A 72,089-nucleotide genomic window follows, 5' to 3' on the forward strand; every position below is an offset into this window, starting at 1 on the left:
GGAAACTGCTGGATGACACTCTTTCCCCCCCCCGCTATTTGAGGACTTGGGACTAATAAAGTGTGTATACACCAATTTCACAGCTAGGCCTTTTTGTCCAAAGGAGAAATTGTCACTCTTTGTATCACCTTGGCATTATGCTATATGCCAAATTAAACTGTATTGATTGGGAAAGTTAATTGTCACAAGGATAGTAAAACCGTGACAAGACGATTACTTCCAAAAGATAACTGAACCAATCTAAACATAGAAACATTCATACCCTAAACACTGGACTACTTTCCTTACCGCAGGGACAATAAATTCATAAAGATAAGAAACTAGGGTTCGTCCCTAAAGTTCTTAAATGAAGAAACCCTAGGCCTGAGATACGTCAGCTTAAGGAATCTAAACAGATTATTCCATCGCCGGACTTGCGCAACATGTATGAAATCATTTTGTGATCAATTCACAAGGAGAAAAGGGAAAAACCCTCTTCAAGGACGGCAGATCCTTACGCAAGTTATATTGCAAAAAGATGTAGTTTTTTGATATCCTTCTAAATAAGGAAAGTTGTAAAATAGAAACTAGTATATCTAAGGTACCTTAGGGTTAACCAAGTTGGGTGTACCCTACACCCAAATATAAAGGATCTTGCCAAGTTACAAGACATCTTGAAAACGACTGCTGATACACTCAAAAAGGAAAGAACACTTCTTTACCAGTTTGCCATACAACTGGGTTGATTAATGAAAATGTTTGTGCTTGCTAGAGATTTTAGGGCTCTGTTTGAATTATGAATTACAAATTAAACAAGTACCTATACTTCAGGTTAAAGGACTGAAGGGAGAGGCAGCTTCAGTTACCCCCGACTGCCTGCCTGACCCTAACCAAGGGGGTTGTTGACCGCGCCGGGAACGTGGACCGAACCCGCCGCGAGAGGTCTCTCCGTTGAGTTCTACTTGGAGCAGGAGGATGCTTGGGTGCCAGGGGGCTCTGGCCGTAAATCCCTCGCCTTCTGGGTCCTGCACAAGAGGCTAACGTGACTCGGGATTGGATCTCGAGGCCCGCATACTAGTTGATGGGTAGAAGCTTGGAATAGTGATCCCTGGATATTATTGGTTAGCCTTCGAGCAGATTATGGACAAGCCTACGGGCGGAACTTCTTGTAATTCAAAGATAAAATGATGAGATGTTAAAAGAACTTGCTTGATATTGTTTTTATATGTCACGTGATAAGATTACATAAAGGAACCCGTGCTTAACAAGATCAATTAAAGAAGGTCATTGTTATATGTCAAATTAATGTGTTAGATAATTACATAACTTAAACAAACCGAGGAAAGTGCAGAGGATGGGCCATGGGTGTCTACGGTTGGGTGGTCCCGGTTAGCCGGGAACTTTTCTCATAAATCTCGAAAGACAACGGAATGATCATCATCATAAAAAAGAATAACAAGAACAATGACCTAGAGTTACGTCTTACCCAATTTACGTTGTTTTAGGGGAACGGAATGGGACTATGCCTTATGGCAGAGAGGTTGAGCTTTGCATCCCTCTCGTTTCCCATTCTCCTTGAACCAAGTACAGCGTGAATCCGCTTCGGACCTGGCGTTTCTGCGTAAAGTAGTTCGCTCGGGTCTGACGCTAGTTGCTGTTAGCTAGTGACCCATTAGGAAAACCCTAATTCCGGTCGATCCTAAGTGGGAACGGCCAGGATACTTCCGCTACGTGGCAGACGCGGGAAGAACTAGATCGCAAAACCCGTAACATTCCATGGGAGTGCCGGGTGGAGCTTTCTAGACATCCTTTCTGATGGACTGCTAAGACGTGTCCTGGATGATACTAGGGGACACGTTACAGTTGGTATCAGAGCCGACCAACAATGGAATTGTTTTTATGAGATCTCAATAAAATGAAGTAAAGAAATTGTTGCTGTCCAAACATTTCCTCATCTTCAATGCTGTCTTGCAGAACTATGAAGTGTGGAACAAGTTTTTGGTGTTTCGGGTCATGTTTATGACTGCAATGCATTCTTCGCTTTATAGACAAAGAGTTGGAATGATGAGCATCCTGGAGCAGATTTATAATCCATCACCTTTATACATAGAACGAAGATGGACGGGGACTTCAGGAATCTACTACATAGCTGCCCACCGGTTCGCTTATCTATAGACCAACCTAAAGAGGATCAAGTGGTTGGAAGACTTGAAAGTCGTGAAGCTGTTCATTTTTGTGGAAGCTCACGTAAATTCGACTTTACATTTTCAAGGTCGGAGGGTTGAAATGAACTCATATGTATATGAGGAAGTAACCCGTGTAATCCTAGCCGACAGGATTAAAGTGTTGGGCCGCCATGAGAAGTATGGATTCCAACGAAAAGGGTATCCCGAACTTCCAATGAATTATCGATTCCTAAAGATCCATGACCCAAAACCTTACTATTACACAGTTCCTGTAGACAAATGCAATACAACGTTGTTCTCCCCAAATTGAATGTAATGATTGAATTATCATCACACGAGACGTTGTATAAGGCTACGCCCATGTAAATATAAATAAGGACTTCTTTTACCAATATCTGGCTATGCATCAGAGTTGTTAAAAAAGTTAAGTAGCTTCATGCTTTACGAGATAGCTAAACTAAAGATAAGCTAACGTCAATTATCATATAATAACGTTAAGAAAACTTTTATCCAGGCACAACCCCAGGTACAGGTTCCAAATTCGCCCCTACATCAAGTACTGCTGTGACCCAGGAGAAGAAGTTCCTCCTTAAGCAGATAAAGCCACCCGAGTTTGACGGGAGAGGCAGATTCGTCCAGTCTGATGCTGAAATTTGGATTGAATCTATGGAGGATTACTTTGAAGCAGCTGGTACTGCACCTACCAATCAGGCCATGCTCGCCAAGTTAAAACTCACCGGCGAAGCTAGACTATGGTGGAAACAATGGTGCAGGGATCAAGGGACTTCAGAGGGGTCCGTTACCTGGGATAAGTTAAAGAAAGCCGTGCAGGGGAGATATTTGCCACCTGCATATCGTACACAAAAAATGAATGAGTTCTACGAGCTAAAACAGCTAGGACTCACCCTTGACGCATACTACTCTAAATTTGTCTTACTCTTAAAGTATGTGCCACAGATGGACATGACGCAGTAGGTGTCCAAATTTTGCACAGGCTTAAATCCACCCATAAATACCCGTCTCAAATCTATGCGTCCATCAGATCTTCAGTGTAATATTCCCACCCGTGAATATTGACTTCCCGCACACTACGTAAACCTCGTGCAAAGGTTATCTCTCATATTGAAATTGCCGGCAGTGTAACCTGTGACCTGCACGCGAGAAATCGGGACCTCCGCATTGGCAAAGCAAACCCGAGAGTTCAAACCCGCAAATCACACGTAAACACCCTCTTGGGAGGGGCAAATTGAATATTATCAAGGCAAATTTTTTTATTTTATCCCTTTTTCCCAGCCGATGCACGGCTGGAGGAGAGGGAGTGTGGGGGGATGGGACTTGGTGGAGTCGTGGGCTGCATGGGGAGGGGGGAACCCATGCAAGGGGCCACGTGGTGGAGCTCTTCTCTCCCCCCCCCAATGCCTATATATACACCCTCTAAGGTGTGAAGGGAGGAAAAGAGGGAGAATGATGCTGCTGCCCACGCCGTTGCTGAGGAAGGGAGAAAGGACGAATGGCTACTACCATCGCCGAGCTGGGGAGAGTATAGGCTGCTAATTGTCGACGCTGTCATGCTGGGAAGCCGCCGTGAGGACGCCAGATCTGTCGCCACTACTGACAAGAATCGCCGCCACCACGACCAGCCGTCAATCTACCGCCATCACGTCACAAATCCTCCCTGTCTCGACGCTAATCTTCCCCCCCTCCTCAACCTTTACCTTTAATCCACGTGGTTTCGTGGGGAGCAAGAGCTTCCTAGAAGCTTTTGGAAGCTTCTAAAGTACAAGGCTTAAGGCCTTGTGCACACGGGTTCCATCTCGGGGGTTAAAAGCCCTCCCTTAAAGCCCATTTCCACAGCTTCTAAGGGATAAGGCTTTGGTCTTGTTCCTGCGGTCTTCTCGGGTTTAAGTCCGAGCTCATTAAGCTCTATTTCCGTAGCCCCTCGAAAAACTCTAATTCTCATCAGATTTCCGGTGAAGGAATCTCCTGCGTATAAGGGAGAAGGCACATCTCAAGGCTGTTCGGAGAAAGCGTAGAAGCGAGGGTAATCCGCAAAGTTTGTGATCACGCCTACAATGGCTCCCAAGAAGTCGCAAGGCGCGCCTGTGGGAGGTTCTTCTCCTAGCATTCACGTGGACATCTCCCCGAGCCCACAGACCCAGGTTTTTTTTTACTATTGTAATTTCATACTAAAGTAATGCATTAAGCATGACGACACCACGGATTAGGAAGCACCCGTGCATGTTCAAATTCACCTAGCCTAGTTAAATGCAATTGGGAAAAATTGGTATTTTCAATATAAATGCTATTTGTCCATCCATCTTACGACCTTAATAGTAAATTGTCTTGTCGTGCATTTTCAAAGGAAAGCCACATATTGCCTAGGGTTAAAGAGGAAATTGTTAAGTGCATTGGTCATGAAGGAAAGGAGTATTTTTGCAATAACTCCCTTCGTTAGGATTCGCATGAGGAAATTGTTAATTTCTGTTGCACGGCATGAAAAAGAACCCCGATCTTATATAAGTTGCATGGGAAAAGATGCTTGCAATTAGATTAAGTCGACACTTGCCTTAGTATTGCATGAACTTCATTCACGATGTTGTTGTATCTAAGGGTCGCACTTATACTTTCGCAAATTTCATTCCATCAAGTTGCATTTAGGAATGATTGCATGGCTTATAAAAGCATGAAATGCAAATACTTAGACAAAAGGTTGTAGGTGTTATTCCTTGATGTAAATCCTAGTAGGCCCTATGTAAGTTATTCTTCAAATTATCATGCCTTTTGACTTTAGCAAAAAGGGATAGGGCTATTGCGGATCTTATGGTGCGTGGAAGTAATGAATTACATGTTTACATGTATTGTAACATTTTGCAACTATTTTTCTACTTTAGATCAAGTTTATCATCTCTAGGAAAGAATTGTCCTTGTCATAAGACAAGTAGGTCAATTTACCCAAGTCATTTGTGGTATCATGACTGTTAGGTTTCGTATAGGCATAATTAGCCGATTCAATAAAAACCTCAAGTACTAGCTAGGGCTTGGCACGTTAGAAATGCAGCCAAGTATCGTACTTGGACGCCAAGTCGAAGTCCTCAAACCCAAAGGTCCTACCCACCTTCCCGGAATGTTGAGTCAATGGGACGCGCACGCAAATAATGATCTAGGGTTTCTACCCTAAGGATCATTCGACCTAATGCTAGAACTTGGATTGAGTTGGAATCCCTAGGATCGAACGTTGTCGGCCTAGTGCAATTAGGATTGGGTTGAGTAAGAAGACATCCTAAATTCTACTTCTAGTCTAATCATAATTCCTTGACCAGAAAACACCGTTCAATGGGTGAAATGATCCCTTGGAATAGAGGTGACACTTGTGCAACAAGTTGCAACGTCGCATAGCCTTGTGGTTTGATCACAAGAAAGTTTTGCCATTCCTTGGAATGAGGTTGGCAGGTTCTTGCGCAAGTTTAACTTGCAAGAGGATGAGTAGTCATCCTGTTACATCACCCTTATTGGGAAAATTTGCCAAGTTAAGGGAAGTTAGGTATTTGCTTGGAAGCAAATGATCAATCAATAAATTAAAGCGACATGGTCGCCAGGATTTACTATTAATAAAAACCTAAGGTATTGGTTAAGTTGGGTTAACAAGGTATGGCCCTAACTCAAGGACAAAAAGGGTGAACGAACAAACCCTTGAGGTTCTTGCCAAATCGCAATTGATCCCAGATCGAATGCTGGATGCATTCGGAGAGAAGGATTCACTCCTTAACAGTTGGCCAAATAAACGACCACTGGAAATTGATTGTGCTTGTAATAGTTTAGAAAGCACTGTTTGCATTGTTTGCTCAAGGAACTAAAGGATGAAAAGATATCTAAATGCTTCAGGTTGAAGGCCTGAAGGGAGAGGCAGCTTCAATTACCCTCGACTGCCTGCCTGACCCTAACCAAGGGGGTTGTTGACCGCGTCGGGAACGTGGACCAAACCCGCCGCGAGAGGTCTTTCCGTTGAGCTCTACTTGGAGCAGGAGGACGCTTGGCTGCCAGGGGGGGCTCTAGTCGTAAATCCCTCGCCTTCCGGGTCCTGCACAAGAGGCTAACGTGACTCGGGATTGGATCTCGAGGCCCGCATACTAGTCTACGGGCAGAAGCTTGGAATAGTGATCCCTAGCAGATTACTGGATAAGCCTTCGGGCGGATTATGGACAAGCCTATGGGTGGAAATCCTTGTATTTCAAAGATAAAATGATGAAATGATAATAAAGAAGTTGTTTGATATTGTTTTTCTATGTCACGTGATAAGATTACGTGAAGGAACCAGTGCTTAACAGGGTTAATTAAAGAAGCTGTTTGTTATATGTCAAATTAATGTGTTAGATAATTACATAACTAAAACAAACCGAGGAAAGTGCGGAGGATGGACCATGGGTCCGTCCTACGGCTGGGTGGTCCCGGTTAGCCGGGAACTTTTCTCAAAAATCTCGAGGAACAGCGGGATGATCATCATCATCAAAACGAATAACAAGAACGATGACCTAGAGTTACATCTTACCCAAATTTACGTTGTTTTAGGGGAACGGAATGGGACTATGCCTTATGGCAGAGAGGTTGAGCCTTGCATCCCTCTCGTTTTCCATTCTCTTTGAACCAAGTGCAGCGTGACTCCGCTTCGGACCTGGCGTTTCTGCGTAAAGTAGTTCGCTCGGGTCTGACGCTAGTTGCTGCTAGCTAATGACCAAACAGGAAAACCCAAATTCAGGTAATTCCTAAGTGGGAATGGCCAGGATACTTCCGCTACGTGGCAGACACGGGAAGACCTAGATTGCAAAACCCGTAACATTCCATGGGAGTGCCGGGCGGAGTTTTCTAGACATCCTTTCCGATGGACTGCTAAGACGTGTCCTGGATGATTTTAGTGGACACGTTACATTTAGGATGCACTCATTCGAGCGGCGCCTATAATTCAGGAGGTGCAAGCTAGACCAAGGGGTAACAAAACTTGGTCCTATAGTGACCCGAACAGAGGAGCATTCAGACCTCAAGTGAAGAGAGTTCAAGGTCACAATCAGGGACAAAGGAAGAAAGCAAGGACAAATAACGTCAACAACTTTGTTCCTACTCAAAGTAATGGCTGAAACCTCCGACGTTTCCACTGCAATGAACTCGGTCACTTCAAGAGGCAATGTCCCAAGCTCAGCGGGGGACATCATCAAACGCCTTTCCAAGGTGCAGGCCGCGGTCAAGGAGCCGCCACCCGTGGAAGAGGAAGAACTGCTTGCATTACCAATGGGCAAAGATGCGAAGCAGAAGAAGAGGAAGATCCGACTATGGAAGCATAATTCGAAAGAGCGACAGTCCATGCCGCTTTACACAAGAAAGGGCCGAATCACCAGTTCTCGGTGATTCAAACACCGTCGGACTATCAAGGTAAAGGTTTCAAAACCTTGATTGATTGTGGCAGTACACATTCCTTTATCTCACCAGCATGTGCAAAAAGATTAGGAATAGTCACAGTAGAAGCACCTACCCTGCTTGTGGAATTGGCAAACGGTCGTGAGGTAACTTGTACTAGGCAAACTGCTAAGGAAGAATTCTTTCTGGGAGGAAAGAAAACCTCAGTCAAATTCAGAGTCATGAATTTAGGTATCCATGAGTGTCTACTCGGGATGGATTGGCTTAAGCCTAATGATGCCCACATCCACTGTGGAAAGGGTCAAGTTTCCTTTCGAAACTCTGAAAGGGAGTTTGTCACAACTCAAGGTGAGGCAGGAGTGCCAAGAATCCAATTAGCTAAAGTATCTCGGATCATAAAAGGAGTCAGAAAAGGATTACCCGTTTACCTGATCAAACTCAACAAGTTAGATCAAAAGCAAGAGTCTCATGAAGGACCTTCTTGGCTAAAGGAATACGTTGACGTATTCCCTGAGGAATTGATTGAACTTCCACTTCCAAGAGAAGTAGATCATGAGATTACGCTAGTACCTGGAGCTGCACCAATTGCAAAGAGACCTTATAGAATGTCCATACCAGAAGCAATTGAGTTGAAGGAACAACTCAAGCAACTGTTGGATCAGGGTTACATCCGGCCTAGCAACTCACCGTGGGGAGCTCCAGTACTATTCCAGAAAAAGAAAGATGGGACACTTCGACTATGTATTGATTACCGAGGGTTGAATCAATCAACATTCCTAGAATAGATGAGCTTCTGGATCATCTTCAAGGTGCAAAGATCTTCTCCAAGATTGATCTCAGGTCAGGTTACTATCAAATAAGGATCAAGGAAGAAGATATTCCAAAAACGGCCTTCAATACAAGATATGGGCACTTTGAGTTCTTGGTTATGTCATTCGGGCTTACAAATGCACTTGCCACCTTCAATAGATTAATGCAGGATATTTTTAGACCATATCTTGATGATTTCGTGCTTGTCTTCTTCGATGACACTTTAGTCTATTCTAAATAGGAAGAAGATCATGAACCTCAACTTCGGATTGTCCTTGAGACAATGAGGTCCCATAAGCTATATGCAAAAATGAAGAAGTGTGCATTCTTCAAGCGTTAGATTGAATATCTGGGATTCATACTATCATTAGAGGGAATATTAGTAGACCCAGCCAAAGTTAGAGATGTGCTTGAATGGCCAATACCAGTATCCGTCAAAGAAATACATAGCTTTCTTGGCTTGACAGGATGGTATAGGGTCTTTATCAAAAACTATGCTTTGATTGTAGCACCTCTTACAGACTTACTAAAGAAGCAGACTTCTATTACATGGTCAACTCCCGAACAAAATAGCTTCGACAAATTGAAGCAAAGTTTGGTATTAGCACCTATTCTAAAACTTCCTGACCTCAATAAGGAGTTCGAGGTAGTAACTGATGCCAACATTCTTGCCTTGGGGTGTGTACTTATGCAGGAAGGTCATCCAGTAGCATACTCTTCAAGGAAATTGAAGAGTCATGAAAAGAATTATGCCACGCATGATCTGGAATTATTAGCTGTCATCCATGCTCTAAAGCTTTGGAGACACTACCTGTTGGGTAACAATTTTACTCTAGTAACCGATCATAAGAGTCTCAAATGGATTTTTACCCAGAACGAGCTCAACATGAGGCAACGTCGGTGGATTGAAGTATTGGAGGAATATGATTTTGAAATCAAGTACCGACCAGGGAAAGAGAATGTAGTTGCCGATGCACTCAGTCGCAAGGCATTCCTAAATTCCCTAATCTTGCAAAATCCATCAATGGCCATATCTCTGGCTACAAAGATATCTATGCCAAACAACCCTATACTTGAACTAGCTAGAGAGGAAGCATGCCATGATTTGACCTACCAAACAATGATAAAAGAAATATCTACCAAGGAGCAGAATCAGAAGTTACAAGCTAAGTATCAGGAATTTTCCATTGATAATGGACTTGTCTACTACAGAACAAGGCTGTGTATACCAACAAGCCAGTCACTTAAGCAGAAGATATTATGGGAAGATCATGATTCTCCTTTTGCAGGACATCTTGGCTATGCAAAAACTCTTAATGTAGTTAGGAAGAGCTACCATTGGGAGAGGCTTAAAGGTGACGTTCTCAAATATGTCACTGAATGTTTGTCTTGCCAACGTATCAAGGCCGAACATGTCATGATGCCAGGAAAACTGCAACCACTTGACATCCCCCAAATGAAACGGGAGTTCATCAGTATGGATTTTGTTGTGGGCTTACCCCAAGTCCAAGGAGGATACAATTCCATTATGGTTGTGGTTGACATGCTTACCAAGGTTGCACACCTGATTCCAGTAAAGACAAACTATAAAGCCTCCGACATTGCAAGATTGTTTATCAAGGAGATATTCAAGCTACATGGGTTACCTAAAAGAATCATTAGTGATCGAGATTCTCTCTTCACATCCCACTTCTGGAGAGCTATCTTTGAAGCTATTGGGACTCAACTCTGTTTTAGCACTGCCTACCATCCCCAAACGAATGGACAAACAGAGCGAGTGAATCAAATCATTGAGGATATGCTTAGGGCATACTGCTGTCAAGAGCCGAAGAGGTGGATTCAATATTTGCCATTAGTTGAATTTGCCTACAATGCTTCTTACCAGCAGAGCATTCAAATGACCCCTTTCGAGGCATTGTATGGTCATGATTGTCGAAGTCCCCTAAACTTTTCTGATCCAACCCTAAGAGTTGAAGCTTCAAGACAAATGTTGGAGGACATGGATGATAAAATAAGGTCAATAAGACAAGACATACAAGCAGCCAAGGATAGACAAAAGGCATATGCAGATTTGAAACGTCAAGAAAGAGTCTTCGAAGAATCAGACATGGTCTTCACTCGTGTACGTCCTAAAAAGAGTTCTCTATCCCTAGGACAATGCAAGAAGCTAAGTCCAAAGTATTGTGGGCCGTATAAAATCCTCAAATGCCTAGGACCCAATGCTTATAGATTGCAACTCCCCGAGAACCTAAAGATTCACAATGTATTCCATATCAGCCTATTAAAAAAATATGTACCCAATCCTAATCATGTACTTGATGACCAACAAATTGTAATGCCTAGTCAAGGAGTCCTTGAACTAAGGCCAGAAAGGATCTTAGATGTTAGGGAAAGACAGTTAAGATCTAGAACCTTGAAAGAATGCCTTGTCCAGTGGAAAGATTATCCCGAAGAAGATGCCACTTGGGTAGATGAAGGCACTCTCAACCATCAATATCCCCAGTTTATCTCGAGATGAGGACATCTCGATTCCTCCAAGGGGGAGAGAATGTAAAATTCCGCGTGGGGAAAAATATAAATCGAATTTTTGAAATTTTTTTATTCCCCCCCCTTATCCCTCCAGCCGACGGACGAGCTGGAGTGGGGGGAGGAAAATAGAAGGAGTTGTAAGCTCCTTGGTGGAGCCTATGGAGGGAGGGAGGACATGCGTGTCGACACACAGGAGGAGAAAATCCCCCTCCCTCCACTATATAAAGCATGAGGAGGTGGAGCCGTGAGGAGGGTGAAGGCTGCCATGCTACATGCTGACGGAGGGAGAGACTGGGCCGTGCCGCCATAGATTCGAGTTGAGGAGGAAGACGAGTCGCCATCTGTCTCCACCACATCGCCATCTACATCCGTCAGTCCCTCTTGGGGAGCCGTGGCGCAGCAGCCGCCTCCCAGCACGCCGTCAGAAGCCCTTTCCCCCCAACCCCCCCTCCACGTGGGCCTTCCAAAAAGCCTTGGAAGGTTCCAAGGTGGGCTTCCTAAGCCCTTATTCTTCCCCCCCCCCTCCCGGGGTTTTAAAATTCCCCCCCCTAAGCCCTTATTCTTCCCCCCCCTCCTGGGGTATTAAATTCCCCCCCTCCAAGCCCTTATTCTCCCCCCCCCCCCCCCCCTAAGCCCCTTGTTTCCCCCCCTCCCGGGATTTTAAACCTCCCCTTAAGGCCTTGTCCCCCCCCCCTACCGGGTTTTTTTTAAAAACCCCCGTAAGGCCTTGTTTCCCCCCCCCCCCCCCCCCCTCCCGGTATAATCCCCTCCTAAGCCTTGTTCTTTTCCCCTCCGGATTTTAATCCCCCAAAAGTCCTTATTACCCCCCCGGCTTTAAATTTTCCCCCCTAAGCCCCCTTGTTTCCCCTTCCGGTTTTAATTCCCCCCTAAGCCCTTGCTATTTTCCCTCCTCATAGCTCTTTAGGTTTTTTCAGGTCACAACCATAGGCCTACCTTGTCCTTAGGCTACCTTGCAGACTTCCATTCTCTTGCATTAACCCCTTCACTCACTTTCAAATCTTTTTGTGCAAATGCTCTTGTAGTTGAGCTTTGTGTTCTTAATCTTATCAAACAAGCCGGTGTCCACACACTTCCATGTCCTAAAAAAATCAAATTCATCATCATGGCTTCGTATGGTATCCCGTAAGGAAGAAATAGCCGTGAGATAAAAGATAGGGAGGGAAGTAGAGGGAGTGAAAAGAGGGAGTGAAAGAGGAAGAGTGGAAAAAAGGTAAAAGATAAGGAAGGAGAAGACGATGGAATTCCAAGAAGAAAAGGGAAAAGGCTATCTCGCATTCGAACTACGATGCCGCCAAAGAAAATCCAAGGTGTAGCTGCGGGAGGGTCATCTCCCGGTATCCATGTGGATATCTCACCTCAAAGCCAGGTTTTTCTTCTTGGTGTTAATTTGGTTTTAAGTCAATCATGCAAATGAAAATTGTTAAGAAAAGTTACATTTGTTCGAGTTATTTTTAACGAAGGATTTAGCTTATGAACGACAATGTATACAGATTAGCTTTCTTCAAATTGCATCAAGCATTATAAAATTATAGGCAAGATTAACCATTTACTATAGTAATATATTCCTAAAGTGTAGAAATTATATCTTGCACCATTAGTCTTATTCCTTTCGCAACGAATCATGGTAAAATGGCTAAATTCATGGAAGGTTTCTTCGATGCTCAAATTACTAGGGAGTTATCTTTGCTAGTTGCACATCTTAGCAAGGCAACTGTTGTTATTTGGCATGAGTTCATCTTTAAAGAAAACAGAAGTTAAATGCTAGGAATTAACAAGTATAAAAATTAGATATACGAACTCATTTGGAAAGAAAATGCAATGGGAAACTGCTGGATGACACTCTTTTCCCCCCTACTATTTGAGGACTTGGGACTAATAAAGTGTGTATACACCAATTTCATAGCTAGGCCTTTTTGTCCAAAGGAGAAATTGTCACTCTTTGTATCACCTTGGCATTATGCTATATGCCAAATTAAACTGTATTGATTGGGAAAGTTAATTTTCACAAGGATAGTAAAACCGTGACAAGACGATTAAGATTACCTTCCAAAAGATAACTAAACCAATCTAAACATAGAAACATTCATACCCTAAACACTGGACTACTTTCCTTACCGCAGGGACAATAAATTCATAAAGATAAGAAACTAGGGTTCATCCCTAAAGTTCTTAAATGAAGAAACCCTAGGCCTGAGATACGTCAGCTTAAGGAATCTAAACAAATTATTCCATCACCGGACTTGCGCAACATGTATGAAATCATTTTGTGATCAATTCACAAGGAGAAAAGGGAAAAACCCTCGTCAAGGACGGCAGATCCTTACGCAAGTTATCTTGCAAAAAGACGTAGTTTTTGGATATCCTTCTAAATAAGGAAAGTTGTAAAATAGAAACTAGTATATCTAAGGTACCTTAGGGTTAACCAAGTTGGGTATACCCTACACCCGAATGTAAAGGATCTTGCCAAGTTACAAGACATCTTGAAAACGATTGCTGATACACTCAAAAAGGAAAGAACACTTCTTTAGCAGTTTGCCATACAACTGGGTTGATTAATGGAAATGTTTGTGCTTGCTAGAGATTTTAGGGCTCTGTTTGAATTATGAATTACAAATTAAACAAGTACCTATACTTCAGGTTAAAGGAGTGAAGGGAGAGGTAGCTTCAGTTACCCTCGACTGCCTGCCTGACCCTAACCAAGGGGGTTGTTGACTGCGCCGGGAACGTGGACCGAACCCGCCGCGAGAGGTCTCTCCGTTGAGTTCTACTTGGAGCAGGAGGACGCTTGGGTGCCAGGGGGGGCTCTGGCCGTAAATCCCTCGCCTTTCGGGTCCTGCACAAGAGGCTAACGTGACTCGGGATTGGATCTCGAGGCCCGCATACTAGTTGACGGGCAGAAGCTTGGAATAGTGATCCCTGGAGATTACTGGTTAGCCTTCGGGCAGATTATGGACAAGCCTATGGGCGGAACTTCTTGTAATTCAAAGATAAAATGATGAGATGTTAAAAGAACTTGCTTGATATTGTTTTTATATGTCACGTGATAAGATTACGTGAAGGAACCCGTGCTTAACAAGATCAATTAAAGAAGCTGATTGTTATATGTCAAATTTATGTGTTAGATAATTACATAACTAAAACAAACCGAGGAAAGTGCGGAGGATGGGCCATGGATCCATCCTACGGTTGGGTGGTCCCGGTTAGCCGGGAACTTTTCTCATAAATCTCGAAAGACAGCGGAATGATCATCATCATCAAAAAGAATAATAAGAACGATGACCTAGAGTTACATCTTACCCGATTTACGTTGTTTTAGGGGAACAGAATGGGACTATGCCTTATGGCAGAGAGGTTGAGCTTTGCATCCCTCTTGTTTCCCATTCTCCTTGAACCAAGTATAGCGTGAATCCGCTTCGGACCTGGCGTTTCTGCGTAAAGTAGTTCACTCGGGTCTGACGCTAGTTGCTGTTAGCTAGTGACCCATTAGGAAAACCCTAATTCCGGTCGATCCTAAGTGGGAACGGCCAGGATACTTCCGCTACGTGGTAGACGCAGGAAGAACTAGATCGCAAAACCCGTAACATTCCATGGGAGTGCCGGGTGGAGCTTTCTAGACATCCTTTCTGATGGACTGCTAAGACGTGTCCTGGATGACATTAGGGGACACGTTACAGCCGAGGGCAGAATTTGGGACTTGGACAGGGTGGACTCGGATGGGCCGAGGAGTCGACTTGGACGAGGTCACTTGGACGGATTGGCTCAGACGGGTCGAGTGGTTGATTCGGACAAGGTTGCTCGGACGGGCCGAGGCAATTGGGCCGCGGGTCGAGTTGGACACGTGGCAGAGCGCCAAATTTGTCCATGGTCCGAATGGTAGGCTCGGATGGGCCGAGTATGTTTGGGCTGAGTGGGCTGATTAGGGTTTTGGCCAGATGGGCCGAATGGTAAGGGCCGAGGGCCGATTCTGGGACTCGGCCCAGAAGTGACCGTTCGAACGGGCCGAGCATGGCGCACATAAACATTGCGAGCTTGATTTCGATCGTTTCTCATGCTTTACTCAATCGTACCAGGCACAAATCTCCAGATCATAACTAAAGGGGTAAGAGAAGGGATTCATATACCTGGATAGAGTGGTGGGCTTGTCGTTGGTGCGATCGAATCGAATCAGGCGGTAGCTCTCTCTCTCTCTCTCTTTCACATTGAAATGGTTACAAATGAGTCCTCCCTTGGCCTCTTAGCTCTTATACCCCTTCCCTGGTATGGAGTTGATGCCCCCAATCACTCACTTGCCGATCTTAGGCATCACAAGTGAGCTTTTTGCCATTTTTGCACGATTTTTTGCCATGTTTTGCCCTGTCTTGCAACAGTAAACCCTACCCTTCTCCGGTGCGATTTCCTAATCCTATCCTACTCTAAATGCAACAAGAATCGAAAGAAAAATACTGAAATGATTTCTCCATGTTTCCTAATCATCAAACAAACAAAATAACCCAAAATACTTACTTGTTTTGAAGATAAAAAACACGCAAACTTCCTACCTATCTCAAGCTCCGTTTCGGGGATGAATCCCTTACTTCGATGCTCGATATGAGGCGCACAAGTGCTCAAGCTTGAGTCAGTTGGTCCCAGCAAGCAGAACCAAAATGTGGGAGCTTTTGCTCTACCACCAAGACCCACGGACCGCTTATTGTTTCAAGCATTCCAAGCGAGCTCTAATGGCTATCTCTCACCTAGTCGACACGCCGTCAATCCTACGAGTGTAGTGAGCTTACCTTAATGCCGATATGAGTTGCCTCCTCTCTCACACACACCGGTAGCTCCACAATCCTAGATGGTAGCTCAAGCATCCTCAAGCCTCCTCCACCTCCAAGCTCCATCCTCCATAGCTATGCGTGCAAAAAGAGAGAAGGGAAGAGAAGATGGTGAAGAGCTTCACCCTCTTGATCCCTCACTCTCACACACTCACTCCCTCACACTCTCACACTCCCTCTCTCAAGAGCACACACAAAGAAAGAAGGTGAGAAGGAGAGAAGAAGAAGAAGACTCTTTTCACACACCAAAGAATGATCTCTTATTCACTTTTTGAACTTTATATATACAAACCCTAAAATCCCATGGGCACCCATCCCTTTTTTACATGACCAACCATTGTGGCAAGGTCCTTTTTCCATTTCCCTCTTCTAGCTTTGTGCCTCTAGCCTACACCCATCTAATATTTTACAATTGGCACAGGAGGGAGCCTGGCGCTCTTCTACAAGAGTTTTCCAGTTTTTTGAGGTGCTTTTTCATTTAAGGTTGTGATTTTTGCCCCGGTTCACCTTTAGAGGCCGCCTGCGTGTCTTTGCTCTTTTTCCATCTTCCTTTTGCTTTTTCATCCATTTTTCCGCCATCTCGACTTGGGGTTAACAGGGAGCATGAAAGACAAGCTTGTGATTGGTTGAAAATGCAATGGATTTTTTCCTTCTTCAGCCCTTGCTATCACTTAAATTTTTTGCAAAGGATCTCACTAACAAGCCACCAATCCAAATGAGAGCAAATTTCTAGCTTGCATGTGGTTGCGTACTAACTCTTGTACCTTGTTGTTCATAAATTCCCTAATATGCTAGGGGAATTTCATGAAAAAATCCAAAAATCCACATATGTAATATACTTGTTGGTGTAACAAGAATTGCCTACTTGGTGTCGTTGTGAAGCTTGTGAGGCTCTACTATTAAGCTTTTCTTGGGAAAGGCAAGCAAAAGAGTTCTAAAATATTTTTAGTAAAAAGTAAGAGAAACAAAAGTACAAGGCATGGATGCAAATACAAAGGCAAAGTTTGATACAAATGTGATTTTTGGGATACTTGTAATTTTTTGAGGAACTTTATGTTGTAAATTATTTTTGAGAGCTCGGCTCACTCCCATGCGAGTTATAATAAATTTCAGAATGAGGCATCGGTGGCATGGAGCTTTGGTTCACCAAAGTCTAGAAGGTTGACTAAAAATTGAAAAGCATACATATGGTAGGTTTCCCAAGGAATCCACCTTATAGAACGTCTAAGATGCCACATAAGCTCAAAGAAAATGATATTTTATTTAGGAAATTTTATGGGATTATATTTACAAATGGGTTGTTTAATTATTATTTGAAAAAAAAAACTCGTAAGTTAAGTAAAGTAAAAGGGGTCATTTTATAGCCTTATAGCATGTAAAGAAAGGGTATTTCTTAATACCCTTTGAATGCACGTTATGTAAATGATTTCTTGTAGGTGCACCCCTTGAGCTTGGTTTTAGGCCAAAGAGAGGGTAGGGTGTCTAAAAATCAAGCCCATGTATTAAACCTAAAAAATGAATGGACAAGCTTCATTCTTGTGGTGTGCAATCTTATGGAGCTCTCTTCTTGTTTCTTACTTACCCATCTTGCTTTTGAGAGAGGGAGAGAGTGAGGGAGAGTGAGAGACCAACACAAGTGAAACTCTTCTCTTCTTCTTCTTCTTCTTCTTCTTCTTCTTCTTCTTCTTCTTCTTCTTCTTCTTCTTCTTCTTCTTCTTCTTCTTCTTCTTCTTCTTCTTCTTCTTCTTCTTCTTCTTCTTGGAGCAAGGGCGATGATTGAAGTTATGGAGTTGGAGCTCACTTGATGAGCATCACATGAGTCATGAAGCCATCAATAAGCCTTCATGGATAAACTACAACCATAAGGCAAATTGGTGAGTTTGATATAATAAGCTTGAGGGTGTGCAACGATTATATCAGAGGTAGTTGTAGCCAAGTCAAGAGAATGAGCACTTGAATCGATATGTGTTCTATCAAGTTTGTAAAAGCTCTGACATTTTGGTTGGTTTTGTTGCCAAGACAGATGGAATTTACCAACTAGGCGCATCCTCTCTATGCCGAGTAGTAGAATAGGATCCCTACTCTGAAATGTTGCATGTATTAACATTAAGAAGGTGGATCAATAGGAGATTAGTTCATTTGTATTGATATCAAAGTTGTAATTTGTGTTGTTTAGTTAGAGTAGGTCTAGATTTGGGTTAAAATTTGCAAAACCTAAGGCTTAAATGTTAAAATCCCTTTTAAATTTGGATTTCTATCATACCACGTAAGAATAGACCAGGGCCTTGAATAAGGCAAGGGGTGGAGTTGCCCTATGGGTTTTTCCTTTTCAAAGAATACATTTAGCTTTTTGTTTGTAGTATCTGCCTTTTGAGTTTTTGGAAGAGAAGAGTTAGATCTCTATGAGATTAAAAGCAAGGAAGAAGGGAGAGAGCACGAAGAGAGAAGAATTGCTAAAGTTGTAACACACCTATCAAAAGAACCATTGAGGATTTGATTTGGGTAGCCCATCCAACAGATAGTCCTAGGCAATGTCCTTTGAAACTCCCTTGAAATATCATGGACATTGTTGCCCAAGCTCACTTGAGTCTATCTTGCAGGGAAAGCTTTGCTCCCAAACCTATGAGGATTGACTTAAAACAAGTTCCTACATAATATACTAAGCATCCCTTAACAATTTATCTAGTGTTGGCCTTTGAGCAACTACTTGTGCAAATCGAGTTGAATCAAAGTAGACCTATGTTACACTTGATTCAAAGAGAGTGAGAAACGAGGGGGTGCTAAATGTATCCCCCCTCTACCCATGAGGTAAAGTCTCACCCAATCCTCTAAATAGACATATTGAGGTCAAGATCTAAAATTATCTAAGAAAGTCGTCATTCAGCTCATTCCTAGATTATCCTAAATCTAGTGCCTTGCAAGAAAACTCTCGACTCATTGAGACCACCCATTTGTAGGATGGACCCATCAGGGGTTTCATAATCTTGCTTTCCTTGATGGTGTGCTTTTCTTATTTAATTAACTTATCACATTTGTGTTTGGTATGTAAATATAGCTTCTTTAATTAACTATTAAACATGGGTTTCTTCATGTAATTTATTATCACAAACACAAAGATAATGTCAAACAATCTTTTGAAAGTAGTTATTAAACTATGTATTTATCTTACACCTTCTCCAAGTTATAATGCTACATTGGCATTTTATCCCTTAACCAATATTCATATCTAAAGCACCTAGATACTCGTGTCCAACTCTCATGATACATGACCTTCCATTCCACCCTTAACTAGTATCGGTGTCTTTCAAGAAGACCATCGAGCTCACAAGGATTAGGCTAATCCTAGGCAACCCAAGGGATTTATGGCCAAAGCCCCCCTCATGCCCTTATTGCCTTGTAGCCTAATGTCCTCCCTATAGAGAGACCTCTTGCAATTTGGGATCGGTCCTAGCACCCATTGTGAATAACTAGCCCGTTGGTGAAGGACTCCCGCGACTAGCCTTAGGGAAGGTCAAGTGCACTAGAAGTCCAACCATGAGGTCATCAAATCACTTTCCCAAAAATATATAAGCAAGGCAATTGGCCTATTATCAACATCTAGGAAAGCATTCCTTTTCCATAACAACTACTGAACAATCACTTTGAATATTCCATAGGGTCAATCAACTTGTCTTTGGCTACAAAAAATATCTATTGTCCAAAACAATAAGCCTTATCTAAAAACAAAACCAATTCAGCAAACCAAAACAATGTCCTTTAAATACTTCACAAAGAAGATACAATTTATAACTTATCATTCATTAGAGTGCAATCACATAAAGTGATACATGCCACTCTCCCTAGTGTTTCTCATTAAATCCTCTACTAGTTATACCATGTAAATGCAGACTAAGTTGCTATTCAAGTAAATGGTGCTATTAATCATGCTAGTCTAACCTTTCCTTTTACCAAACACTAGCTTATCTTTAACTATTAGATCACTTATTATTATAAGCATTTGCTTAGGTAAAAGAAAGTAAAACTTTATAGAGAGCACATTGGGGCTTGCATTAGGATTAGGAAGTTATTGTATTTGTAGTTGGATGCTTTGAACCCAAAGTGCTCCTAGCTTGGTTCAATACTCCCATGTCCCTTCAAGCTTCTAAAGCTTCAATCCCTGACCAACAAATCTTGAGCACTTGTGTAGTTTTCCCTTCCAATCTTTTAGAAATCTAATGATGGAATATAGAGTCTTGAAGATAAAATTACGGTCCCTTTGTGTGTGTGTGTGTGTGTAGCATCACAGTAATACAAACCAATGTTAATGTTTAACACACATGAAGACATTATATAAGCCTTAAAAGGGGGGGGGGGGGGGGTCAACCTCCCCTCTCTTTCTCCTTATCATCGAGCTCCTTCACGTAATCAAAAAAACCATCTAATTGTGTGATTGCATGGCAGTAGAAGATGGCCAGATTAGTAGCAAATTGAGAGGGTGTGCTGATTGACGGTAGGCAATGAAGTGTGCTAGTGACAATCAATGGTGGAGTTGACGAGGTAAGGTAAGCATTGTTTAAACTTGTAATTTTCTTATTAGTCTCCTCCTTAAGTCCCATTTACACATGGGGTGGAGTGGAGACTAAAAACATTACATCATCTTCCCCTTAGAGGAATCAAGATGTCCTCATCTCAAAAGAAACTTAGGGGTTATTGTTTTCTAGAATAAGTTATATTGTAGGACTTGTGTCCTAGGACCCAGCATGCTTTTATTATGCTAATTCGATTGCATACAAGTGCTAAAAATTCAAGATAATTGAATCAAATTAAAGAAAATTTTATTGCAACATATTATAACTCAAGTGTTATTGCAATAGTAGGGGGGTCATCACAAGTATAGGGCTTATTATATCTCATGAAGTTATTTCTAGGATTTCTAATCATCTTCAAATACCAAGTCCACCCATCTATAGGACAGACCTATCGGGGGTTTTGTTCTTATTACATCATCTTGCTTTCCTCAATGGTGTGTTTTAGTTATTTAATTATGTTTAACATAAAAATACAATTTTTTAAATTAACCATTAATGTAATTTATTATCACAAACACAAAGATAATGTCAAATAATATTTTAAAAGTAGTTATTAAATAATGCATTTATCATGCACCTTCTCCAAGGTGCAATACTGCAGTGACATTTTGTCCCTTGATTGAGATCTGTATCCAAAGCACCTAGATACTTGTGTCTCTCATGGCACATGACCCACTAATCTGCTCTTAACTAATATCAAGGTCTTTTGGGGAGATCATCTCGAGCTTACAGGATTTAGGCCAATCAAACCCAATGGATTTATTGCTAGAGCCCCTCTAGCACTCTTGTTGCCTCCTAACATAACATCCTCCTTATGGAGAGACCTCTCGCAATCTAGGTCTAGTCTTAGCACCCAATGCACACAACTAGCCCCTTGGTGAATGGCTCCTATGATAGGTCTAGTGCACAACCAAAAGTTTGCCCATGAAGGCATGAAATCACTTTCCTAGAAATATATAACCAAGGCAATCAATCTATTATCAAACAACAACTAGGAAAGCATCCCTTTTCCATAACAACAACCAAACAATCACTTTGAATATTCCATAGGGTCAATCAACTTGTCTTTGGCTAGAAAAACATATATTTTCCAAAACAATAAGTCTTATTTAAAAACAAAACCAATTCAACAAACCAAAACAATGTCCTTTGAATACTTCACAAAGAAGATACAATTTGTAACTTATTCTTCCTTAGAGTGCAATTGCAGAAAGTGATACATGCCACTCTCCTTTGGGGGGTCCACTAGGGTTTACCTTATGGTACCACATGAGTGTAAGGGAGGGGGTTATTTAAGTGAAGGAAGTTACATTTTATAAGGTAATGTCCCATAAATAGGGGGTAGATAAGGGGTATTTTCATATATTTATTGCACACATGTGATGTCTCCTTATTGCTACTAGTGAATCCCCCATGCACTCTCCCTAGTGTTCCTCATCAAGGTAAAGTCCTCTACTAGTTATACCACGTAAATGCATAATAAGTTTCTATTCAAGTAAACGGTGCTATTAATCATGCTAGTTTTTCCTTTACTTTTACCAAACAATAGCCTATATTTCACTATTACATCACTTATTCTTCTAAGAAATTACTTAGGTAAAAGAAAGTAAAACTTTATAGGGAGCACCTGGGGGCTTACATTACAATTAGGAAGTTATTGTACTTGTAGTCGGATGCTTTGAACCCAAAGTGCTCCTCTAGCGTGGTTCAGTACTCTCATTTTCCCCCAAGCTTTTGAAGCTTCAATCCTTGACCAATGAATCTCAAGCACTTGTGTATTTTGTCCTTCCAATATTTTAGGAATTCGATGATGGAATATAAAATCTTGAAGAGAGAGTTAATGCCATCTCTATCTTATATATATATATATATATATATATTTGCGCAACTTCATGGCAATACGAACCAATGCTAATGCCTCCTTAGTGAGGGGATACCCTTCCCCTCTCCTTCTCATGATTGATGAAGCCATCTATTGTGTGATCATGGCAGGGGAAGATAATCAATTCAACACTGAGTTGAGGTTGTGCTGATCGATGGCAGTTCACATGGCAATAGGTGGTTGAGTGTGTTGGAAATAATCAACAATGTGAGTCGATGAGGCAAGGTAAGCCTTTTCTTAAAGCTTTAAATTATATATTTAAAACCCTTGCCCCCCTCCCCCTTTCCCCCAAGCCCCTTTCACACACGAGGTGGGGTAGGGGCCCCAAAATATTACAAAAGCAAAGACTTGCAAAGGAGGAGTTTGCAAAGGTCAAAGGAGAGAAAGGACCAACAATTGAAGGAGCTTGGAGACTTAAGACTCAGGGAAGAAGGAGAAGGAGTTGGAGGCAAGCCCAATGATGAGCGTATCATTGTCTCCTTTGCTTTATTGGACCTATAGGTACGGGTCTCACATTTTCTTCCTTTGGTGTGAAAACCTTCTCCTCATTGTAAAAGAAGGGGGAATACATTTAGGTGCTTTCTTCTAGCATGGCCTTTCTCCTCCTCAAACCTTTATGAATCACCATTGATACCTCAAGGAATTCATGTGCAAGATTTGACTCCCTCATTGTGACTTGACCTCGATGGGCTTGGACCTCTCACAATTCGGCCGTAATAGGCTTGCATCATTCTATCTTGGCCTTTATCACTACATTTTGGCTCAATTTTGGCAAGATCATTGCCATCTAGCCGATTTGGCCCTTCATCTTACCATTTCGGCCCTTCATCTTACCATTTCGGCCCTTTGTATGCTGAAACTATCATGATTGGCCTATTAGGCCTTGAAATTACTCATTTGCATCTATTGGGCCTTAGAGTTTCACATTTATCCCTATTCAACATAGCCCTTTGTGGGGCCTTAGACTTGCTCATGACCCTAACCAAGAGCTCAACCGAATCCACTCACAAAGAGGAATCCTTGAGGTTATTCAAATGAACATCTCAAGTATGTGGGCATCAAGGTTTTGCCCTTATTGGACATTTAGAATCAACCCATCCATAGCCTATGTGTAAGGCTTGCCTTAGTTGCCTTAGTATCATCAAGGTGTTCCCATCTCAAGGATATCCTCTTTTTTACCTTGACTACCTTGCAAAACAACCAAGTACTTGTAGCCACAAGCGATTAAGACTAAGAGAGACAACCATGCTTGCAAAAGTAAGGCCCTCAAGGCATTACCATAAGGAAACTTGAGAGCTTAAAAATGCCCAAAAGACCGTGACCCATAGCAAATGCACCAAATCTCAACAAAGAGAGTCAAGGAAGTCCCATGAAGAGTTTTGGAGCTAGTTCACCCGAAATTTTGCCAATAGCACTCTTGTGCAACCCCTTGGTGCATGCATTAGGTGCCTTTAGGATAGCATCAAATTGAGCTTTTGTGTATAGGGAGTCTAACTAATTGGAGTACAAATGAGTCTTACATCTTTGTATTCTAGGTGTGTGCATATAATGGAGACTCAATGGTTAACATAGTAACCTTGACTAAGACCAAGGAGACCGCAACCACTGCCATATAGCTGATAAAGGATTTCCCCTCATTCCATAGGGAACTACATGTGTCAGGAATAAATAGATCATTGTCCTTGAAGTAGTGATGTGCAAATATACACCTCACATCCAATCTTGGTTTACCTTGATCATTCAATAGGCCATTATGTATCATGTGCTAATTAAGGACCTAGTCAAATACTTACCACACTAGAACTACCTTGACTAGAGGGGAGGCAACCATTTGTCAACCATTAGCACACATTGTCAATGTGTCTACCTTATCAGAAGAAGACTCAACAATGCATCAAGAGGCCAAACTCAAAGGATTAGGGTCAATCATTTCTATATGGGCTAATGATCTCACTTCCATATCCTTGGGAGGTCAAGCAATCAAACCAAGGACATTGCAAGGCTGTATTGACCTATCGTGCCTAGTGGAAATACATAGAGATCTTGAGTCCAAGGGGTAAAGTTTTGAATGCACATAATTTGCATGAGTGGTGAGGAGGCCTTAGCCTCAAGAAATTTCCAAAAGTGTTTCTTGGAAGGGATGAGACACCCCTCTCAAGTTTAGCTTGAACCCTTGAAGTACCTAAGATTGGCCATTGACCAATAGTAGATTGATAGTGCTCTAGAGTTGAGTAGAACCAGACACCCCTCTCAAGTTCAACTTGAGCCCTTGGAGTACTTAAGATTGGCCATTGACCAATAGTAGATCGATAGTGCTCTAAAGAGGAGTAGAACCATTACAAGCACCTCTTGAGGTTACTAAAGGAAGGTGCATCATATATGGATCAATCCTAGTCAGTAGTGATGAGAAGGATAAATTGAAATCCATTGGCACCCTAACCAAGATAGATATTTAGTAGCCACTTACAAGCCTAGATTTTCTTGAATACGATCACTAAGTTGATTGATAATGACACATTTCTTTATGTAACCACTAGCTTGTGAGGATCTAATTAGGAAGTCTCACTTGCATACCCAAAATCCACAAGAAAGAAGTTACAACCTGAGGGCATTGCAAGGAGTCACTTCAAACTATAGCAAGTTGCTATGATCATCTCATATAAACTTGCCTCAAAGGACACACTTTAACAAGCAAGCTGAAAATTACCCACATGTACAAGGAGCATGGGGCACACATAAGCATCACTTTGCACCCATGTTCTAGGTATCCTCCCCTAGAACAATCCCTACAACATCTAGTCCTAAGAATCCAAGAGAAAGCGCTAAGAGGCCTTAATCATGATTTAGTTCGAGCTTGGAAAAAGTAAAATTGAGCCAACTTAAAACCTTGTATGCACTCATCTGAAACCATTTTGTGAAATCATCCTACTAGGAGGAGGTGAAAATTAGTGGTAATAGGTAAACCTTGAACCTTGTGTAGCTAAGCCATCAAGAGCAACTATTCTAATGTAGTCTTGACGCATCTAATAATCAAATAACTGTAAGAATATTGTGACCTTGTCTCAATTAACTTGTGAAAACCTTTGCAAAGTGCTTGGATAATTAAAAAGATAGAGTTCTTATAGCCCACAATGTGTGCATGTAAGACTTGTGATTTAATGCTTATTTGAGCACATCACAATTGGATTGGAAATAGCTTGCTTGAACACCATCACACAAAGTATTTGCATTACATTTTATCAAAAAAATCATGGAAAAGAAAAAAGATCAATTGCTCACAATGCACTCGCATGCACTAGCATTAATTGGTGAAAAGATTGGTAGCTACCAAGAGGAACATGAAACACATAAGGGGATAAATCCAGAAAAGGAACTCTAAGAGAAAATTCAAATCAACCCCAAGAAAAAAATCAAATGGGATCTAAGCAAGGAAGAAAAAACCAAAAGAAATTGAGAGACATAGACCTACAACCCACAATGTGTTTATGTAAGATGTGATTTAATGCTTGTCTGTGCACATTGTAGTTGGATTGGAAAGTAAATAGGTTGCTTGAGCACCATCACCCAAAGTACTTGCATTGCATTTGATCACATTGATTATGGAAAGAAAGCTCAATTGCTCACAAAGTGCACTTGCACACACTAGCATTAATTCGTGAAAAGATTGGTTGCATCCAAGAGGAATATGAAGCATGTAAGGGGAAAATATGGAAAGGGAACCCAAAGAGAACAATCAAATCAACCCCAAGAAAACAATGAGTGGGACCTAAGCAAGAAAGAAGAAACCAAAGGAAATTGAGTGACAAACAGATTGAATATTGACTATTAGCAACTCTATGGCTACAATTTAGACAAGGAAAACATGAATTAAAAAGCAACTCTTATCATCGAAAATATCCTACCTCATATGCAACAAAGAACACAATGCTTAAGTAGCCTTACTAGATGAGGGTGAACTAGGCAACGATCTTTTCAACACCTAGGATGTGACACATCAAGCACATGACAAAAATTCAGAGTGAGAGGTGTCTTCCATTGTCTCCTTATTAGATGTAATTAGACTCATTGAAACCTTGACTACACAACATGGATAAGAACCATTTTTGATTGATAAGTAAAAAGCAGGGGATGATCCTTATAGCTTCATTATGCATTTCAAACATGTATGGAAGGCTAACAACCTCCAAGAGTTGGACAAATGAGCACAAGCTTTTAGGCTATGTGTAGGAGAGAAGGAAAGAACCTGGTTCACTAGCCTAGATGATGCCAAACACAACTATTTTGATGTGGTCAAGGACCTCTTTATCAAGAGATTCTTGGAAGCTAGATAGTCAAAATTATGAATATGAGCTAGAAGGACAAGGAAGAAATCCACGATTATATCACCCACATTCTATAAGAGGATCTCAATGGCCAAATGACCCTCTAGGAAGATGGTAAAGCGTTGGTTTGGCCTGCATGTGGTGAAGGTCGTTCATGACAATGCCACATATTCATTGGCTGAATTGGATGGAACAAGCATGAAGATACCCATAGTTGGAAAAAGAATCAAGCTCTTCAAACAAAGAGAAAGTTCAATATGTGAGTTAGAAGAGTTGGATGTAATTCAAGAGCATGAAGACATAGAAGAAGAAGAAGAGGCAGAAGATGAAGACATTGACATGGCAGAAGTTACTTCTTCTGACACTGTAGATCCGTTAGACTTTGGCACATGCCAGAGGATGTGTAGGTTAAGAGGGGGTGGATGTCATGTTGCTACGCATACACCATGCAAATAAATCTAGAGTGTGGATTTCTTATTGATTTAGAGAGCCAATGCCATTTTAGACATTAGTGTTAGTGTCCATGGTTCAAAAATATTAGATTTTTGGACAAGTTTTAGCCAAATTTTGATATTTTAGGTATTATCTCTTGTAAAAATCCATAAAACTATACACAACTTTTAGATTAGGATAACATGTAAAATAAATCATGTAGCTTTCATCCAATTTGAGAGGATTTTATATAAAAAGAGAGATCGACGAAATTGCACGACACGCGATCACTGTTTTCTGGCAGTGAATAGCACTCCAAAGTGGGAGATGAAGGAGTGATCTGGCAGAATTCTGTCCAGGTGTCCTAGTATTTAACCCCCCTTTTTTTGGAGCCAATGGAAGCATCATATTGGCGATCTGAGTAGCATAGAGGAAGGTATTATTTAATACACGGTTTTATCTATTAGAGTTTTATCTTATCATAATGCTGGAATAAATTGACAGGCTTCATATCTGTCAGTATTCTTCTACATTTTCTAATTCTTTTTGGGAGTATTCTTCTACGTCTTCAATTTCTTCGAACCCCTTCTCTTCCATCTACTCCTCTCCCTGAATCTACCTTCACCTTGTTGTCTCTTACCCACGTGGTGGACTCTCGACACCAAACGCATTAACACCGTGTTAGGGGAAGTTTATGCTATCATCAGAGGTGAATTTTGAAAGATATTTGGACCCATTTGGGGCTTATATATTCAGCCATATTCAGAGAATTAGCTAAAACAATATTCTTTTAATTAATTTCTTACTCTACAAAAGACATCTTATCAAAATATGCAAGTATTATGTTTCCCTATGACATGGCAATGTTTGTAGATCATTCATAGATGCTTTGAGTTGAATTAAGATGAGATTTTTCTCTTATTTCTTGGGTGTGGTAACTTATCCTTATCAAGAACTCAATTTGAAGCTCTCTTGAAGCAAGTCTCTTTACCATACAAGCCTTGTAATTGACTCATAAGATTTTGTCCCTGACAGTCTACATTGAATGTAATCATGCAAAGTTGATTCATGCTATGGCATCATGTATGAATGATGGGATGAAAAGTTGTTTATGATACATAACAATATATTATACTTGATTTTATAATTTTTGATTGCTCTTACAGTCAAGAAAACAAGCTTGATTTGAGTTAGAACTTATAAGATAATACTCTTGTGATCTTTGCTAAGAACATGTTGTTGGAAGCTCTATTAACATCTTCAAGAACTTGGCTTGAAACCTTCAAACCTTCTCTTATCTCTACCATCTCCGAAGTCTAAGCTCTTGAATCCCCATACATTTTTCTCTCTCAAACCCTTGTGATTGACCGTTAAGTACTGCTTGAACCTTTAAATATTCATTGTAATCTGCTTATCTCTTGAAGACACATTCCTATCTATCTTGTCTACTTTTCTTGCCAAACCCCTGTGGTGACCTTAAACCCTATGCGATGTGACATCGAGCTCCCACTTCTCCCACTTTTAGCACCCAATTTGTGAAAATTTCTACGCACCCGATTCGTGGTTTGAAAATTTTAATTCCTCTCTTCTGGCTACTTAAAATTGTCAAATATGAATCTTCCACTTCTGTTGGTCGTTAAATTCCACTTTAAATTTGCATCATTCGGCACTTATCCAACATTTGTTGGGTGTTTAAATTCTGCTCTCATTGGAGACTATGGGATAGGGAAACTCAGTCCCTTAAATATACAAATTGGTTTGCACATAAATAACCTATAAAGAGCATCAAGCTGCATCAAAAGAGAATACATAACAAAACACAAATACAGCTCTCACCTTGCCCCCTGACAAAATTAAGGCATGCAAATCATAAGGGATAGGCCAAGTATAACTTGATAGAAACTTAGGACAATTGGGCCATGAAATCCTATTAGGCGGGGACTCTTATAGCTTGGTCTTTTATTTTTAGATACTTTTGATTCATCTCTTTTTTAATACTTTAGGACTTGATACTCTAGCATGTAAAAAGGAGAGAGCTGAGCGTAGTGACCCAAGGAGAACATGGCATCGGCTTCAAGTCCTAACTCAACACCCCCAAGAACCTACCAAGTGCTCACAAGGGAAACTTAATCTTTTTCTTGCACTCACTTTTATTTTTTCTCCAACCATCCTTATTGATTTTTCTAGCTATACATCACCCCAAGGAAGAGAAGGCATTAGCCTCTTGGGCCACTTGTCCCAAGAAGCCTACTAGGCCTTTGCAAGGCGATGATTATCTACTCTTTGATTTTATCTTTTGTTTCATTTCTTTTTTGTTGTTTAGGGGTTAGAATCCCTTTTTACACCTCTCTATATACTATATACATTGCTTTTGCTCTTTCTTTATTTGACATGCTTCTCTAGCTACCTCATAACTAACAAACACTCCTAGAAACAATCACCTAGCAAGCTAGTAGAATAGGGTCACTAGGACTACCTTCTAAAATAGTTCTTAGAGTGCTCAACAATGCCTTTACAGGAGGTAAACAACTCTTTCCACCTCCCCAGACACACAACCTAAACTTTGGGACTTCATGCCTTGAATGCTAGTCCCTAATAAATAAAAGTCCTCACATACACATAACCATTCAGCATAAAGGAAAAGAACTTATAAAGGAAGAATATCACTTGGACTTGGCCATACGAAGCTTCTGCACAACAAGAGGTTCACTCCAGGTTCTCTGTCATACCTATTTGGTACAACACTAAAACAAAAAACCATTAAATGTACCCCACACCAAACAAATACATGGCCCTCTTGGCCTAACGAGTGAAATGAGAGAGGGAGAGGAAGAGAGAAAAGGAAATGAGAGAGGGTGAGGGAGGGAGAGGAAATGAGAGAGGGAGAGGAACAGAGAAAAGGAAATGAGAGAGAGAGGAGAGAGAAAAAACATTAAACATAATAGGGAAAGAGAGAAAGAGAGGGAGAGGGTGAGGGAGGGAAAGGAAATGAGAGAGCGAGAGAAAGAGAGAAAAGGAAATGAGAGAGGGATAGGAGATAAGAGAAAAAACATTAAACATAATAGGGAAAGAGAGAAAGAGAGGGAAAGGGTGAAGGAGGGAGAGGAAATGAGAGAGGGAGAGGAAGAGAGAAAAGGGGAGAGAGAGAGAGAGAGAGAGAGAGAGAGAGAGAGAGAGCATTAAACATAATAGGGAAAGAGAGAAAGAGAGGGAGAGGGAGAGGGAGAGGGAGAGAGAGAGAGAAGGAGGGAGAGGTTGTTGTTTTCTTGTTTGTTGTAGTAGTAGTAGTAGTAGTAGTAGTAGTAGTAGTAGTAGTAGTAGTAGTTTTTTTCTTTTCTTGTTTATTGTTGTTTAGTTTTCTTGTTTTTTTTGTAGTAGTTTTTTTTTCTTTTCTTGTTTATTTTTGTTTAGTTTTCTTGTTTTCTAAAGTAGTTTTTTCTTCTTTTCTTGTTTATTGTAGTAGTAGTAGTAGTAGTAGTAATAGTAGTAGTAGTTGTTTTTTTTTTTCCTTTTCTTGTTTATTATAGTGGTAGTGGTAGTGGTAGTGGTGGTGGTGGTGGTGGTGGTGGTGGTGGTGGTGGTGGTAGTAGTAGTAGTCATGGTCCTAGTCGTCGTCGTGGTCATAGTCGTAGTCGTTGTAGTCATAGTTGTAGTAGTAGTAGTGGTTTTCTTGTTTGTTATTGTTGTTGTTTTTGTTGTAGTAGTAGTAATGGTTTTTTTAATTTTCTTGTTTATTATTGTCTAGTTTTCTTATTTGTTGTTGTTATAGTAGTAGTGGTAATAATAGTAGTTTTTTTTTCTTTTCTTATTTATAGTAGTAGTAGTAGTAGTAGTAGTAGTGGTAGTGGTAGTGGTAGTGGTAGTGGTAGTGGTAGTGGTAGTGGTAGTGGTAGTGGTAGTGGTAGTGGTAGTGGTAGTGGTAGTGGTAGTTGTTGTTGTTGTTGTTGTTGTAGTGGTAGAGAGATATATGCTTTGTTAAAGAAAATGAGAGAGGGGGAGAAAGAGAAAAAATAAGAAGGAATGAGAGAAAGAGAATAAACATACAACATAATAAAGAAAGAGAAAAAGAGAGAGGAATGGAAGGAGAGGAGATAATGAATGGATAAAAAACAAAGAGAGAGTGGTGGCGAGGTCTGGTGCAACACCACGGGACGAGAAACACTCCAACATATGTTAATTTGTGGGTGGGTGGGTGAAGACTTTACATACGTTGATTTTTGCTGAGTTACAAGGGAAGAAATCCCTTCTCAAACAATTTAAAAAAGAAAAAAAGAATAATAACCAAAACAAACTGCTTGTCATAACGTAGACAAAGTGGAAAATGATGAAGGTCTTGATGTTCAAGATTGCGAGGCGTATCCTAATCAATGTGTCCCATGTCCTTGCTCTCAATGCAAGCTGGCAATTTGACGAAAACGTCGATTGTCTATAGAACATGTACGACACTTCAGCAAGTTTGAATCTAAGATCATTGATCAGGCAATCTTGGATTTTTAGCAAACGGTAAGAAAAGTTAATAGCAATCATGCATTGTACTCACAAGCTAATTGAATACCATATACAAAAAGATTGGGTGCGGCTAGCAAATTTTCTATCCAGGGAGGTGATGTCTCGTCCCAAAAAGGAGTGCAAACTTTGCAGCCAATTAGAAGAGTTCGTGGGCGTGAGATGGATGGAGTGCTTGAGCCAATCCACCACTTGGAATGTACTACCCAATCTATACTGTCAATACCAGAGGAGACAGATAGCCTTCTAGACTTACCTACAATCTTGGAGCCTGAGATGGAGGCAATGATCGATGCATTGATTCCCATGGATATTGAGACTTCTGATCCGCTTAGAGAGGAAGCATCCATACCATTATATGATGGGTGCATAGTATCTGGCATGAAGACACTGCTTGCACTCTTAAGTGTGCAAGAAAAATACAGGTGGAGCAATACGAGTGTGATCGAGTTGTTCAGATACCTTGTATGTACGCTTCGTTGGTTTCTTTTCAATACTATCATTAAAAACATTTGTGCTTTTTCAAGGTATTTTATGATTTTTTTCAGGTTACTGAAGTATCATATATTACCACCTGCAAAATACCATGCCCGAGTCTCGTGATGATATATGACATATTTTACGAAAGCTTGGCATGGACTACAACAGCATCCATACATGTATCAATGATTGCATAGGAGAATACGAGACTATGGAGACATGTCTAAAGTGTGGTTCTCACAGGTATTGATAGAACTTGTAAGGGCAAACCATCCCTCAAAAAGTTCTTAGACACTTTTCGCTTATCCTCCGCATAAACCACATGTTTCGTATGTCTAGCATGGCAAGCTTGACAATGTGGCATGCGCAGAATAGGTCCATAGATGGAGTTCAACGAATATCAGCGGATTCATGCGCATGAAGCCACATTGACTCTACCTTCCCAAGCTTTTCCCAAGAGCCAAGGAATCTTTGGCTTGGTCTTGCAATGGATGGCATGAACCCATTCGGTCTTTGTGCTCAACTTCTTACAGTGTGTGGCCTATAGTTCTTGTCAACTACAATATCCCTCCATGGCTTTCTACAAAGAAAGGGCATCTCATCCTTAGCTTACTTTTCCCCGGCCACTACAAAGTCAAAAATATGGACGTATATCTTTGTCCATTAGTTGATGAGCTTAATATTTTGTGGGAGGAGGGGGCCACTATGCAAGATATGAGCAAGCGCAATGGTCGACGGTCTGCAAATATTCGAGCCATTCTCATGTGGACGATGCATGATATTCCATGATTCGGAGAGTGCTCAGGTAAATAGGCTTCCGTTCTCATTGGTAATATCTATCATAGCTCGTTCAAGTTTGTATTCACTGGATAGAGGTGTTGGGACAGGTCTGGTTACCTCAGGTTATCATGCATGTCCATTGTGCGGGCCATAGTTAGACTCATGAAGGTCAGGAACCATGAAGTAGATGGTATATCAAGGACACACCACTTTCTTCCTAGAGGGTCATGGGGAAGGTTTTCTTGGACGACCTCCAACACGTATGAATGCCCAAAGCTAGTACGAGCTGAAAATGGTCTATACGGAGTCACATCCAAACGGAATGTGACAGTTCTCAGTTTTCTACGAGTTGCCATATTGGACCCACTTATAGATCAACTAATTTTTGAATTCCATGCATATTTTCAAGAATGTGGGCAGCTTGTTATAGGACCACATCATAGGAAAGAAAGACACTATAGGGGCATGAATAGATTTGAAGGAGGTAGGTAAGATGGAGGCGCTTTGGCCGCAGTCGAGTGCTAATGGTCGCATGCAGCTACCTCGTACTCCTTGGGTTTTATCCACTAAAGAAGAGCGCATTGTGAAGCAAATAGTCAAGTCTATCCACACTCCAATAGGTATGATGCATTCTCTTAGGTCTGCGTTTTCTAAAGACGACCAATTATCAGGGCTAAAATCCCATGATTGGCATAAGATATGTCAGGTTTGTACTATGAATGGATTGTAAGTGGCTTGCACATTTTGCTATTCGGAGTATAGTCATTGTTCATAATGCTTTCTCATTTGTGGCAGTTTGTACTACTGGTCGCGATCGCAGGATACCTTACTCCAAAAATATGCGGGGCCATTTATAGGTTGTCGACTTTAGTGCAATGGATCTCACAGAAGGAGATTAAGACATCGTCTATTGAGTCCACGAGGCGGGGAGCAGTGAAGACGGTCTGTCTCTTTGAGAAATATCTGCCTACCAGCATGCTCATGATACAAATCCACCTTCTTATGCATCTTGTAGATGAAGTGGAGATTGCTGGACCTGTCCATATGCGATGGATGTTCTTCTTGGAGCGCTTCATGAAAACCTTGAAAGACTTTGTGCGAAAACGAGCTCGGCGAGAAGGTAGCATGGCTGAAGGTTGGTTGGTGACTGAGACGCTAGTGCATATTTCATAATGGCTACCAACGATGGATCCAGACAACAATATGCTATGGTCGCTGAAGAATGATGATAGACTGACCAAAGATGTGGTGGTTGGAAATGGGGTATAAAAAAGAATGGATGCTACAATGGAGGAGAAAGTGAATCACTTTTGTATGTTGCACCATGCCTCTATGGAGACGTGGCTTGGCAGGTACCAGCAAGCTAGGCAAGATCGAGAGGAAGTGTGATCTGAATTTCGACATAGTACGTGCCATCGATCGATTTAATATCCTGAGGGCATGGAGGAGATGCTGTGGTTTATGTCAACACGATGGTTACATGGAGCTTTAACCGCAGCATCTCGTAAAGGGGTGGAGGTCTCAATCGAGGAGTGGAAATTCTCGAGGGGATGTAGTCCAAAGGTGATTACGTGTTTAGGATTTATCGTATTTATATTTTATATGCGACAACTAATTGAGTGTTTCAATGTACACTATAAAATATATAGTGCAGCGTGGTCGCGCGGGCAACATTTTTGCGTGGAGCGTATTGACAAAATGCGCTCCACAACAAACTGTGGTATCATGGAAAGGTTCAAGCGCAAGAGACCCAACGACGAGCAACGGATCCAAACACAGTTATAGATGAGATGGAGTATTTTGGGAACTTGCAAAGTATTGTTACGGTGGATTACCGTAGCTTCTCCATGATACTATTCGATGTGCAATGGTTCAAAGTGGTACTTGAAGGAGCTCGAGCAACAGTTCGATGAGGTCCATTTGGATTTCTCGAAATAGATTCCGAAAAAAAATGGACAGATTTGCGTGATATATTTGTGTTACCGGCCCATTGTGAATAAATGCATAAACTCATTTGTTTGTTAATTGTATTACGACATGGTACATGTCACAATAGTCAAATCTCTCTTGTAGATGTTTGTGAACAGGTAATCTTCTATCCAAACCCCCGACAACCTTGATGGTGGTATGTTATACCTTCAGCTTCCCGAAGTGCGAGAGTACATGATCAAAGAGATGTTCCGAGCATAGATGAGGACAATATGCAAATAGAGGGGTCGATATTGCAAAGGGTGAAAGCCACCGAAAGCTTGGAGCATGTAGAGGAGCCAGCATCAGGTAACAATGATGGAAATATAGGAGTCCAAGAATTCTTTGAGAATGAGGTGGACTTATCCTTTTGTGGTGACATGTCTATCGACCTTCTAGTTTATGCTGAGTTGTGTCAGGAGATTGACATGGGACCATAGGATACTTCATACTTGGAGCATCCACTTACTCAATTCGTTGACTAATCACTTATAAGGGTACATAAGATATGCATTTTAAGTAATATCATTTTTTAAAGATTTATATTACCGTGCTTTGTATGATTTAAATTGATTATGCTAACATCATTTTTTGTCTGTGCAGGTGACCTTTGTGGATACTTAGATCATCAAGATGAGTTGAGGGATGAGAGAACAGGAGTTGCAAGATATCTTCACGCGCATGTCTCTAGATTAGATGGTGAGATTCATAGACGTGGTGGACCAGAAGCTATCTTGGACATCATTAGGACACTCTATTAGATCTACTTCGGCGCGATCAGATGCTTCAGTTTCGAGCAGACGAGGTCGATGCTCCAGACTTGGGCCAGAGGAAGGGAGTGCTTCAGGGTTAGGGAAATGCTCTAGAGATATAGATTTAGTGAGCCCGCAGTTGGCTCGAGATACATGTACTACTCCTCGCTCTCGTGCGGTTCTAGAGAGTGTGGCTCAGGTGGTTGCTGTGGAGGCACGAACGCGATGTCTCCGTCTCATCGTTCTACTGGAGTTGTGTTACCTCTAGGATTTATCACACCTGTGGAGACGTCTACTCCAATTACTCTGGCTTTTTCTCAGCCGTCTGACCGCAGGTGGCACCCCTATGGGTGCTACTCTGATAGATACTACCCTGGTTGGTACACCAGATGTACAGGGGTCTCCTGGATATGCCCAAGAGCATGGTCGCAGGTGGGAGAGGACCTATCTTAGGCATACCCCAGGAGTGTGGTCGCAGGTGGGAGAGGGGTATGCCTAGCTTGTAGATGATAGGTTAAGAGCCATCATCATGAATGATGAGGGGAGGAGGGTGATGGGTCGCATGAGAGAGTTGTGCTCACAAGTTTTTCGGCACAACATCTTAGATCATTGGAAAAACATACTGGAGGGGAGCAAGGACTACATAGTAGCATCCTTGGATGAGAAGTTTCCGGTTCGAGCCACAACAGATAGGTTTTCTACCGGTTGGATGATGGAGTGCATGCGTACATATATGTCACATAGACGATTAGACGCACGCAAGGCACTCAAGAGTGGGGCTGCAAAGCCCGAGTGGCTAGACGCGGATGACTGGCACCGACTAAGGGATGAGGCTACAGATTCTCCAGGACGTTGGAGTCAGCAGCATGATGTGGCGAGGGCACGACTAGAGGCCAGAGTGGTCCATCATCTTGGGAGTGGTAGCCACAAGACATATCTCGAGGACTTTGTAAGTTTTTCTTTTGTTTTGCTTGCTTTTTTTTTTGCAATATCCTTTGTACTGACAATCGTGTTTCTAATAGTTAGTATTTTGTTTCCTTTGTAGCACTCCATTACAAATCGCTATCCGACCGGCCTTGAGCCTCGATATGAAGAGAGGCACGGTCTCACTGCATTGATCGATCGATTGTATAGACGTGGCGGCCCTGTAAGTCACTCATCTTTCTTGTCCGTAGTTACCATGTTTAATTAGAATGCATTATTGTATGGTGGACTGATGTGTAGTTGTTTCTTTTTTTGCAGAGTCCGTTCGATGCTCCTTTGCGAGGAACGGGATGAGCTTTCGGATGATGAGGATGTATAGCTCGCCCTTGGATCTTTGGAGCTCACACACCCTTCTTTTTTGGTCACCTGATCTGTGTAGACATTATCTATGTGGTAGTGATATCTTGCCATGATTGTACCAGTCACTTTCATTATGCAATCATGTATTTATTTCATGTATTAGTGTTATGATTTAAGTACACTTTGTCTTTATTTACACGAGCATTGTACACAGTGCAGAAACTATTTTGTATGGCCTAAATAAAGCACATAGTGCTATATGTGGCAGGGCAGCTTGCTGCCATGTCACAAAGATTTTTTTTCCCTCTATTACCGTTGCTATTAGCATCGCAAATTTACCTGTATGTGTCATTATTGGGGTTGTTATTAGTGTCGCAAAGTGTCATTATCAGCGTCGCTATTTGCACCAGTATCAGTATCGCCGACGCAAATAGCGACGCTGATAACAACGCTAATACTGATTGTTCTATGGCGTCGCCAATAACAACACTTTTTGAAAATGGAGATAAATTTATTTATTTATATTTTTGTCGCTTTTAATGTAGGTATAAGGCCTATATCTTGTAGTGAATTAGCATAGGGATTTGATGTTGCTTTGTTTAAAAGTGAGAACATTACAAAAGTGAAAAAAAAAGGAGATTGAGTTGAGTGTAGAGATTGAAGAAGGTCCTCTTGAATGTGTCCCAATATTTCCTAGTTACCTCATTAAAAAAAAGAGATGCATTGCTAAATGATATTCAACACCTTTTTTATCTCATAGAAGATTATTGCTTAGCAATCCTTGCAGTATGGGGCCAAAATGATAAGAATTTTATAGGTTATGAACATGAATTGCTAGCAAGTCTTGATGTTGAGGGAGAGAAATTTCAAGAAAACTATATAGCCTTGCATTCATATATTAATCAGATCATGGAATATGAAAAGGAGAGGCTACCTATAGAGGAAGAGTTCTTACAAATTCATCAGAGAGTTGGTATTGATGACATGGGATATGAAGAGAAATTGAAGTCTCCATCAGAGGAGAAACCAAAAACTTCAATAAATCTTTATGATGATAGTCTTTTTGAAGAAGATAAAAACCCTAAGGTATGAAAGATAATTCTAAGATATCCATTGTGATTTATATTAGAGTATGCTATGCATTATGGATAAATATTATTGGATATTTATCTATTGATAACTTACACTATTGTGGTTTATTGTACAAATAGAAATTGAAGATGTAGACAACTTTCTTGGAAGAGCCAAGGACTCGAGGCCATTGAAGCTTGGCAAAAGTCAAGGCATTGGTCATTATATTAGAATTTTAAATAATCAAACCATTGCAATTTATCACAACAAGTTATCGAGCTCTTTGAGCCGGCCAATGATGGCTTTGAAAGCTATCTCCAAGGTGATTGGATCACAAGTTTTTAGTAGAGGATCATATAAGATAATTTTGGTGGAGAATGAAGAATTTATAAGAGTTTTTGGATCCATGCCTGGATATAGTGAATCTAGGGTAGGCTACTTTGGAGTTCTTGACTCTTATTTTCTCTCCCATAGAGGAGATGCCAAGAATCGGAAGCTCCTTCCAAGCTATAGGAAAAAGAGTTCTTGAAATGTAGAGGTCTCATTGAGTGGGATGAAACAAAAGATTCCTCTAGAGGTCCTAGTGAATTGCTTGAAACTAGAGACTCTTCTACAACAATAGAGTCAAACTAAAAGATGCAAAGGGTTTCTAAAACCCATCTTTTTCATCTCTAGTTTGTAACCATTTTTGAAAACCTTTGCTTTGCACAAGAGTTCAAATACCCCCCTTTTCTTCTTTGGGTGACGGTTTGTATAGTCCTTGCCGAAGATGATATATTACATGGTGGTTGTGCCTTTGAGCTTAAATTTGTGCCAAGTTTGTATGTAGAACTATTGGAAGACCTCTAATAAACTATTTGCTTTGTATCTTCCACCTCCATGTATTGTGTGTCTAAAGTATTTAGTTCTTGCTTGAAAATGTGATTTTTCCATACCTTGGATTGACTAGATAGATAGAGATCCATATTTTTAAATAAAATATGGAGCAAGGTTGTATAAAATATGCTACAAGGTTACCTCGAGAATTCACTATATATGTACCCTCTATATCACGTGCGCTCAAGGCCTATTTATAAATATCCTTACCTTTGAATTTTCCCTTAATAAAACATAGCACTTTTCTATTCAATCTGTAAGTAACCCCTTTATGTGTAAAAATTGTATTTTGAAAATCCCTTATGTGAAACCCATGTGATACATACGTATATTTATGATTGACCACCTAGAGCATAGTTAACAAATAAAAAAAGTTGATAGAAAAATATTATATGAGTTAGACAATAAAGAGACATACATATGCAAACTTCTTACCGTATAGTGAGTGAAGTGTTGATTACCCCAAGTTTTTGTCATTGCCTTTTTCAAAAGGTTCAATTGGTTTTTGGAGAATTTGAGATCATCATCATTCCATTCAGTTTTATCACAATAAAATAATACTTGTTTTAGTGTTTCCAAACATTGGCTTTTCTATTTCGAGCTTGTCTATTATCAGCATGATCCTTAATTGCATTATGTAGGGATTTCCACTGATTGTAAATAATAGTTAAGCCAACATTCCTAGAGTTTATCTTACAAAGTCTCCCATGAAACCCTAGGAACTTTCTAGCCTTCACTCCACCAATAGATGTCTTTTTGGGTACACAATTGACATCCTTAGACTTTTGAAAATCTGGTTCAATAACAACATTACCACCATGTAGACCAATTGTAGATATTAATACGTTTTCAATCTTTGTTATAGCATCTATTCTAGCTGATTATGGCTTCAGCTTTTATGCAAACCCTATATAAAGATAAACCTATACTTACCTTATATTTGATTGTAAAAGCTGAAAAATTTGCATATAAGCATCTTGACTAATACCAATACTATCTAGTGTTGCCTACACTAACTCAATATCCAAAGAATGATCCATTATAAACAACCCAAGCATTGTCTCTTTGCCTTTTTAAATTTCTTCCTCTTCAAAATATCTTTTGAAACTACAGAAGGAAAAATATGATAATAAAACTAACATGCTTTTAAAGAGTCTCTTTCACTTGCATTCGATTGAAGATGAGACCTAAATAAAATTAACATCACAAATTAATCAATACAAATAATTATAAACAAAATCCTATTTAATATTTTTAAAGTGAAAAAAAACATTGCTGCTTGGATTCTTTTACTACAATCACCTCCTCCTCGTTTGAGACTCAATATTTTTAAAAGCCTTTTGTCGATTTGGAAGGCAAAAAATATTTTGCTTTCACGTTGATAAGATTTTATGTGTTTCTCCAACGAATGAATTCTCTATTCACAACCCTCTAGCTTTTGCAATAACACATTGTTAGGTTTTGATAAAAGATGATTCTCCAATCTAAATACATCCTTTTCTACAACAACCAAGTTAAGTATATAACTTAGAAACCCATTATAACCATCACCAATGAACCTCATCAACAAAGATCTATTATAGAAGGCAGTGTGTTTTTTCTGCTACTACGATCTTTGGGATTTAGGCTATCATCTAACCAAATATGAAGATTTTTCTTTCCTTCAAACCTAAGTATATGTTTCGTAGACTTTGTAATAGTAATGGGTTTTGTTCTCTTTCTTATTGGTTCATACTCACTATCCAACTCAATATGGAGATGCTAGAGATGTCTTTTACTAGAGCTACAAAGATCATTGGATGATTGACTCATAGCTAAGGATGTGATTAGAAGATTGGATTGAAAAACTTTGTGAATTAGAATTAAGAAGAAAAACAAAGAAGAAACTAGTAAGGAGGGAAAAGAAAGAAGAGAGTGAGAATGGAGGGAAGTAATCAGATATCGAACAAAATTCAAATTGAATATCACTTTTCACTTTAATGAGGATGTGTAAGATCTTCATTATGATAACCATTGTCACCTTTATGGTGGTCTAGATTTCTAGGTTTGATATGATCACCACAAGAATATCACGACAATGACTTATTAATAAATTTTGATATATTTACTTACCAAAATATAAAAGTTTTAAAAATATAAAAAATAATTTTCTTTTCTAACATGTTTTCTCTCTCTAGGATTACTTACAAGGCATTTTTGAGACCTCAAGACTCCCCTAATGTTCATATCATTTTTGTAATAATGATAGAGAACAATGGAGACTCCATCATTGAGAAGCTGATAAGAATAACTACCTATCATGGAAGTTTTATGTAACTAAAATTCATTTTTGGAAAAGGCCTTTATGATTTCGTTTCAAGAGAAGAAAATGAGCCAAAGTTGAGTACCCATGTGATAAGCAATGAATTAAAGGCATGGAAATAATGGAATGCAAATGACAAAAAGATGATGTATTGGCTATCTACAATCATTGATTATACTGTGTTGGGATATATCAAGAATGTAAAAACTTCACATGGAGCTTATACAATTTTTGAGAATATGTTTTTAGTAAATACAAAGGCACGAGAGATTCAACTCAAGCAAGAGTTGAATACTTTGAAAAAAGGAAAAATGTTTGTCAGTGAGTATGTTTTGAAGGTGAGGAGCATTGTAAATGCTTTGGCAAGGATTCATGCAATACTTGATGATGATGATTTGATTCATCTACTTTGGGCAGCCTTAATAATGAGAAGGCTTAAAAATCATTTATCACTTCTGTATATGTACGAAAGCCATTTCTAGATTTTGACGAGTTGGTCTCTCTCATGATTACCAAAGAGATCAATATGCAAGGTGACTAATCTAAAAGAAATAGTCAACAAGTCTAAGCATTTTACTCAAGCTTAGAAAGGGAACATGGTAGATCCTCTTCGAGAGGCTATGATATGGGACGTGTTGGCGATAACCAGTAAAATAGCTTAAATTAGCAATTCACTAAAATACAGGTTTCAGGAGACCGTGGAAACTTTAGAGACAAGGCGAGATCTAGAGGAAGAGGTGGATGGCAGAACCAAAGGTTTTGGAATTTTTGGTATTATTTGTCACTATTGTGGCAAAACAGGTCACATTGTAGCTCATTCTTATGCTAAGAAAGATGGCATCCACAGTGGTAAATTGTAGCAACGAAACTATGCATCATCTTCACAAAAAAATGAAGACAAAAATGAGCATCTATTTGTTATACAACATATGATGAATAATGTAATATGAAAGGAGACACATGATGATGTATAATATGTCAATTTATGTCTCTTATGACAAGGAGGGTAATCCCATACTGATGGACTTTAGGTCTATGGTGATCATGGCTTTAGACAGAGAGAGAGGTAGAGGCCTAAGAGGAGGTTAGAACAATGAGTCCATAGCATATTGGACGTGTGGCCATCTAGGGCATATCTCATCCTATTGCCCTAAAAAGGAGTAAGCAAATTGAGAGAAGGCTCTGACTTGAGGTGTTGCGAATGTAGATTCACACACCTATTTGTAGATTGCCCTAGGCAAAAACCCTCCACTAGTTCTACAATTGTACCATCTGTGCCACTCGAACTTTTTTGTGTCGAGTCACTTGATAACAATGCCACACGCATCCCCATAAATATCATGACACAAGTCCAAATGAAGCAGGCTCGTATTTCATTACCTAGACCTAGCAACCTACATGCCGCCTCTATAGGGAAGAAGAGCCAAAAAAGAAAAAGAAAGATGAGTGATGCAAAAATAATACTCAAAATAGAGAGTGTGACCACTTTAACAAAGGGAAAGTAAGTTATTGATACAAAAGTAGAAACATCTACTCCTAAGATGAGGGAGAAGGGAAGTGCTAAGGTTGAATAGTACCTTGATCCCAACCAACAACTAAAGGGTATACATAAGGTCAAAGAATGTATAAAAGAAGCATAAGCTCATTTGCAAGATTTTGAGCCTATCCTTAAGGACGAGATCAGTGAACTCTCAATCATGATCCCACCAGTCTCTCCTAGGTTCATACATGATGGCAAATTAAAGAGTTTATGAGATGTATCATGTGCCATCAATCACAAAGAAATTTGTATAAGTTGAATAAATGGTAGAGCAAGGATTAAGATTCAATTTAATACAAAATATTATTTTTTAGAAGGCTTTAAAGATAAGTGGAGGTTGGTTGCAAAAGGAAGTAGAGTTGGCTGCATGTTCACTTTAGACACTAAAATTTCTGCAATGAATATGCTAAAGGAAAAGAAGTGGTTGCAAACATTGAAATATAGCATAAACGTATTCGACATGCAAATGTGCAAAGGGTGAAATTCAAGTAATCCAAAGGATTGGTCTGCTTTTAGAGTTGCAGAATTTCATAAAGTGTGTGAAGCAACATGCCACTTGATAAAAGCAGGCAAGACAAATTTATTTGCATGATAGAGATGTGAGTAGAAACATACTTGATGTTGTATATACATATGTTTGGGGGCTATACAAAACATATCTCTTAGTAGTATCAAATATTTTGTTATGTTCATTGATGATTGTTCAAGAAACTTGTAGCTATATTTCATGAAGGAAAAGAGTGATATATTTGAGCACCTCAAAAATTTCAGGGAAAAGGTAAAAATTATTGAAATATCAGAGCAAGAACATGAGAGTGTGCACAAGTGGGAGAGAGAGCTCAAGTACAAGAAGATCTTGCTTAGTGAGTTGTTCATAAGTACAACTAGTATACTCTCCTCTACATTAAGAGTATGTTATTTCAATTCTTGTATCAAAAGATTATTATATCTTTAAATATAAATATAAATAAATAAATAAATATATATATATATGTATATATATATATATATATATATATATATATATATATACATAATAGTAATCTACTTTAATAATAAAAATACATAATTTTCTAATTTGTTTAAGTTTTATATTTTTATGATTAAACTCATATTAAAATTAGTATATAATTTACAATTTATTGATATTTATATTTTTAAAATATTATTATTAATTTTAAAAAAATATAAAAAAATTATTTTGATCTAAAAAATAACTTTTTAAATAAATATTTATATCAAAATATTATTGCAACTTTTTGAGATTGGATATTTTGTAGCAATATAATATAATGGTAATTTGATTTTAAATTTTTTTAATAATTTATCTTTTAAATAATTACATTTTTATTCAAATTATAAAATATTTATTCATTTAGTAATAGTGTCTTTTTTTTCAAAATTAATGTTCTTAAAGTATTTCAATTTGATAATGAAATATTCTAAATTTTTAAAATATTAAAGATTTTTTATTTTAAATATCTAATTTTGACTTAAAATTCTATATATGTATTAATTTATGATAATTTTACGTATTTTAAATAATATTATTATGCTTATAAACTAATATATGGCAAAAAAATATTAGAATAATGATATTGCTGAAGTATTAGTAAGTTATATATTGTTTCTTCAACCAAAAACTTTACATTTGAAGTTACAAAATACAAGGAATCCAGTTATTCTAATGTGAATTTTCTTTATGGTTGTATCGGAATATCTATTTGTATATATATATAAAGAATGATAAAAATGTTTATATTTCAAATTATTACATAAAATATTGAATGATCTGACCAATATATTGGAATTGAACCTATTTTGATATAATCATGTATAGTTGTCCATAAATGATGTATTTTTGTTAAACATGTAGTTTTTTTTTGGAATATATATTTTTATTATGTATCAAGATATGTAACACTGAGTGCGTTGTAGTTTTCCCAATGCTGTAAGAAACTTTTCTAGTACAGGTCATCAATAAACTAAATGAAAGTTTGATATCATAATCTTGTTTAAATGTGTTTATATAAATCCATGTTTATGCTTCAACTAGTAACAATAGTAGATACATTTTTCCTACTCCTTTTTGCACTAGTTAAGAATATGTATATTGGTATATGAGGCTCTTGTTATTTTTTATAAATAATATCATCTGATATGAGTCCTTATTCATTATCTAATGATCTTAATTTGTTAAATTAAATATTTTATCAAGAAATTATGATCTTTGTATTCATATAATATCTTTAAAATAGATCTAGCTGATGAAAATAATTTCAATCTATTAAAATATCATATTTTTTACTATTGATTAATTTTTATTAAACATATATACATTTTGCCAAGTTTGATGTTTTTCTAATTATTCATATTCATGATTATAGAAAATGACATATAATATAATACATGTTCTCAACAAAAAATATCAAAGTATTTATTTATTATATTTAATTAATCTTATTATTCATTATTTTTTTAATTGTATATATTGATTTTTTGGCTAGGTGAGCTAGTGGATATTTGTGGTAGGAGGATTTGTAGGGTGAGAGACTACGAGTGATTGATCAAGTGAGGGTGCATGACCTGATATACATTGTTATGTCTAGATCCAGAAAGTTAGTTCATCCGAACTACAAGTAGAATGGACATATGCTTCATTATCCTGAAATCTAGTTGATTCGACTACTACAAGTACAATGGGCATATGCTTCATTGTTCAACAGACATGCATGCAATTCCTCTATTCATGCATCATTATGGTTTTAGTGACATGAATCTACCTAATTTGCATGTTGCATGCAATGTCAGCAAAGTGGATTTGTTAGTGTATAAACTATTAAATACCTTGAATTTCAATTTGAGAGAGAGAGAGAGAGAGAGAGAGAGAGAGAGAGAGAGAGAGAGAGAGAGAGAGAGAGAGAGAGAGAGAGAGAGAGAGAGAGAGAGAGAGAGAGAGAGAGAGAGAGAGAGAGAGAGAGAGAGAGAGAGAGAGAGATGGATCACACCTGAAACATAGACAACCACTAAGAGATAGAGGCTTCTGGTTTGCAAGGTCAAGTACATTGTCAACAACTAGATTTGTTAGTGTATAAACATGTATTTATGGTGAAATAAAAAGAAGCGATATTCATACTAGACAAACGGGGTTTTTCATGTGAAGTATTAGCCTTTACTATAAAAGAAATTTATATGAGGTCTTGCTTGGCTTAGAGGAACAAGTGAGAAGTTGTAATCTTGTGTCAGTTCATGGAGATCAAAATAGGTAGGCTTGGTGATGCATAATTGAAGGGATCATCAAAGCTTGGGAGCTCTCCCACATGCCTAGACTACAACCGCTGGTGAAATTTCTTGCTTTTGACTATTGGTCTCATTTAGTGTGCATAGATTGGAAGAGCCATGGTCTCTATTTGTGGCTAGGTGAGCTAGTGGATATTTGTGGTAAGAGAGCTAATTGTAGGGTGAGAGACTGTGAATGATTGATCAAGTGAGGGTATATGATCCGATATGCACTGTTTTGTCTATATCCAAAAGGTAATTCATCCAAACAGCTACAAGTACAATGGGCATATGCCTCATTATCTAGAAAGGTAGTTTATCCAAACTAGAAGTACAATGGGCATATGCCTCATTATCTAGAAAGGTAGTTTATCCAAACTAGAAGTACAATGGGCATATGCTTCATTGTTTTGCATATATGCATATAATTCCTCTGTTTATGCATTCCTATGATTTTAGTGACATGAACATACTTTATATTGTTGCCATCATAAGAACTCCACAAATGGAGGAAGAAGCTACATGAGGAGCAAGAATCCAATTCTAAGATGAAGAAATAATGGAAGATTTAGATGGAAGAAGACAGATTTTGCCTATGGCTAGCATTTTCAACTTGTCTAGTGTTGCTAGCCTATCTATGCACACCCCCTTGTGCTACCACCAATGCTTGATGTCTAAGAGGGCAATCCATACACTGCCAATTGCAAATCCTATGTGCTTGATGGCATGTAGACATCATTGTCTCCAACACTAATAAAGTAATGATCCAAGCCATATGCAAGCATCATTGCCTTCATCACCAATGAGGTAATGATGAGGACTGTGACATCCACACACACACATACACATAGAGCCATATCTCAACATGTAGTTTTTTCCCATTGCAATGGTATGGAGCAAAAACCATGCAACACTCTTCTCTCACAAGTTGTTGTCCATTACACATTTGAAAAAAACTGGACATGTGCTAGGGGAAGGATTGGGTTCTATTATGCCCCCCAAAATAAGTACACATACTTTTTAAAAATCATTAAAAAGAATCAAAGTCAAAATCACATATCAGCTTTTTTTCAATATGAGAATGATGTGCATGGCACACCTAGCTATAAGGTTGGTTGCCCCAATTTGTAGTTGATGCCAGGAGGCATATTCCACGGTGGATTCCGTGAGGTTTTACGGTGGATTCCGTAAACTTAGATGACCGGGGCTCATACGCAAAGAGGATTCTTTGTGCAAGAAGTTGATGGGGACGCCTGTCCTTTTCGGGCGTTTCATTAATTTAGTGTGTACATGGGTGATTCCATAGCGGGTGATTCCGCAAAATGCATATTAAATTAATAAACGTTTATGAGCTTAGAGTGCGCACTCGTAATAAATTAAGGTTAGGATTTATTTCTAACCAGTTGATTTATTTATGTAGCTGAAGACTGCTAGGTATTCACTTTTGTCGGTTTAATTGTGTTATTTTACTAACGATTGTGAATGCTTCAGTTGATGTGTAGAGATAGCAGCAGTGGCGGAGGAAAGCATTGGAGTCTAGCGGGTTTTCGACTTTGGACTATATTTTGATAGGCGCCACGCCTATATTTTGTTATGTCTATAGTGACATCGATTATTTATTATTATTTTGTATGCGCTTATGCGCCTGGATATGTTATTTCTATTTGGACATTGAGATTGGGCGTGCCAGACTCTATGGGCACCGTCCATTAGCTTTATTTTCCTGTTTTTGGTAGAAAGCAAACTCAAAAGCTAAAAGCTTGTCATATTTTTGTAATTGGGCTAATTTTTGAGCATGAAGATTGGAAATATACATTAAATACATGCTTTGTGAAGCGCTCACACAAGGCATGGGGGAGATTGAACCCAATTTGTCTCTTGCCTCTTGTCGTGCTTGCTTTTACATGGGTTTTTGTGCTAAAAAGTAGAGTACTTTGTTCTTGGGGACCTTCCGGGATTCACCACGTGAGTTATCTGCGACCGATCTGCGCATCAGTGGTATCAGAGCGGAGCAGAGATCAAGAGCTTCCAATCGCTACCAATCTCGGGCGAAGGTGCAGCTCCAGGAACAAACGGCCTCTACAGTCACTCTCATCGCGAACCGTCGATACAGGCAGACTTCTGGCGATCAAGAACCCCTATTTCCACTGTCAATCGCGAAGGACCAGGCTCTGTCGGCGGAGGACCACGCAATCATCTTCTTCACTAAAATCGTGGATAACAGACAAAAAGAGTAATTCTTTTTCTTCATTAAGCTTCAAAGCTTAAAGTTATCAGTTAATAAGCTTAGTTATAGGCTTAAGAAAGCTTCAACAAACAATTCGTCAATCGGCGGCGTGAGGCTGTCCAGGGCGGCGCAAATCCGTGAAGGACATATTCTTGTCCTCAAAATCCACGACGGATTAAGAAGCTTAAAGCTTCTTAATCCATTAAGTCAAACAAAGCTTCTAAGCTTTTTGCAAGTCACACGGGGCAGAGAAGTCGATAAACTCCGGGTCTCGCACTCCTGAAGTCAAGTTCCGTAAGTCGACGGTAATCAAGTTCTGCAAGTTCTGCAAGTCGGCCTAAGTCCAGCAAGTCCACAACTCTGCAAGTCTGTTAAGTCTGCAACTCTGTAAGTCAGACTAAATCAGAACTGACTAGTGCTTAAAACTCATAGAAGACTTGTTCGTATGCAAAAACTCTGAACTGGAAAGTTGTTTGCAGCAAGCTGTTCTACTTATCTACAAGTTCGTTGAAGTACTTTCAGCAAACGAAGACAGAAATATTGCAGAATTTCTGAAAATTGAAGAAGAAAATACCCAAAAATACATAGCCTTGTAACCCCAAATTTGAGCTACGCTCATCCCGCTAGCTGATTTTGAGTGAGAAAGGTTTGTTGAGTTTTACAGGATGACTACCCCACATATGGATGATCCTATGGCTGAAGACAATCTACCCGAGCCTACCATGGAACAAAAGCTGGATCTTATCATGCTACAGTTGGAAGAAGAGCGAAGAGCTAGGCAAGCCTTGCAAGCGCAATTGACAAAGCTACAAGGAGCGTCCACTGACAAAGAAGAACCTCAAGCTGAAGATTTGATTCGACGTACCATCGACGCCACTCTTGAAGCACAAACCATCCGCAAGGAATCCAAGATAAGTAAACGAAGTTTCAAGTTTCGCACTTTCAATGGCATAAGAGAAGGAAAGACTGTTTTATCATTCATTAGCCAGTTTGATGACTATTTCCATGAGGAAACTTATCCCGAGAAAGATAAAATCAAGTGTGTTACTAATCATCTGATAGACAGAGCATCACTTTGGTGGACTGTAGTCCGCAAGAGCATAGAATGTCCTGCTACATGGGAAGATTTCAAGAAGAAGTTCATGCAAAATTTCCTACCACCGCAATTTCATGAGAAGGCTATCAAGCAATGGGATTTACTTCAACAGCGCGATCGTGAGCCTATTCCACAGTATGCAGAGCGTTTTTGGAATGCACTCTTACAGCTACGCATGCTTGAAGACGTACCAGAGACGACACATAAGCGGAAGTACATGTCTGGACTTCTTGGACATTACTACGCTGAGGTGAACATGTTCAAGCCTGCTACCCTTGAAGACGCCATCTCCTTAGCCCACGACACTGAAGATAAGTTACGCGGAAGAGATCAACGACCACAACCATTCCAAGCAAACGGTAATTATGGATCTAAACAATTCAATTCCAATTTCAGAAGATTTAATCCAGGTCGTTTCTCATCACCATCTTTCCGCAAGAATTGGCCTAAACCACCTGCATTACCATCCACTGTCAATCCAAATCCTAAGCCTATTCTACAAGCAAATCCAAATATACCCAAACTCCCAGCCATTGCAAATAATGTGACCAAAGCCAAGCCCATCGTATGCTACAAGTGTCACCAGCCAGGGCATCTCGCAGCAAATTGTCATTCAAAGAAGCCACCAGCACATATCAACTACCTTGGAGCTATGAACGAAGACGAGCATGAGGATATGCCAGATTTCACTGAAGAAGAAGATGATCCTACTACTACTTCCGACACTTTACCAGGTATGCCTACTTCACATTCATTGTTGACTATGAAATGTATGGTGCATGGAAAAGAAAGAACTATATTGCATGATGACGGTAGTACCCATGACTTTATTTCAGCAAAATTGGTAAAGGAATTGAAACTGCATACTGTACCTACGCACTATCGCATAAAAGCTGCATTTTTAGGCACTAGGTACAATGGCACACAAGAAGTTCAAGATTTAGAAATTCAAATTGGTCCATATATTGAAAGAAGAAATTTCTTAGTTGTCCCATTACAGTCTAGCGACATTATTCTAGGAATGCCATGGAGACACCAACATAATCCCAATATAGATTATTCCACACACACAATGAATATAAAATTTCAAGGAAAATCTATTACATTATTTGGTATGCATGCCTCTCATATGTTTCCACTACTTTCACATACTCAAGCAAAACGTGCACTACGCAAGAATACTAAATCATATCTTATTTGGGTGAATGAATTGCACGCAAAAGAAACTCATATGCACCCTAAGCATAAGGAATTTCTTGCATATTTTAAGGACTGTTTTGCAGAAGACCTACCACCAGGTTTACCTCCATCACGTCCAGAAGACCATAAGATTGACCTAATACCTGGCACACAACCACCTTGCAAAGCCCCATATAGGCACAATCAAATAGAGCAAAAAGAAATCCAGAGTCAAGTAGAAGAATTACTAAATAGAGGCTTAATTCGACCTAGCAGTTCTCCATTCGGTGCACCTGTGCTCTTAGTCAAGAAAAAGAATAATACTTATCGGATGTGTATTGACTACCAAGCATTAAACAAGATCACTGTAAAGAATAGGTATCCTATACCTAGAGTTGATGACCTTATGGACAAACTGCAAGGATATTCTATATTTAGTAAAATTGACCTTAAGTCTGGATAGCATCAGGTGAGGCTTGATAGATCCGACATATTTAAGACTGCATTCAGAACATAGTTTGGCCATTACGAATTCTTAGTCATGCCATTTGGATTAACTAATGCACCTGCTACTTTCAGTAGAATGATGAACCGTATTTTTCTAAAATATCAATATTGTGTGATTGGTTTCTTTGATGATATTTTAGTGTACAGTCAAAGTGAAAAAGAGCATTATGAGCATTTATCATTAGTTTTTCAATTACTGAAAGAAAATCAATTGTTTGCAAATCCTGACAAGAGTGAATTCTTTAAGACAGAAATAGAATATCTAGGTCATATTGTATCAAAAGAAGGAATAAAAGTTGATCCTAAGAAAATTGATTCAATATTGCATTGGCCTGTTCCTAAAAATGTACATGAACTACGCTCATTCCTTGGTCTTGCTAGTTTCTATAGGAAGTTTGTACGTAATTTCTCATTACTTGCTTTACCATTGACCAAACTTCTTAAGAAAGGCATTGTTTACCAATGGATTGAAAATCAGCAGAAATCCTTTGACTTACTCAAACGTGCATTAACCAATGCCCCTGTTCTACAATTGCCTGACTTTAACAGACCATTCTTTTTAGTTGTGACTGATGCTAGCGGATCAGGAATAGGAGCCGTGCTAATGCAAGACAACCATCCAATAGCATATTCTAGTTCTAAGCTGAAACCCTATGAGCTCAAATATTCCACTTATGACAAGGAACTCTTAGCAGTTGTCCAAGCATTAAAACAATGGAAGCATTATTTAATGGGTTCAGAATTCATGATAAAGACCGACCAGCAAAGCATTAGACATCTACTTAACCAACCCCAAATTTCTGACCGTCATATCAAATGCGCTTCATTCATTCAAAGTTTCCATCCTATCATTCAATACCAACCTGGAAAAGAAAATGTAGTTGCTGATGCATTGAGTAGAAGACCTGCAATTCATAATATATCTATCATATCTTTTGATTCTTTGATTGCCATGAAAGACACATATCACCAGGATATTACTTTTCATTCTGATTGGCAAAAATTAGTTCAAAATAATTTCATTCCTGTTGATTCATTGTCATATAATGATGGATTCATGTTTTTTGAAAAGAGACTGTGTGTTACTATTCCATTCCGATCTTTTGTTTTGAATGAAATTCATTGTCCCCCATATCAAGGTCATAGAGATATCATTTCTACATTACGCATGTTAACTGAAGATTTTTATTGGCCGCATATGGATGCAGATGTATCTAATTTTGTTTCTGAATGTTTGATTTGTCAAAGAATAAAGAGACATCATGGTAAACAGTATGGATTACTAATGCCTTTATCTATTCCATCTAAACCTTGGGAACATATATCTATGGATTTCATTACTGGCTTACCAAATACTAAATCTAACCATGACATGATTTGGACAATTGTAGATAGATTTAGTAAACAAGCATATTTCATTGCATGTAAGAAAACTTTAACAGCATCACAAGCAGCACAGTTATTTTTGAAAACTGTTTTTACTAACCATGGATTACCGAAAGTGATTATTTCAGATAGAGATTCTAGATTTTGTAATAATTTTTGGATTACACTGTTTGCAAATCTAGGCACAAAGATTGATTTCTCATCTGCATTTCATCCAGAAACAAATGGACAAACAGAAGCCACAAATAGCACCATTCTAGATCTTTTACGTGCATACACTATATCTAAACCTCAGACATGGGATACTCATTTACATTTATTACAGTTTGCATATAACAATACACCGCACACATCTACAAAGAAAGCACCTTTTGAAGTTATTTATGGATATAGATTATCTACCCCTGTTGCATCTTTGTCTAATAGAATACAGAGTGCTGATGATATTGCTGTTATGCATAATACTATTTTTGATGAGGTTAAGGATATGATTGCTAAAGCCCAACAATCATATACCAAACAAGCCAACAAGAAAAGACAAGCCATGAATTTCAAAGTTGATGATTATGTTTGGCTTAGAATAGAAAAGCATAGACTGCAAAGTGTAGATAGACATCCAGTTGTCAAATTAGCTCCTAGATTCTACGGACCATTTAGAATCATTCATAAGATTAATGACAATGCATTCAAGTTAGAACTGCCATCTCATTGGAAAATTCATAATACATTTCATATTAGTTTATTGAGACCATTTAGAGGACAATTACCTATCCACCCTGTCTATGAAAACCCACCTTTACTAGAAGAAGAGATTGAAATACTTGAACCAGAAGCCATTATAGACACTGACTACATGACCACTAGAACTGGCCGAAGGTATTCTAGATATCTAGTGAAATTTAAGAACCATCCTGTAGAGGAAGCCCAATGGATGCACGCTAGAGACTTAAATGCTTTCCCCACTCTGTTAGCTCCACATTGAGCTAATAGCAATTGAGGTCAATTGCTATCCCACCCCGGGGGTATGATGCCAGGAGGCATATTCCACGGTGGATTCCGTGAGGTTTTACGGTGGATTCCGTAAACTTAGATGACCGGGGCTCATACGCAAAGAGGATTCTTTGTGCAAGAAGTTGATGGGGACGCCTGTCCTTTTCGGGCGTTTCATTAATTTAGTGTGTACATGGGTGATTCCATAGCGGGTGATTCCGCAAAATGCATATTAAATTAATAAACGTTTATGAGCTTAGAGTGCGCACTCGTAATAAATTAAGGTTAGGATTTATTTCTAACCAGTTGATTTATTTATGTAGCTGAAGACTGCTAGGTATTCACTTTTGTCGGTTTAATTGTGTTATTTTACTAACGATTGTGAATGCTTCAGTTGATGTGTAGAGATAGCAGCAGTGGCGGAGGAAAGCATTGGAGTCTAGCGGGTTTTCGACTTTGGACTATATTTTGATAGGCGCCACGCCTATATTTTGTTATGTCTATAGTGACATCGATTATTTATTATTATTTTGTATGCGCTTATGCGCCTGGATATGTTATTTCTATTTGGACATTGAGATTGGGCGTGCCAGACTCTATGGGCACCGTCCATTAGCTTTATTTTCCTGTTTTTGGTAGAAAGCAAACTCAAAAGCTAAAAGCTTGTCATATTTTTGTAATTGGGCTAATTTTTGAGCATGAAGATTGGAAATATACATTAAATACATGCTTTGTGAAGCGCTCACACAAGGCATGGGGGAGATTGAACCCAATTTGTCTCTTGCCTCTTGTCGTGCTTGCTTTTACATGGGTTTTTGTGCTAAAAAGTAGAGTACTTTGTTCTTGGGGACCTTCCGGGATTCACCACGTGAGTTATCTGCGACCGATCTGCGCATCAGTGGTATCAGAGCGGAGCAGAGATCAAGAGCTTCCAATCGCTACCAATCTCGGGCGAAGGTGCAGCTCCAGGAACAAACGGCCTCTACAGTCACTCTCATCGCGAACCGTCGATACAGGCAGACTTCTGGCGATCAAGAACCCCTATTTCCACTGTCAATCGCGAAGGACCAGGCTCTGTCGGCGGAGGACCACGCAATCATCTTCTTCACTAAAATCGTGGATAACAGACAAAAAGAGTAATTCTTTTTCTTCATTAAGCTTCAAAGCTTAAAGTTATCAGTTAATAAGCTTAGTTATAGGCTTAAGAAAGCTTCAACAAACAATTCGTCAATCGGCGGCGTGAGGCTGTCCAGGGCGGCGCAAATCCGTGAAGGACATATTCTTGTCCTCAAAATCCACGACGGATTAAGAAGCTTAAAGCTTCTTAATCCATTAAGTCAAACAAAGCTTCTAAGCTTTTTGCAAGTCACACGGGGCAGAGAAGTCGATAAACTCCGGGTCTCGCACTCCTGAAGTCAAGTTCCGTAAGTCGACGGTAATCAAGTTCTGCAAGTTCTGCAAGTCGGCCTAAGTCCAGCAAGTCCACAACTCTGCAAGTCTGTTAAGTCTGCAACTCTGTAAGTCAGACTAAATCAGAACTGACTAGTGCTTAAAACTCATAGAAGACTTGTTCGTATGCAAAAACTCTGAACTGGAAAGTTGTTTGCAGCAAGCTGTTCTACTTATCTACAAGTTCGTTGAAGTACTTTCAGCAAACGAAGACAGAAATATTGCAGAATTTCTGAAAATTGAAGAAGAAAATACCCAAAAATACATAGCCTTGTAACCCCAAATTTGAGCTACGCTCATCCCGCTAGCTGATTTTGAGTGAGAAAGGTTTGTTGAGTTTTACAGGATGACTACCCCACATATGGATGATCCTATGGCTGAAGACAATCTACCCGAGCCTACCATGGAACAAAAGCTGGATCTTATCATGCTACAGTTGGAAGAAGAGCGAAGAGCTAGGCAAGCCTTGCAAGCGCAATTGACAAAGCTACAAGGAGCGTCCACTGACAAAGAAGAACCTCAAGCTGAAGATTTGATTCGACGTACCATCGACGCCACTCTTGAAGCACAAACCATCCGCAAGGAATCCAAGATAAGTAAACGAAGTTTCAAGTTTCGCACTTTCAATGGCATAAGAGAAGGAAAGACTGTTTTATCATTCATTAGCCAGTTTGATGACTATTTCCATGAGGAAACTTATCCCGAGAAAGATAAAATCAAGTGTGTTACTAATCATCTGATAGACAGAGCATCACTTTGGTGGACTGTAGTCCGCAAGAGCATAGAATGTCCTGCTACATGGGAAGATTTCAAGAAGAAGTTCATGCAAAATTTCCTACCACCGCAATTTCATGAGAAGGCTATCAAGCAATGGGATTTACTTCAACAGCGCGATCGTGAGCCTATTCCACAGTATGCAGAGCGTTTTTGGAATGCACTCTTACAGCTACGCATGCTTGAAGACGTACCAGAGACGACACATAAGCGGAAGTACATGTCTGGACTTCTTGGACATTACTACGCTGAGGTGAACATGTTCAAGCCTGCTACCCTTGAAGACGCCATCTCCTTAGCCCACGACACTGAAGATAAGTTACGCGGAAGAGATCAACGACCACAACCATTCCAAGCAAACGGTAATTATGGATCTAAACAATTCAATTCCAATTTCAGAAGATTTAATCCAGGTCGTTTCTCATCACCATCTTTCCGCAAGAATTGGCCTAAACCACCTGCATTACCATCCACTGTCAATCCAAATCCTAAGCCTATTCTACAAGCAAATCCAAATATACCCAAACTCCCAGCCATTGCAAATAATGTGACCAAAGCCAAGCCCATCGTATGCTACAAGTGTCACCAGCCAGGGCATCTCGCAGCAAATTGTCATTCAAAGAAGCCACCAGCACATATCAACTACCTTGGAGCTATGAACGAAGACGAGCATGAGGATATGCCAGATTTCACTGAAGAAGAAGATGATCCTACTACTACTTCCGACACTTTACCAGGTATGCCTACTTCACATTCATTGTTGACTATGAAATGTATGGTGCATGGAAAAGAAAGAACTATATTGCATGATGACGGTAGTACCCATGACTTTATTTCAGCAAAATTGGTAAAGGAATTGAAACTGCATACTGTACCTACGCACTATCGCATAAAAGCTGCATTTTTAGGCACTAGGTACAATGGCACACAAGAAGTTCAAGATTTAGAAATTCAAATTGGTCCATATATTGAAAGAAGAAATTTCTTAGTTGTCCCATTACAGTCTAGCGACATTATTCTAGGAATGCCATGGAGACACCAACATAATCCCAATATAGATTATTCCACACACACAATGAATATAAAATTTCAAGGAAAATCTATTACATTATTTGGTATGCATGCCTCTCATATGTTTCCACTACTTTCACATACTCAAGCAAAACGTGCACTACGCAAGAATACTAAATCATATCTTATTTGGGTGAATGAATTGCACGCAAAAGAAACTCATATGCACCCTAAGCATAAGGAATTTCTTGCATATTTTAAGGACTGTTTTGCAGAAGACCTACCACCAGGTTTACCTCCATCACGTCCAGAAGACCATAAGATTGACCTAATACCTGGCACACAACCACCTTGCAAAGCCCCATATAGGCACAATCAAATAGAGCAAAAAGAAATCCAGAGTCAAGTAGAAGAATTACTAAATAGAGGCTTAATTCGACCTAGCAGTTCTCCATTCGGTGCACCTGTGCTCTTAGTCAAGAAAAAGAATAATACTTATCGGATGTGTATTGACTACCAAGCATTAAACAAGATCACTGTAAAGAATAGGTATCCTATACCTAGAGTTGATGACCTTATGGACAAACTGCAAGGATATTCTATATTTAGTAAAATTGACCTTAAGTCTGGATAGCATCAGGTGAGGCTTGATAGATCCGACATATTTAAGACTGCATTCAGAACATAGTTTGGCCATTACGAATTCTTAGTCATGCCATTTGGATTAACTAATGCACCTGCTACTTTCAGTAGAATGATGAACCGTATTTTTCTAAAATATCAATATTGTGTGATTGGTTTCTTTGATGATATTTTAGTGTACAGTCAAAGTGAAAAAGAGCATTATGAGCATTTATCATTAGTTTTTCAATTACTGAAAGAAAATCAATTGTTTGCAAATCCTGACAAGAGTGAATTCTTTAAGACAGAAATAGAATATCTAGGTCATATTGTATCAAAAGAAGGAATAAAAGTTGATCCTAAGAAAATTGATTCAATATTGCATTGGCCTGTTCCTAAAAATGTACATGAACTACGCTCATTCCTTGGTCTTGCTAGTTTCTATAGGAAGTTTGTACGTAATTTCTCATTACTTGCTTTACCATTGACCAAACTTCTTAAGAAAGGCATTGTTTACCAATGGATTGAAAATCAGCAGAAATCCTTTGACTTACTCAAACGTGCATTAACCAATGCCCCTGTTCTACAATTGCCTGACTTTAACAGACCATTCTTTTTAGTTGTGACTGATGCTAGCGGATCAGGAATAGGAGCCGTGCTAATGCAAGACAACCATCCAATAGCATATTCTAGTTCTAAGCTGAAACCCTATGAGCTCAAATATTCCACTTATGACAAGGAACTCTTAGCAGTTGTCCAAGCATTAAAACAATGGAAGCATTATTTAATGGGTTCAGAATTCATGATAAAGACCGACCAGCAAAGCATTAGACATCTACTTAACCAACCCCAAATTTCTGACCGTCATATCAAATGCGCTTCATTCATTCAAAGTTTCCATCCTATCATTCAATACCAACCTGGAAAAGAAAATGTAGTTGCTGATGCATTGAGTAGAAGACCTGCAATTCATAATATATCTATCATATCTTTTGATTCTTTGATTGCCATGAAAGACACATATCACCAGGATATTACTTTTCATTCTGATTGGCAAAAATTAGTTCAAAATAATTTCATTCCTGTTGATTCATTGTCATATAATGATGGATTCATGTTTTTTGAAAAGAGACTGTGTGTTACTATTCCATTCCGATCTTTTGTTTTGAATGAAATTCATTGTCCCCCATATCAAGGTCATAGAGATATCATTTCTACATTACGCATGTTAACTGAAGATTTTTATTGGCCGCATATGGATGCAGATGTATCTAATTTTGTTTCTGAATGTTTGATTTGTCAAAGAATAAAGAGACATCATGGTAAACAGTATGGATTACTAATGCCTTTATCTATTCCATCTAAACCTTGGGAACATATATCTATGGATTTCATTACTGGCTTACCAAATACTAAATCTAACCATGACATGATTTGGACAATTGTAGATAGATTTAGTAAACAAGCATATTTCATTGCATGTAAGAAAACTTTAACAGCATCACAAGCAGCACAGTTATTTTTGAAAACTGTTTTTACTAACCATGGATTACCGAAAGTGATTATTTCAGATAGAGATTCTAGATTTTGTAATAATTTTTGGATTACACTGTTTGCAAATCTAGGCACAAAGATTGATTTCTCATCTGCATTTCATCCAGAAACAAATGGACAAACAGAAGCCACAAATAGCACCATTCTAGATCTTTTACGTGCATACACTATATCTAAACCTCAGACATGGGATACTCATTTACATTTATTACAGTTTGCATATAACAATACACCGCACACATCTACAAAGAAAGCACCTTTTGAAGTTATTTATGGATATAGATTATCTACCCCTGTTGCATCTTTGTCTAATAGAATACAGAGTGCTGATGATATTGCTGTTATGCATAATACTATTTTTGATGAGGTTAAGGATATGATTGCTAAAGCCCAACAATCATATACCAAACAAGCCAACAAGAAAAGACAAGCCATGAATTTCAAAGTTGATGATTATGTTTGGCTTAGAATAGAAAAGCATAGACTGCAAAGTGTAGATAGACATCCAGTTGTCAAATTAGCTCCTAGATTCTACGGACCATTTAGAATCATTCATAAGATTAATGACAATGCATTCAAGTTAGAACTGCCATCTCATTGGAAAATTCATAATACATTTCATATTAGTTTATTGAGACCATTTAGAGGACAATTACCTATCCACCCTGTCTATGAAAACCCACCTTTACTAGAAGAAGAGATTGAAATACTTGAACCAGAAGCCATTATAGACACTGACTACATGACCACTAGAACTGGCCGAAGGTATTCTAGATATCTAGTGAAATTTAAGAACCATCCTGTAGAGGAAGCCCAATGGATGCACGCTAGAGACTTAAATGCTTTCCCCACTCTGTTAGCTCCACATTGAGCTAATAGCAATTGAGGTCAATTGCTATCCCACCCCGGGGGTATGATGCCAGGAGGCATATTCCACGGTGGATTCCGTGAGGTTTTACGGTGGATTCCGTAAACTTAGATGACCGGGGCTCATACGCAAAGAGGATTCTTTGTGCAAGAAGTTGATGGGGACGCCTGTCCTTTTCGGGCGTTTCATTAATTTAGTGTGTACATGGGTGATTCCATAGCGGGTGATTCCGCAAAATGCATATTAAATTAATAAACGTTTATGAGCTTAGAGTGCGCACTCGTAATAAATTAAGGTTAGGATTTATTTCTAACCAGTTGATTTATTTATGTAGCTGAAGACTGCTAGGTATTCACTTTTGTCGGTTTAATTGTGTTATTTTACTAACGATTGTGAATGCTTCAGTTGATGTGTAGAGATAGCAGCAGTGGCGGAGGAAAGCATTGGAGTCTAGCGGGTTTTCGACTTTGGACTATATTTTGATAGGCGCCACGCCTATATTTTGTTATGTCTATAGTGACATCGATTATTTATTATTATTTTGTATGCGCTTATGCGCCTGGATATGTTATTTCTATTTGGACATTGAGATTGGGCGTGCCAGACTCTATGGGCACCGTCCATTAGCTTTATTTTCCTGTTTTTGGTAGAAAGCAAACTCAAAAGCTAAAAGCTTGTCATATTTTTGTAATTGGGCTAATTTTTGAGCATGAAGATTGGAAATATACATTAAATACATGCTTTGTGAAGCGCTCACACAAGGCATGGGGGAGATTGAACCCAATTTGTCTCTTGCCTCTTGTCGTGCTTGCTTTTACATGGGTTTTTGTGCTAAAAAGTAGAGTACTTTGTTCTTGGGGACCTTCCGGGATTCACCACGTGAGTTATCTGCGACCGATCTGCGCATCAGTGGTATCAGAGCGGAGCAGAGATCAAGAGCTTCCAATCGCTACCAATCTCGGGCGAAGGTGCAGCTCCAGGAACAAACGGCCTCTACAGTCACTCTCATCGCGAACCGTCGATACAGGCAGACTTCTGGCGATCAAGAACCCCTATTTCCACTGTCAATCGCGAAGGACCAGGCTCTGTCGGCGGAGGACCACGCAATCATCTTCTTCACTAAAATCGTGGATAACAGACAAAAAGAGTAATTCTTTTTCTTCATTAAGCTTCAAAGCTTAAAGTTATCAGTTAATAAGCTTAGTTATAGGCTTAAGAAAGCTTCAACAAACAATTCGTCAATCGGCGGCGTGAGGCTGTCCAGGGCGGCGCAAATCCGTGAAGGACATATTCTTGTCCTCAAAATCCACGACGGATTAAGAAGCTTAAAGCTTCTTAATCCATTAAGTCAAACAAAGCTTCTAAGCTTTTTGCAAGTCACACGGGGCAGAGAAGTCGATAAACTCCGGGTCTCGCACTCCTGAAGTCAAGTTCCGTAAGTCGACGGTAATCAAGTTCTGCAAGTTCTGCAAGTCGGCCTAAGTCCAGCAAGTCCACAACTCTGCAAGTCTGTTAAGTCTGCAACTCTGTAAGTCAGACTAAATCAGAACTGACTAGTGCTTAAAACTCATAGAAGACTTGTTCGTATGCAAAAACTCTGAACTGGAAAGTTGTTTGCAGCAAGCTGTTCTACTTATCTACAAGTTCGTTGAAGTACTTTCAGCAAACGAAGACAGAAATATTGCAGAATTTCTGAAAATTGAAGAAGAAAATACCCAAAAATACATAGCCTTGTAACCCCAAATTTGAGCTACGCTCATCCCGCTAGCTGATTTTGAGTGAGAAAGGTTTGTTGAGTTTTACAGGATGACTACCCCACATATGGATGATCCTATGGCTGAAGACAATCTACCCGAGCCTACCATGGAACAAAAGCTGGATCTTATCATGCTACAGTTGGAAGAAGAGCGAAGAGCTAGGCAAGCCTTGCAAGCGCAATTGACAAAGCTACAAGGAGCGTCCACTGACAAAGAAGAACCTCAAGCTGAAGATTTGATTCGACGTACCATCGACGCCACTCTTGAAGCACAAACCATCCGCAAGGAATCCAAGATAAGTAAACGAAGTTTCAAGTTTCGCACTTTCAATGGCATAAGAGAAGGAAAGACTGTTTTATCATTCATTAGCCAGTTTGATGACTATTTCCATGAGGAAACTTATCCCGAGAAAGATAAAATCAAGTGTGTTACTAATCATCTGATAGACAGAGCATCACTTTGGTGGACTGTAGTCCGCAAGAGCATAGAATGTCCTGCTACATGGGAAGATTTCAAGAAGAAGTTCATGCAAAATTTCCTACCACCGCAATTTCATGAGAAGGCTATCAAGCAATGGGATTTACTTCAACAGCGCGATCGTGAGCCTATTCCACAGTATGCAGAGCGTTTTTGGAATGCACTCTTACAGCTACGCATGCTTGAAGACGTACCAGAGACGACACATAAGCGGAAGTACATGTCTGGACTTCTTGGACATTACTACGCTGAGGTGAACATGTTCAAGCCTGCTACCCTTGAAGACGCCATCTCCTTAGCCCACGACACTGAAGATAAGTTACGCGGAAGAGATCAACGACCACAACCATTCCAAGCAAACGGTAATTATGGATCTAAACAATTCAATTCCAATTTCAGAAGATTTAATCCAGGTCGTTTCTCATCACCATCTTTCCGCAAGAATTGGCCTAAACCACCTGCATTACCATCCACTGTCAATCCAAATCCTAAGCCTATTCTACAAGCAAATCCAAATATACCCAAACTCCCAGCCATTGCAAATAATGTGACCAAAGCCAAGCCCATCGTATGCTACAAGTGTCACCAGCCAGGGCATCTCGCAGCAAATTGTCATTCAAAGAAGCCACCAGCACATATCAACTACCTTGGAGCTATGAACGAAGACGAGCATGAGGATATGCCAGATTTCACTGAAGAAGAAGATGATCCTACTACTACTTCCGACACTTTACCAGGTATGCCTACTTCACATTCATTGTTGACTATGAAATGTATGGTGCATGGAAAAGAAAGAACTATATTGCATGATGACGGTAGTACCCATGACTTTATTTCAGCAAAATTGGTAAAGGAATTGAAACTGCATACTGTACCTACGCACTATCGCATAAAAGCTGCATTTTTAGGCACTAGGTACAATGGCACACAAGAAGTTCAAGATTTAGAAATTCAAATTGGTCCATATATTGAAAGAAGAAATTTCTTAGTTGTCCCATTACAGTCTAGCGACATTATTCTAGGAATGCCATGGAGACACCAACATAATCCCAATATAGATTATTCCACACACACAATGAATATAAAATTTCAAGGAAAATCTATTACATTATTTGGTATGCATGCCTCTCATATGTTTCCACTACTTTCACATACTCAAGCAAAACGTGCACTACGCAAGAATACTAAATCATATCTTATTTGGGTGAATGAATTGCACGCAAAAGAAACTCATATGCACCCTAAGCATAAGGAATTTCTTGCATATTTTAAGGACTGTTTTGCAGAAGACCTACCACCAGGTTTACCTCCATCACGTCCAGAAGACCATAAGATTGACCTAATACCTGGCACACAACCACCTTGCAAAGCCCCATATAGGCACAATCAAATAGAGCAAAAAGAAATCCAGAGTCAAGTAGAAGAATTACTAAATAGAGGCTTAATTCGACCTAGCAGTTCTCCATTCGGTGCACCTGTGCTCTTAGTCAAGAAAAAGAATAATACTTATCGGATGTGTATTGACTACCAAGCATTAAACAAGATCACTGTAAAGAATAGGTATCCTATACCTAGAGTTGATGACCTTATGGACAAACTGCAAGGATATTCTATATTTAGTAAAATTGACCTTAAGTCTGGATAGCATCAGGTGAGGCTTGATAGATCCGACATATTTAAGACTGCATTCAGAACATAGTTTGGCCATTACGAATTCTTAGTCATGCCATTTGGATTAACTAATGCACCTGCTACTTTCAGTAGAATGATGAACCGTATTTTTCTAAAATATCAATATTGTGTGATTGGTTTCTTTGATGATATTTTAGTGTACAGTCAAAGTGAAAAAGAGCATTATGAGCATTTATCATTAGTTTTTCAATTACTGAAAGAAAATCAATTGTTTGCAAATCCTGACAAGAGTGAATTCTTTAAGACAGAAATAGAATATCTAGGTCATATTGTATCAAAAGAAGGAATAAAAGTTGATCCTAAGAAAATTGATTCAATATTGCATTGGCCTGTTCCTAAAAATGTACATGAACTACGCTCATTCCTTGGTCTTGCTAGTTTCTATAGGAAGTTTGTACGTAATTTCTCATTACTTGCTTTACCATTGACCAAACTTCTTAAGAAAGGCATTGTTTACCAATGGATTGAAAATCAGCAGAAATCCTTTGACTTACTCAAACGTGCATTAACCAATGCCCCTGTTCTACAATTGCCTGACTTTAACAGACCATTCTTTTTAGTTGTGACTGATGCTAGCGGATCAGGAATAGGAGCCGTGCTAATGCAAGACAACCATCCAATAGCATATTCTAGTTCTAAGCTGAAACCCTATGAGCTCAAATATTCCACTTATGACAAGGAACTCTTAGCAGTTGTCCAAGCATTAAAACAATGGAAGCATTATTTAATGGGTTCAGAATTCATGATAAAGACCGACCAGCAAAGCATTAGACATCTACTTAACCAACCCCAAATTTCTGACCGTCATATCAAATGCGCTTCATTCATTCAAAGTTTCCATCCTATCATTCAATACCAACCTGGAAAAGAAAATGTAGTTGCTGATGCATTGAGTAGAAGACCTGCAATTCATAATATATCTATCATATCTTTTGATTCTTTGATTGCCATGAAAGACACATATCACCAGGATATTACTTTTCATTCTGATTGGCAAAAATTAGTTCAAAATAATTTCATTCCTGTTGATTCATTGTCATATAATGATGGATTCATGTTTTTTGAAAAGAGACTGTGTGTTACTATTCCATTCCGATCTTTTGTTTTGAATGAAATTCATTGTCCCCCATATCAAGGTCATAGAGATATCATTTCTACATTACGCATGTTAACTGAAGATTTTTATTGGCCGCATATGGATGCAGATGTATCTAATTTTGTTTCTGAATGTTTGATTTGTCAAAGAATAAAGAGACATCATGGTAAACAGTATGGATTACTAATGCCTTTATCTATTCCATCTAAACCTTGGGAACATATATCTATGGATTTCATTACTGGCTTACCAAATACTAAATCTAACCATGACATGATTTGGACAATTGTAGATAGATTTAGTAAACAAGCATATTTCATTGCATGTAAGAAAACTTTAACAGCATCACAAGCAGCACAGTTATTTTTGAAAACTGTTTTTACTAACCATGGATTACCGAAAGTGATTATTTCAGATAGAGATTCTAGATTTTGTAATAATTTTTGGATTACACTGTTTGCAAATCTAGGCACAAAGATTGATTTCTCATCTGCATTTCATCCAGAAACAAATGGACAAACAGAAGCCACAAATAGCACCATTCTAGATCTTTTACGTGCATACACTATATCTAAACCTCAGACATGGGATACTCATTTACATTTATTACAGTTTGCATATAACAATACACCGCACACATCTACAAAGAAAGCACCTTTTGAAGTTATTTATGGATATAGATTATCTACCCCTGTTGCATCTTTGTCTAATAGAATACAGAGTGCTGATGATATTGCTGTTATGCATAATACTATTTTTGATGAGGTTAAGGATATGATTGCTAAAGCCCAACAATCATATACCAAACAAGCCAACAAGAAAAGACAAGCCATGAATTTCAAAGTTGATGATTATGTTTGGCTTAGAATAGAAAAGCATAGACTGCAAAGTGTAGATAGACATCCAGTTGTCAAATTAGCTCCTAGATTCTACGGACCATTTAGAATCATTCATAAGATTAATGACAATGCATTCAAGTTAGAACTGCCATCTCATTGGAAAATTCATAATACATTTCATATTAGTTTATTGAGACCATTTAGAGGACAATTACCTATCCACCCTGTCTATGAAAACCCACCTTTACTAGAAGAAGAGATTGAAATACTTGAACCAGAAGCCATTATAGACACTGACTACATGACCACTAGAACTGACCGAAGGTATTCTAGATATCTAGTGAAATTTAAGAACCATCCTGTAGAGGAAGCCCAATGGATGCACGCTAGAGACTTAAATGCTTTCCCCACTCTGTTAGCTCCACATTGAGCTAATAGCAATTGAGGTCAATTGCTATCCCACCCCGGGGGTATGATGCCAGGAGGCATATTCCACGGTGGATTCCGTGAGGTTTTACGGTGGATTCCGTAAACTTAGATGACCGGGGCTCATACGCAAAGAGGATTCTTTGTGCAAGAAGTTGATGGGGACGCCTGTCCTTTTCGGGCGTTTCATTAATTTAGTGTGTACATGGGTGATTCCATAGCGGGTGATTCCGCAAAATGCATATTAAATTAATAAACGTTTATGAGCTTAGAGTGCGCACTCGTAATAAATTAAGGTTAGGATTTATTTCTAACCAGTTGATTTATTTATGTAGCTGAAGACTGCTAGGTATTCACTTTTGTCGGTTTAATTGTGTTATTTTACTAACGATTGTGAATGCTTCAGTTGATGTGTAGAGATAGCAGCAGTGGCGGAGGAAAGCATTGGAGTCTAGCGGGTTTTCGACTTTGGACTATATTTTGATAGGCGCCACGCCTATATTTTGTTATGTCTATAGTGACATCGATTATTTATTATTATTTTGTATGCGCTTATGCGCCTGGATATGTTATTTCTATTTGGACATTGAGATTGGGCGTGCCAGACTCTATGGGCACCGTCCATTAGCTTTATTTTCCTGTTTTTGGTAGAAAGCAAACTCAAAAGCTAAAAGCTTGTCATATTTTTGTAATTGGGCTAATTTTTGAGCATGAAGATTGGAAATATACATTAAATACATGCTTTGTGAAGCGCTCACACAAGGCATGGGGGAGATTGAACCCAATTTGTCTCTTGCCTCTTGTCGTGCTTGCTTTTACATGGGTTTTTGTGCTAAAAAGTAGAGTACTTTGTTCTTGGGGACCTTCCGGGATTCACCACGTGAGTTATCTGCGACCGATCTGCGCATCAGTGGTATCAGAGCGGAGCAGAGATCAAGAGCTTCCAATCGCTACCAATCTCGGGCGAAGGTGCAGCTCCAGGAACAAACGGCCTCTACAGTCACTCTCATCGCGAACCGTCGATACAGGCAGACTTCTGGCGATCAAGAACCCCTATTTCCACTGTCAATCGCGAAGGACCAGGCTCTGTCGGCGGAGGACCACGCAATCATCTTCTTCACTAAAATCGTGGATAACAGACAAAAAGAGTAATTCTTTTTCTTCATTAAGCTTCAAAGCTTAAAGTTATCAGTTAATAAGCTTAGTTATAGGCTTAAGAAAGCTTCAACAAACAATTCGTCAATCGGCGGCGTGAGGCTGTCCAGGGCGGCGCAAATCCGTGAAGGACATATTCTTGTCCTCAAAATCCACGACGGATTAAGAAGCTTAAAGCTTCTTAATCCATTAAGTCAAACAAAGCTTCTAAGCTTTTTGCAAGTCACACGGGGCAGAGAAGTCGATAAACTCCGGGTCTCGCACTCCTGAAGTCAAGTTCCGTAAGTCGACGGTAATCAAGTTCTGCAAGTTCTGCAAGTCGGCCTAAGTCCAGCAAGTCCACAACTCTGCAAGTCTGTTAAGTCTGCAACTCTGTAAGTCAGACTAAATCAGAACTGACTAGTGCTTAAAACTCATAGAAGACTTGTTCGTATGCAAAAACTCTGAACTGGAAAGTTGTTTGCAGCAAGCTGTTCTACTTATCTACAAGTTCGTTGAAGTACTTTCAGCAAACGAAGACAGAAATATTGCAGAATTTCTGAAAATTGAAGAAGAAAATACCCAAAAATACATAGCCTTGTAACCCCAAATTTGAGCTACGCTCATCCCGCTAGCTGATTTTGAGTGAGAAAGGTTTGTTGAGTTTTACAGGATGACTACCCCACATATGGATGATCCTATGGCTGAAGACAATCTACCCGAGCCTACCATGGAACAAAAGCTGGATCTTATCATGCTACAGTTGGAAGAAGAGCGAAGAGCTAGGCAAGCCTTGCAAGCGCAATTGACAAAGCTACAAGGAGCGTCCACTGACAAAGAAGAACCTCAAGCTGAAGATTTGATTCGACGTACCATCGACGCCACTCTTGAAGCACAAACCATCCGCAAGGAATCCAAGATAAGTAAACGAAGTTTCAAGTTTCGCACTTTCAATGGCATAAGAGAAGGAAAGACTGTTTTATCATTCATTAGCCAGTTTGATGACTATTTCCATGAGGAAACTTATCCCGAGAAAGATAAAATCAAGTGTGTTACTAATCATCTGATAGACAGAGCATCACTTTGGTGGACTGTAGTCCGCAAGAGCATAGAATGTCCTGCTACATGGGAAGATTTCAAGAAGAAGTTCATGCAAAATTTCCTACCACCGCAATTTCATGAGAAGGCTATCAAGCAATGGGATTTACTTCAACAGCGCGATCGTGAGCCTATTCCACAGTATGCAGAGCGTTTTTGGAATGCACTCTTACAGCTACGCATGCTTGAAGACGTACCAGAGACGACACATAAGCGGAAGTACATGTCTGGACTTCTTGGACATTACTACGCTGAGGTGAACATGTTCAAGCCTGCTACCCTTGAAGACGCCATCTCCTTAGCCCACGACACTGAAGATAAGTTACGCGGAAGAGATCAACGACCACAACCATTCCAAGCAAACGGTAATTATGGATCTAAACAATTCAATTCCAATTTCAGAAGATTTAATCCAGGTCGTTTCTCATCACCATCTTTCCGCAAGAATTGGCCTAAACCACCTGCATTACCATCCACTGTCAATCCAAATCCTAAGCCTATTCTACAAGCAAATCCAAATATACCCAAACTCCCAGCCATTGCAAATAATGTGACCAAAGCCAAGCCCATCGTATGCTACAAGTGTCACCAGCCAGGGCATCTCGCAGCAAATTGTCATTCAAAGAAGCCACCAGCACATATCAACTACCTTGGAGCTATGAACGAAGACGAGCATGAGGATATGCCAGATTTCACTGAAGAAGAAGATGATCCTACTACTACTTCCGACACTTTACCAGGTATGCCTACTTCACATTCATTGTTGACTATGAAATGTATGGTGCATGGAAAAGAAAGAACTATATTGCATGATGACGGTAGTACCCATGACTTTATTTCAGCAAAATTGGTAAAGGAATTGAAACTGCATACTGTACCTACGCACTATCGCATAAAAGCTGCATTTTTAGGCACTAGGTACAATGGCACACAAGAAGTTCAAGATTTAGAAATTCAAATTGGTCCATATATTGAAAGAAGAAATTTCTTAGTTGTCCCATTACAGTCTAGCGACATTATTCTAGGAATGCCATGGAGACACCAACATAATCCCAATATAGATTATTCCACACACACAATGAATATAAAATTTCAAGGAAAATCTATTACATTATTTGGTATGCATGCCTCTCATATGTTTCCACTACTTTCACATACTCAAGCAAAACGTGCACTACGCAAGAATACTAAATCATATCTTATTTGGGTGAATGAATTGCACGCAAAAGAAACTCATATGCACCCTAAGCATAAGGAATTTCTTGCATATTTTAAGGACTGTTTTGCAGAAGACCTACCACCAGGTTTACCTCCATCACGTCCAGAAGACCATAAGATTGACCTAATACCTGGCACACAACCACCTTGCAAAGCCCCATATAGGCACAATCAAATAGAGCAAAAAGAAATCCAGAGTCAAGTAGAAGAATTACTAAATAGAGGCTTAATTCGACCTAGCAGTTCTCCATTCGGTGCACCTGTGCTCTTAGTCAAGAAAAAGAATAATACTTATCGGATGTGTATTGACTACCAAGCATTAAACAAGATCACTGTAAAGAATAGGTATCCTATACCTAGAGTTGATGACCTTATGGACAAACTGCAAGGATATTCTATATTTAGTAAAATTGACCTTAAGTCTGGATAGCATCAGGTGAGGCTTGATAGATCCGACATATTTAAGACTGCATTCAGAACATAGTTTGGCCATTACGAATTCTTAGTCATGCCATTTGGATTAACTAATGCACCTGCTACTTTCAGTAGAATGATGAACCGTATTTTTCTAAAATATCAATATTGTGTGATTGGTTTCTTTGATGATATTTTAGTGTACAGTCAAAGTGAAAAAGAGCATTATGAGCATTTATCATTAGTTTTTCAATTACTGAAAGAAAATCAATTGTTTGCAAATCCTGACAAGAGTGAATTCTTTAAGACAGAAATAGAATATCTAGGTCATATTGTATCAAAAGAAGGAATAAAAGTTGATCCTAAGAAAATTGATTCAATATTGCATTGGCCTGTTCCTAAAAATGTACATGAACTACGCTCATTCCTTGGTCTTGCTAGTTTCTATAGGAAGTTTGTACGTAATTTCTCATTACTTGCTTTACCATTGACCAAACTTCTTAAGAAAGGCATTGTTTACCAATGGATTGAAAATCAGCAGAAATCCTTTGACTTACTCAAACGTGCATTAACCAATGCCCCTGTTCTACAATTGCCTGACTTTAACAGACCATTCTTTTTAGTTGTGACTGATGCTAGCGGATCAGGAATAGGAGCCGTGCTAATGCAAGACAACCATCCAATAGCATATTCTAGTTCTAAGCTGAAACCCTATGAGCTCAAATATTCCACTTATGACAAGGAACTCTTAGCAGTTGTCCAAGCATTAAAACAATGGAAGCATTATTTAATGGGTTCAGAATTCATGATAAAGACCGACCAGCAAAGCATTAGACATCTACTTAACCAACCCCAAATTTCTGACCGTCATATCAAATGCGCTTCATTCATTCAAAGTTTCCATCCTATCATTCAATACCAACCTGGAAAAGAAAATGTAGTTGCTGATGCATTGAGTAGAAGACCTGCAATTCATAATATATCTATCATATCTTTTGATTCTTTGATTGCCATGAAAGACACATATCACCAGGATATTACTTTTCATTCTGATTGGCAAAAATTAGTTCAAAATAATTTCATTCCTGTTGATTCATTGTCATATAATGATGGATTCATGTTTTTTGAAAAGAGACTGTGTGTTACTATTCCATTCCGATCTTTTGTTTTGAATGAAATTCATTGTCCCCCATATCAAGGTCATAGAGATATCATTTCTACATTACGCATGTTAACTGAAGATTTTTATTGGCCGCATATGGATGCAGATGTATCTAATTTTGTTTCTGAATGTTTGATTTGTCAAAGAATATTAAAGAGACATCATGGTAAACAGTATGGATTACTAATGCCTTTATCTATTCCATCTAAACCTTGGGAACATATATCTATGGATTTCATTACTGGCTTACCAAATACTAAATCTAACCATGACATGATTTGGACAATTGTAGATAGATTTAGTAAACAAGCATATTTCATTGCATGTAAGAAAACTTTAACAGCATCACAAGCAGCACAGTTATTTTTGAAAACTGTTTTTACTAACCATGGATTACCGAAAGTGATTATTTCAGATAGAGATTCTAGATTTTGTAATAATTTTTGGATTACACTGTTTGCAAATCTAGGCACAAAGATTGATTTCTCATCTGCATTTCATCCAGAAACAAATGGACAAACAGAAGCCACAAATAGCACCATTCTAGATCTTTTACGTGCATACACTATATCTAAACCTCAGACATGGGATACTCATTTACATTTATTACAGTTTGCATATAACAATACACCGCACACATCTACAAAGAAAGCACCTTTTGAAGTTATTTATGGATATAGATTATATACCCCTGTTGCATCTTTGTCTAATAGAATACAGAGTGCTGATGATATTGCTGTTATGCATAATACTATTTTTGATGAGGTTAAGGATATGATTGCTAAAGCCCAACAATCATATACCAAACAAGCCAACAAGAAAAGACAAGCCATGAATTTCAAAGTTGATGATTATGTTTGGCTTAGAATAGAAAAGCATAGACTGCAAAGTGTAGATAGACATCCAGTTGTCAAATTAGCTCCTAGATTCTACGGACCATTTAGAATCATTCATAAGATTAATGACAATGCATTCAAGTTAGAACTGCCATCTCATTGGAAAATTCATAATACATTTCATATTAGTTTATTGAGACCATTTAGAGGACAATTACCTATCCACCCTGTCTATGAAAACCCACCTTTACTAGAAGAAGAGATTGAAATACTTGAACCAGAAGCCATTATAGACACTGACTACATGACCACTAGAACTGGCCGAAGGTATTCTAGATATCTAGTGAAATTTAAGAACCATCCTGTAGAGGAAGCCCAATGGATGCACGCTAGAGACTTAAATGCTTTCCCCACTCTGTTAGCTCCACATTGAGCTAATAGCAATTGAGGTCAATTGCTATCCCACCCCGGGGGTATGATGCCAGGAGGCATAT

The sequence above is a fragment of the Lygodium microphyllum genome, chromosome 8 (assembly GCF_053477565.2).
Source record: "Lygodium microphyllum isolate KBCC chromosome 8, Lygodium_microphyllum_v1.1.10, whole genome shotgun sequence".
Classification (NCBI taxonomy): domain Eukaryota; kingdom Viridiplantae; phylum Streptophyta; class Polypodiopsida; order Schizaeales; family Lygodiaceae; genus Lygodium; species Lygodium microphyllum.